This window comes from Mirounga leonina, unplaced genomic scaffold (genome assembly GCF_011800145.1).
Source record: "Mirounga leonina isolate KUSES-001 unplaced genomic scaffold, KU_Mleo_1.0 Mir_125, whole genome shotgun sequence".
NCBI lineage: Eukaryota > Metazoa > Chordata > Mammalia > Carnivora > Phocidae > Mirounga > Mirounga leonina.
The window spans coordinates 43,724,874-43,785,821 of NW_023270305.1; the positions used below are offsets into that span (position 1 = coordinate 43,724,874).

General features: G+C 41.6%; 1 protein-coding gene across 1 annotated transcript; it reads left to right on the forward strand.

Moving 5' to 3' along the window:
* The first annotated feature begins 25,336 nt into the window (after positions 1–25,336).
* On the forward strand, positions 25,337–59,526 carry PAIP2B (poly(A) binding protein interacting protein 2B). The gene is made up of 4 exons (XM_035001345.1): positions 25,337–25,514; positions 51,377–51,525; positions 53,489–53,665; positions 54,569–59,526. The coding sequence occupies exons 2-4, from the start codon at positions 51,388–51,390 to the stop codon at positions 54,623–54,625; spliced, it is 372 nt and encodes a 123-aa protein (XP_034857236.1). The 5' UTR covers positions 25,337–25,514; positions 51,377–51,387; the 3' UTR covers positions 54,626–59,526.
* Positions 59,527–60,948: the final 1,422 nt, after the last annotated feature.

The following is a 60,948-nucleotide window of genomic DNA, read 5'->3' on the forward strand; positions in this document are numbered from 1 at the left end:
CTCTACCCTTAATAAGGCTGCAGTTGTATGAGAGAGATAGCCACCATGACAAACACAACATAAGAATATATGAAATAAGGGGCACCTGGGTGGCTCAGTCGTTAAGCGTCCTGGGATCAAGCCCCACATTGGGCTCCCTACTCTGCAGGAAGCCTACTTCTCACTCTCCCACTCCCCCTGCTTGTGTTCCCTCTCTCGCTGTCTCTCTCTCTCTGTCAAATAAAATCTTTAAAAAAAAAAAAAGAATATATGAAATAAGTGCTAGAAGTAAGCTTTGGGGTCAGAAAGACTTAAGTTCAAATCCAGCTCTGCTATTCACTAACCAAGTGACCTTGATTGAATTATTGAACCTCACTGAGTTTCAGTGTCACCCTCCAGGAAAATGAGTTTGGCAGTTCTCTTTCAAGATGGCCCTCAGGGATCCTGATATTCATGTGTCTGTATAATCCCCCTGCCTCAAATGTGGGCTTGACCTAGTGACTTGCTTCCAAAAAGAGAACACTACAAAAGTGATAAGATGTGACTTCCATGATGAGGATTCAAAAGACTGACTTCTGTCCTCCTGGCTTTTCTCTCTTGCCTTCTTAGCTTATGTACTTTAATGAAGCAAGCTGCCATGTTGGAGACCCCACATGGCAAAGAATGGAGAGAGGCCTCCAGCCAACAGCCAGCAAGGAACTGAATCCTGCCAGCATGCATGTAAGTGAGCCTGGAAGCAAATCCTTTCCCAGAAGGAAATCCTTTCCCGATAGGGGATTGCCATGACCATAGCCCAGTGTGATCCTTGGTTATAGCCTATGTAGCCGGGGACCCGGCTAAGCGAGCCTGAGCTCTTGACCTTACAGAAATGAAGAGATAATAAATGTTGAAAGCCACTAAATTTTGGGGGTACTGTGTTACAAAGCTATAGATAGCTAGTACAATGGGATAACACGTTCCTTGAAGAATTACCATGAGGATCAGAATGTATATGAGGATTAGAAGAATGACAATAATGATAATGACCAGGACAACAGGGGATCCCAGGGGATCTAAGCTTAAATTAAGATTCAGAACCTGGTGAAATGCTGCTATTGTGAAGTTATTTTTAGTGCTTGAACCCCCTGAGGAGTACAAGAGAGAAGAAAATATGAAGAACAGGGTATCATATTTTCTCAATCAGGCCCAGACTATGTCTGACTCTGTTAGAAAGGGGCTTGTGAGCAGAGCTAAAGTAGCAGGTTTGTGAGAGCCAGTGAACAAGAAACGGTGCGCGGGGGCCCAGGTGACAAAGTTTCACCAAGAATTGGGGAGAGGGTCATTCTCCCACTTCTGCTCAGATTGGAGTATGGCTAAGGCTATAACCTGAAGTCAAGGGATAATGCAGTTGTTCAACTCAAGATTCCTGCCTTGGGAGCATGGAGCGTAGGCCCAGGGAGGAAGGGTTTTCATGAGGGACACTGGCCCCAGTGGAGGTGACAAGGCCCTCCTTCTTCTACTGAGATTGGCCCATAGCTATTTCTATGTCTGTGGTTGGTGAACAGTAATACAGACTATGGGAAAGGAACATAAGCACACTTGGTGCTGGGCAGCCTCTGAGGAGGGAAGTTGACCATATGCCAGTGCAATTGGGTTATAGGTGTCTTAAAGGACATGCAGAGTTCCGACAGGCAAAGAAAGATAAACAGACATTCCAAACTAAGGGAACAGCACATGTAAAGATTCAGAGCTGTGAACAGAAATCATTTCCTTACAGAAAAGTAAGTAGTCCTGGGTGATCAGAGAAAGGAGTACAAACTAGTTAACATCTCCCATTCTGATTCTGATTTAGTTTCTAGACCAGTGATTTCAGACTTTGGGTGTTGGTTTCCCTTTACATTCTTAAAAATTAATGGTGACCTCAAAGAGCTTTTATGTGGATAATATTTTTTGAATATTTACTGTATTAGAAATTAAAACAGATAACTTTTTCAAATATTTAGTTTGAAAACATCTAAAATAATGATAATAAACCTATTAATATAAATAACATATTTTTTGGAGAATTAACTATATTTCCTAAAACACAACAGAAATAAGTGAGAAGAATGGCATTCTTTTACATTTTTGAAGATCTTTTTCACGTCTGGTTTGATAGAAGGCAGCTGAATTTTCGTATCTATTTCTGCATCGATCTCTTGCAATCTCACACATCACATCACCTCTGGAAAAGGGTACTCGATGTTTGTGAGAGAAGCACAAAGTAGGTTTTCATTCATGAAAACACTTTGATCTCCCAGGCCCCCCAGAAGATTTCGGGGGACCCACAGAAGTCCCTGGGCCACACGTTGAAAATCATTGCCCTAGAGCAAGAGCAGTAGATGTTCCTGAGAGAAAAAGCCAGAATTTACAAATGTAGTCATTGGTGATGAGAATACAATTAATATCGATAGCTCACATTTCTTGAGCCCTTACTGTGTGCTCTTCTTAAGCACTCACCAGAACCAAAGAAGCGGTTATAATTATATTGTCCAGATGAGGACAAAGAAGTGAGGTCATTTGCCCAAGTTTCCATAGGTTGTGAGCAGTGGTGAAGCTGGGCTATGGACGCAGGCAGGCTGGCTCCAGAGCCTGTGCTCACCACTGTACTGTCCTGCCTCTCTCGGGGACAAAGACCTGCAGTAAAAATCACAAAGGATTGAGTCATCCCACTCAGCCACCCCTTCTCCCCTCCTTTCCCTGCCATTTTAGATTTCAATGCTCTTTTCTCTTTCCCTGCGTGTTTCGGGAACTCATATTCCTTTTCGCTCTGCAGTAAGTCCTTGTACGTTGCCCGTTGTTCATTTTTCCCCCCACTCCACAGAAGCTGCTCTCTCTAAAGGCACCAATGACCTTATAATGACCAGATTCAGTGGCTGCTTTTCAGGCCTCATCCTCCTTGCTCTTTGAGACATGGGATATTATTATTATTATTTTTCAAAGATTTTATTTATTTTTCAACAGAGAGAGAGAGAGACAGCGAGAGAGGGAACACAAGCAGTGGGAGAGGGAGAAGCAGGCTTCCCGCTGAGCAGGGAGCCCGATGTGGGACTCGATCCCAGGACCCTGGGATCAGGACCTGAGCCGAAGGCAGACGCTTAACGACTGAGCCACCCAGGCACTCAAGACATGGGATATTATTAGCCATTTTCTTTTTTATTAAGATTCTTGCCTCTATTGGTTATTCTGACACCAGGCACTTCTATTTCTGTCAACCGCTTCTCTACTAAGTTCTTTTCAGAAAATTCTTGATGAGATCCTTTTCCTTGGCCTGTCCCTTAAACGTCTTCCTTCTTCAGTGTTAGGTCCTAGGCTCCTCTTTCTTCTCATTCTATAACTTCTCCAACTGCCACATCATTTATCTCCATGGCTTTAATTACTAAATATATACTATTGACACCCAAAGACATTACTTACAGCCCAGCCCTCTGTCATATGTCCAAATGATGCCTGGACATTTCTCAGGCACCTTAAAACGTCCAAATCCATTAGGATGGATCATCTCTCCCTTCAAAGTGATCACTCCTCCCTCCTGTGGTCTCTGATCCAGGGAATTACACCACCATCCTGTGAGCCAGATGCTTGGGAGTCATTCCAAACTTCTCCTACCTCACCCCTACCTAGGATCTGCCCCGTGGTTCTTCTGGATCTACCTCTGGAACATTACTGAAATGTCCCTGACCCTAGCTCGGACCTTCCTCTTCTCCTACCTGGATCATTACACAAGCCTCATTGGTAGCGCACTTTCTTCTGGTTGTGGCTGCTGACAATTCATCCACAGCAGCAGGAGTTGCTCCTCTGCGCGACTGTAGGAACTGTCATTACATCAGATCCTATATTATTGGTACTCCCTGGCCTTGTGCAGCACTCAGGCTTTGTACACACTGATGTTGAAATATGCCTTCTAAGTCCTGTGCGTGACTAGGTCACTCCATAGCCTGAAACCACTCTCATGATTCCCTGTTGCCTTCAGGATAAAGCCCAAACCCCAACACACTGTTCCATTTATTATGGCTATGTAATAAACTACTCTAAACGTAGCAGGGTAAGACACTAACCACTTCGTTAGACTTGTGGATTCTGTGGGTCAGAGATTTGGAGAGGGCACAGGAGGAATGATTTGTCTCTGCTCCTTGATGTTTAGGGCCTTATCTGGGGGTGTCTCCATAGCTGGTGACTGGGACCATCTGAAGGCTCATTCCCTCCCACATCTGGAATCTGGGCTATGTGGAGATTAGGCCTGATGACTAGAGCACCTACATGTAGCCTCTCCTTCATGGTTTCCTCATAGCTTGGTGGCCTCCTGCCTTACATGACATTTCAGAGTTCCAAGTACAAGTGCTCTAGCAAATAAGGTGGAAGCTACATAACCTTTTTAGGGTTCACACAGGGTCATGTCTAAGTTCTGTTGGTTATAGGCAAATGTGTCCAGATTCAAGGTGAGGGGACATAGACTTTACCTCTCCATTGAAAGAGTATCAGGTCATACTGTAGATGAGCATATGAGATGGGAGGCATTGTGGTCATCTATGGAAAATACAATCTGTGACACAAACTATACCAAACCTTGACAACAAGCCCAGTCTCCCCACTTGCCATCTCTCCTTGACTGCTGTACTCTGGTCACACAAACTTCTGGCTGCTCCCTTCTGCACCTGTTGCTTCCTCTACCTGCAAACTCCTACACCTCCTTTAAGAGTTAGCTCAAGGGTCACTTACTAAAGGCAGACTTAGGCAGACATAAATTAAAAAGAAATAATCCTGTAAGGTTTCAAGCAAGAAAAAAACCCAGGTGGCTTTAGAGAGTTAAATCACATTTCGGGAATGGCAAAAGAATAGAGATAAGGAACCCTCAAACAAAATAGAATCCAGGAATAGACACAAGGATACACTAGAATTTCTTATTTGACATATGGGTGGGAGGGAAGAGATAGATGCCCAAACACTCATGAAAGAAAGCCTCATCTTGTAGGCATTGGAAAAGTAGACATTTGTCAGACATCCCTCTTATTTCCCCTTGAGTTATCTGCTGTGGGTATGCTCCTCCCAGCTTGCCCCATCTCTACCTGGGGCTCCTGGACACATCCCCCACAGATTCTGCCCCTTCGATATACACACCACCACCGCACAAGGCCGTCTAAGTGCATTCCACTCTACTGAAGAATTGGGGGAAATGACAGGAAATCACAGTGTAGGGAGGGGAACTTAGGAGCTGAGTGCAAAATAAGATTTTTTTTTTTTCCAGAAAACACCTATGATGTTTATTTAACATGTGAACAGTATTTATTTAACATGTATTTATTGAGTATCTTCTATGTATCAGGTGCAGTTCTAGGTACTGGGGATAGAATGATGTAGCAGATGGTGTTATGGTTCCACCCTGATACCTTGGGCCTTAGAGTGCACCCTATCCCACTTCTAATCATCAGGGTCTGCATCTTTTTGCCTGTTGACTTTCTTCAGCAGCCAGAACATGGCATGGCCATGGGCGAATGGGTTCCTCAGGCCAAGAGTACAGAAGAATTAACATACCCTAGAAACAGCCATTATTTGGTGACCAACAGGAGTTGGTGTGTGAATATCTCAGCAACCACACCCCCCAGGGTGTATTGTTGGAGGCCCAGTTTCCTCTGCAGGATGCAGCTGGAGTTACACAGAGTGAGGACCTGTGGATAATGCATCCTTTATTGATGGCCTTCTCATCCCTGCCTCACTTCTCCACACTCCTGCTGGTATTCCTTGGCAGCGTGGCTCATGGAAGCAATCACACTCAAACTACCTCAGGTCTACCTCTAGGGAAACCCAAACTAAGGTAAATAATTAAAAAATACTTTAAAAAGGCCAAGTCCTGACCTTGTGAAAATAAACAATAAATAAGTAAACAAATGAATATATGAGTTTAAGAAAGGAGCAATGCTATGAAGAAAAACAAAGCAAGGTAAAGGATAGAGAGAGTGATTAGTGGGTGCAAGAGGAAGGGATACGATTTAGATAGAATGATCAAGGAGGGGCGCCTGGGTGGCTCAGATGGTTAAGCGTCTGCCTTCGGCTCAGGTCATGATCCCAGGGTCCTGGGATCGAGTCCCGCATCGGGCTCCCTGCTAGGCGGGGAGCCTGCTTCTCCCTCTGCCTCTCTCTCTCTGTCTCTAATGAATAAATAAATAAAATCTTTAAAAAAAAAAAAAAAAAGAATGATCAAGGAAAGAGCTTCTGAGGAGGTAACATTTGGGAGAGGCTTAAATGAAGCCAGGGAGGGAGCATTGTAAATGTTTAGTAGAAGAACATTCTTGGCAAAGGGCAAAGAAACAAGAATGGTTCCAGTGTTTGAAATACAGCAAGAAGGCCAGTGGGGGGCCCTTTCCTCTTCTCCATCTACACTTATTCCTTTGGTGATGCCAACCAGTCTTGTGGGTTTGAACACTGTCTTTCAACTCTCATAGTCATATCTCAGCTGGACCTCTTTCCTGGAATCCACACTCATAAATCTAACTACTTGTCTCCATTTGGATGTCTAACAGACATCTCAAACTTAACATGTCCAAAGCCAAAATCCTAGTCTTCTCCCCAAACTTTCTCCTGCCACTGAGATGTCTTCCCCCATCTCAGTAAATGGGCAAATTCATCCCTCCAGTCTCCCATGTCATGACCATGGGGTCACCTTTGACTCTTCTCATTCACCTCTCTCATCTAAGCTAGCAGCAAATCCTGTCAGTTCTGCCTTGAAAATATATCCAGAATCCAGTTACTTCTCACCACCTTCACTGCTGCCATCTCGGTCCAGGCCCCCATCATCCCTGCCTTACTGGTCTCCCTCTTGGGCCCCTTGCTTCTCCTATAGTTTATTCCCACCCAGCAACAGAAGAAATCCTTTTTTTTCTTTTTTTAAAGATTTTATTTATGTATTTGACGGAGAGAGACACAGTGAGAGAGGGAACACAAGCAGGGGGAGCGGGAGAGGGAGAAGTAGGCTTCCCACCGAGCAGGGAGCCCGATGCGGGGCTTGATCCCAGGACCCTGGGATCATGACCTGAGCCGAAGGCAGACGCTTAACCGACTGAGCCACCCAGGCGCCCCCAGAAGAAATCCTTTTAAAATGAAGTCAGATCATCTAACTCAGAGTAAAAGCCAAAATTCTTACAATGAGGGGCGCCTGGGTGGCTCAGTCGGTTAAGCGACTGCCTTCGACTCAGGTCATGATTCTGGAGTCCCGGGGTCGAGTCCCGCATCGGGCTCCCTGCTCAGCGGGGAGTCTGCTTCTCCCTCTGACCCTCCTCCCTCTCGTGCTCTCTGTCTCTCATTCTCTCTCGCAAATAAATAAATAAAATCTTTAAAAAAAAAAAATTCTTACAATGACCTACCAGATGCTACACTTATGTACACTCCCACTTACCTCAGTGCTTACTCCCTGCCTTTTGCTTACTTCATTCCAGCCACGTGAGCCTTTCTTGCTTTTCCTTAGATATGCCAGGCTCATTTCCATTTCAGGACCTTTGCACTTGCTATTCTCTCTACTTAGAATGCTCTTCCCCCAGTTATCTTTCACCTCCTTCAGCTCAAGTGTCTCCTTCTAAGGGATATCCTCCCTGCCCAAGGCCACTGGCCAGAGGGACAAATGGGGCCTTGAAATCCAGCCTCAGTACATGACACACAGTATGCACTCAATCAGTATTTGTTGAATAAATGAAAGAATGGACAAAAGAAGGAACTATTAAATCGGACACACAGGACTCCTGATTCGGTATAAATCCTTAAAAAGGAAAGGCATTTTTTGACTTGTGTATCTAGAGCACTCTCACACTGGTGTCAGAGTCTCGCACTATTATGTAGAGTGCTGCTAGTTCCTCTCCCCTTTCTTGGCTCACAGGTTGTGCTCATTCTGGCTTGCTGAGAAAAAGAAACCCAGTGGCTCTTTATGGTCTTTCGTCAGCTGCACAAAGACTTGGCCAAGGCTGTGGAGATTACTATAATGTTCTTTGTGACTGGATTACATTCTTAGCCTAGAACCACCTCTTCCTTGGTTTGTATAAAGGAACAGGAAAGGGGGTTGTATTATCCTTCTCTCTTTTTTTTTTTTTAATTTTATTTGACAGAGAGAGAGAGACAGCAAGAGAGGGAACACAAGCAGAGGGAGTGGGAGAGGGAGAAGCAGGCTGGGGCTCCATCCCAGGACCCTGGGATCATGACCTGAGCTGGAGGCAGACACTTAACAACTGAGCCACCCAGGCGCCCCTGTATTATCCTTCTTAAGAAACAGATTCTTCTAACTGATGCTATTGGGACAACTGGGTAACCAGCTGGAAAAAAAAAAATTATAGTTGGATTTTCTACCTCAATTTCTAAATCAAATAGATAAATTTCAGATGTTTTTGCACTTAAATGTAAAAAATTGAAACTGGTCCTAAAAGAAAATACAGTGAATATATGGATGAGAGAGACATTTCTAAGCACAAAACAAAAGTCATAAATCATAAAGGAGAATAGGTAAGTTTGACCTATACAAGAATTTAAAAAGCTTCTATGTGGTCATTTAGGAGTCATTACAGATGAGGTAGATTATAAAGAAAAAGAAGAAATGTTTAGCACAAAATTCTGTGTAATGGTAATCTTTGGGGAGAAAGTTACTCAGGATTTTACCTCTATAGATTATCCTATGGAGTGAATAATACAAATTTCTAAAGATCTATTTGCAAAAGTGTTAATACCAGTATTATATATTATATACGTAAATGAAATATATATATTATATATATAAATGAAACAGAAGTTCATTAATAGGGATCTGGTTAAATAAATTATGACATACATACAAACAATGGAATTCTACACACACATTAAAAGTTATGTTAGTCTAGATATATTAACATGAAAAGATATCCACAATATTTTTTCACATGAAAAAGACTAGAGAACATCATATGTACAATGGTCCTGTCTGTGTGTATGGTTAAATAAAGAGAGAGGTATGTGGGAGGAACTATTAATAGCTGTTATCTCTGGATAATGTTATTTGTGGACATATTTGCCTTCCTCTTCATATTTTTTGAATCATTGGATGTTTATTAATACAACATCCATTTTATCCATAAAATAGTTTTTAGTTTTTAAAAACTGAAATATTAAAACAGTGTTTTCATGAATTAAAAATAATTAAACATGTCCTATTGGCCCAGGATTTTCATATAGCTCTAGAATTGTGGCATCCCCTTCCCTTCTCTCACTCTGTACCTCAAGCCCATGCTGATCCCCACCCCCACACATAGGTTTGGGCCCCTGCGTTGTATCTTCTTTCTTTTGGTAGAACTGCATAATCTTCTGTCTCATTACTAGAGCCATTCTAGAAACCCTGGTTGACTGGACTCTTGGCATACCACCTAACTTTTATCAGTAAGAATAATTATGTGAAAGAAACAGACTATCCTAAAACATAAAGCATAGCATAGAAGGGAATCTCACCCTCTTAGATGTTAAAATGTACAACAGTGGGACTATGATGAATGGCACAGAAGTATGTCAGAATTTAGTACATGATGAAAAGAGACACCACTGAAATAAGTGAGTGAGGATTACTTAATAAATGTTATTGCAGTAAGTGGTTTATAGTCCAAAGTAACCTTCAGATGTATAAAAGAGTGAAATATTAAAACGTAGTAAAATATATTAAAAGTAATGAAATAAAACAGAATTTATTATCAGATCCTGGAAGGAAAATCATTCTAAGCATTCATGCAGTAGGATAAATCCAGTCAGCAAATGAACTCTATGAAAATTTGAATTTTGTACTCAATCCAAAATGGTATCACTAAATTGCTATACTTGAAATATTAAGTAACAAATATGACTAACAAGGAGTTAATATATTCCTAACTCATATAATTGATGTGAAAACCTAATACCTCTGTAGATAAATCTTCAAAAACTATACACAGTGAAAAAGATGGAGGACAGGATTTTATGATATTAAGATAGGGAAGGCCTTCCCAAGGAGTATGTGAAACCCAGAATACCTGAAGGGAAACACTGATAGATTTGACTACATAGCATTTTTTTTTTAATTTTTTTTTTTTTTTTAAGATTTTATTTATTTGAGAGAGAGAGAATGAGAGACAGAGAGCATGAGAGGGAGGAGGGTCAGAGGGAGAAGCAGACTCCCCGCCGAGCAGGGAGCCCGATGCGGGACTCGATCCCGGGACTCCAGGATCATGACCTGAGCCGAAGGCAGTCGCTTAACCGACTGAGCCACCCAGGCGCCCCACTACATAGCATTTTTGAAATTTCAAATAGCACAATGAATAAACTTAAAAGACAAATGTGAAGAAAATATTTGCCACAAACATCAAAGGATTAATATTCATGACATATAAATGGCTCCTATATATCAGTAAGATATCATAGGGAGAAAATGGGCAAAGTTACGAAGACACTTCCTAGAAAAAAATTCAAATGGCTATATATATATATGTGTGTGTATATATATATATATATATATATATATATATATATGGGTTTGAACTTCAAAGATTCATTTATACATGGATTTTTCAATAAGTATAGTACAGTATTATAAATATATTTTCTCTTATGTTTTTAATAACATTTTATTTTCTCTAGCTTTATTGTAAAAATACAGTATATAATACATATAATATACAAAATATGTGTCAATTGACTGTTTATGTTACTGGTAAGGCTTCCAGTCAACAATAGGCTGTTAGTAAAGTTTGGGGGGAGTTAAAAGTTATATATGGATTTTTTTACTGCATGGGGTGTGGGTGCTCCTTACCCCCAGCATTATTCAAGGGTCAACTGTATATCTGAGTGTGTATATACATATAATTTCATAACCTCACTAGTAATTAAGGATATGCAAATTTAAATAAGATAGTACTGTTTGACTATCAAGTGGGAAATATTTTAAAAGATTAAAAATGTGCAACATTATTGTGTAAGAGTAAAGCCCAAACTGTGGTAGCTAGTCTCCAAAGAGGGCCTCCAACAACAACATTCTTCCTTTCGCTCTATGTGTATGCTGCTTCTCACATCAAGAGGTGAAGTTTATTTCTCCTCTTATTGAATCCAGCCTGGCCCTGTGACTGCTTTTACCAATAGATTGAAATGGATATGTTGTTCTGAGACTTCTGAATCCAGGCCTAAGAGAACTGGTTACTCGCTCCTTTTTTCTTGGAATACTTCTTAGAACCCAGTTGCTATGGTGGAAGAAGCCCAAGCCACATGGAGAAGTCATGTGAATTAGAACTAAGACACTTCAGTTGACAGCCCCAACTGAGCCTGCGTCCACTACCACCGATGTAAGTGAAACCTCCAACCACAAATGATTTTGATTACTAATGAACAGGACCCAATTAGCATTTTACAATAGGGGCACCTGGGTGGCTCAGATGGTTGGGCATCTGCCTTCAGCTCTGGTCATAGTCTCCAGGTCCTGGGATTGAGCCCCATGTCGGGCTCCCAGCTCATCGGGGAGTCTGCTTCTCTCTCTGCCTCTCCGCCTGCTTGTGCTCTCTCTCTCTCTCAAGGAGCAGGGGGAGGGGCAGAGGGAGAAGCAGGCTTCCCGTGGAGCAGGGAGCCCAACGAGGGGCTGGATCCCAGCACCCCGGGATCATGACCTGAGCTGAAGGCAGATGCTTAATGACTGAGCCACCCAGGCACCCCAATAAATAAAAATCTTTAAAAAAATATTTTACAATCTAATCAAACATATCAGAAATTTCTCTTTCCTAGGGAAGAGATGGAGGAGTTGGAAGGGCTGGGAAAATTATTAGTAACCCCCAGTCTACCAGTAGTTGGTGTGGGGCATTTATTTTGCTCATAGGCTTGGTCTCTGATAAGCCCCTGAGCGGAGCCCATCAGATTGCATCCCTGATGGGTGCAGTCTGTAATTGAGCTCTGAGGCAGGCACTGGACATTACAGCTCCCATCTAGGCTTGGAGCCTGCAATCTGTTTCATACTTGGCCGTTTGTTCTTTACTCTGAGGTGACCTGGCCATGTAGCATGCCTTGACCCACCTATAAAATTAACCACAACTTCCCACAAGTTATGACAAGGAATACAACCTGCTTAGAGCCCACTTACTTCATCTATGAGCAGGAGAGGAGAACTAGTAAGGAAACAAATTAAAGCAGTTACCTTACTTCCTACTAGTTAGAAGCCACCAGCGTCTGGAAAGGGAAGTCAAGATGCGGTCATCCACCAAAGGATAAATAATGGTCCCTCAGTAGGTTCCACTGCCCATATATGCACTTGAACTCTCCCTGTTTCTGGATTAGGTAAGAATAATTGAGGAACCTGTGGAAATCTGTTGTCTGCCCACTATCCCTTTTTCCACAGGGAACGTTCCCTTCCCTGTCCTTAGCAGTTCTGGTAGTATTATCAATCACAGTGCTGTACCTACATTATGGGGCAGGGGTGGGAAAGTGCCCTAGGGCTAGACAGTTGTGACGCTTCCTCCTACTGGCCACAGTAGTGAAAGGAAGGGTCATGTGACACAATTATAGACAATCAGTCACTACATGAGATGTGCTGGAACCATGGGTGGAGAGCAAGGCTCTGTCTTTTTCTGGAACTGAAAGTTGTCAGAATCATAAGGTCAAAAGCTGTGTGTGTTTTTTTTTTCCTACCACAGAAGAGAGCTAAGAGAGGGAATAAGAAATAGGGCCCAATGACATTGTTTGAACACCTAGATCAAGCCATGCTTGAAGCTAATACTAATCCTAGGGCTTTTCCGTTAATTGAACCAACAAATTCCCTTTCTGCTAAAGGGAATTTGGAGTTGGGTTTCTGTCAGCTGACTTAAAGAGTCTTGACTAGCAAAGGGCACTACCCTTGATCCTCCCCTGATGCATGTATCTTGAATTATGTGAGAGGGAGAACACTAATTATTCACCTTTATCCAGCCAGAATATATTCATTCTTCAGAGCCCTTGATCATCAGTTCTAGGAGGGGGTAAGGAGGACAGGAAAATTCTCTTCATTTTTCATATGTAGCATCTGAGAGATAGAAAGATGAAGGGCCTTCTAATAACTCAGTAGCTATTCAATTAAAAATGTATATTGAGTAGCTATTATAAAATTAGCACTATGTTTACCACTATGTGAAAGTACAGGATAATCATGATCATCAAGTAAGGGATCTCAGGGAGACAAGATTTATATACATGTAACACCTAAATAGCTATCACAGGCTCAATACATTTTAGAGGCCAAAATAAAATGTGCAAATAGCATGTTCCATAAAAATTTGAGAAATTTCAGTTTCCTGGTCAGATGATGGAAAGCCCCAAAGGAGAACTTGGAAAGTTATTAGTATGCTGAAACAACTAGCAAATTTGGCTTCTTAGGGCAAAGGGGCAGGTGGAAACTCTGGAGACCCACAGTTTATTCCATTCCTATTTGTATGTCCTCTCTATGCTCCATGAAGTCCAAAACCTGTTGTTGCTCTTATTTACATTTTGGTTTTTTCCACTCCCTGTGTGTCCCTCAAAGACAAGAACCATGTCACATTCATCAGTGAGTCCCTGACACTAAGCTCAGCTGTTGTAGCGTAGATGGTCAGTAGGTGGGTGTCGGATGGAGGGATGAGTGAATGAGGCAGTGTCATCTAGACCCAAGCCATCGGAGACCCACAGACCATTCCTGTTCTTCCTTCCTACACTGCCTGTCTAACTGTCCTTTCTGCCATACAGGTACAATTAAAACATATGTCATTTGCCAGGATACAAGATGCAAATAAGTAAGTGCTGGGGAAGTAACAAATTAGAGTCACTGTCCCACCTATTTCCCTAGCCCTGAAGTCTGGGCTCTGCCAACGGCTCCCTGCCCAGGGACAGAAGCTGCTCTCTCTCTTGCCAGCTTGCTGTGCTGACAGCTCTAATTGCTAAATGAACAATCTGTGTTTCTAGTGAGAGAGAGGTTCTCAAAAGAGTGTTTGCTCCTGCAGCCCTGGGAAGGGAACACAATATTGTGCAATCAGAAACTACCACCTCAGCAGGAGAGGTCAGCGCTGGATTTTCCATTACAGGAGGGGTAAATTTGGAATCTGGAGGCATTCTTGGAATTTTGGCTCCCATAGTATAGTGGGACCCTTCTGGTCTTTGGGAATGTGGATGAGCTTTGCTTTCAGAGTGCAAGCTACTATATAAAAATAATGGTTTGCAAAACAGAAATTGTGTCGTAGTAGAGTTTTATGGGTTCTGCAAACATATTCACAACAGGAATCTTTAAAGCCCATCCATAAATAAATATTTGGGGGATATGTGCATGTGGGGTAGAGAAATCAAGAATTCTAAAATGTGACTCTTGAAGAGGTGGCAGTTTTATTGAGGAATAAATTAGGCAGTCACAACGACATAATTAAAAATGCTAGGCAAAAAATGAGAAGGATCACAGATACAAGCACTCAGAAGAAGAAAGAAATCATTATTCCCAATGTCCTTGAGATAGATCAATTTGCAAATGAATATTTAGATTACTGAAATCAGAAAACACCTAGGAAACTGCTGGAGAACTTAAACTATTTTATCAGCCAGCTCTGATTCAGATTTAATCTGCAAAGTCCACGTCAAAGACTTCTCGCTAAAAGTTTCTGGTCAAACCTGATAATTGATAACATTTTCACCCACATAGTCTTGATTTCTCATTAGTATAATCAATAATTTATTACATAGCAGTGTTTTAGTTTCTGATTCACCTATTTATAAAAGCTAATACCTTAGCTTTCTTATTTTTAAGTTTTATTAAGAAAAATATTTAGGGTGCCTGGGTGTCTCAGTTGTTAAGCGTCTGCCTTCAGCTCAGGTCATGGTCCCAGGGTCCTGGGATCGAGCCCCGCATCGGGCTCCCTGCTTGGCGGGAAGCCTGCTTCCCTCTCCCACTCCCTCTGCTTGTGTTCCCCCTCTCGCTATCTCTTTTTCTCTGTCAAATAAATAAATAAAATCTTAAAAAAGAAAAAAAGAAAAATATTTAAACAAACAGAAAATTGGAAAGAATAGTACACCAAACAGCCATATACCCATTACTTGATTCCAAAACTAGTTAACATTTTGTCATATTGACTTTATCTAGGTGTATGTATGTGTGCATTGTTAAACAATTTCAAAGTTAATTTCAGGTATCATGACAGTTCATCCTTAAATATTTTATCTTACAGCTCTAAAAAATTAAGAATATTCTCCTTATTAACCACAATACTACCAATTATACCAACAAAATGAACAATAATTCCCTTGTGCTAATATCCAGTACACATTTATATTTTCCCAACTATTCCAAATATATTTTATAGCTGTTTTACCTTGTTACTTAAAAGCTCACTGAAATCACCATTACCATTAAATAATTACTGTTAGTATCACTTATATTCTTAATTACCTAATAACACCTCCTATCCTGTGTTAGGTTGAAACCTAACACAAAGGAAGTGTGGATATCTCAGTCCTTTTTACAAGCCCTGGCTAGACCCTTTTTCCCATCTTTTGCCTTTGTTCCTCATCTTTCTTTCACCCGGCTCCCAATTTTTTGGTTTTATCTGTTTTTTGCCATCCTTCCGACCTGACACCATTGACCTCTACAATCTTGGCCTCGGTCTCTCCTTTTTTTTTTTTTTTTTAAGATTTTATTTATTTATTTATCAGAGAGAGAGAGCACAAGCAGGGGGAGCAGCAGGCAGAGGGAGAAGCAGGCTCTGTGCTGAGCAGGGAGCCCGATGCGGGACCCCTGGGATCATGACCCGAGCCAAAGGCAGACGCTTAACGGACTGAGCCACCCAGGTGTCCCAGCCTCAGCTCTCTCCTGGACAGTTTTTGGACCCTCCTCTGGATCTCTTTTCCTCAGCTGTTTCTACCCTACTTGACCAAACTCGTGCCAACATTGGCCAAGCTATGCCTTGGAAATCTTCTGAGGTCCCCATCTAGGGGGATGGGATATTTTTGCATTTAGCCCATAGTGAGTGGGGTAGAAGGGGATTCTAAGCACCATGTAGATTTATCTTGCTCCGTCTTTGCTGTGGCTGACCACTCTTTCATGTCCTCATTGCTGCTCTTATCTCTCCATATGGCATCTTCAGATTGATGCTTCATTGAACTGTAGGTTTGGTGTGCTCCAGACCTCAACTACAAGGAGAGTTTTTCTGCATTCCAGTTGTACTTGCATAGAGTCTTCCTTCTTAGGGTAGGTAGAGAAGGTCCAGTTCAGGACACACAGGTGTCCAGGGAAGCTAATGATTTGATGCACCATTAAATCAATGCTTAAAGAATATTTATTCAATGTTTCTTTTTTAAATTTTTATTTATTTATCTGAGGGGGGGGGAGAGAGAGAGAGAGAGATGGATCACGAGCAGGGGGGAGGGGTAGAAGGAGAAGCAGACTCCCCGCTGAGCGGAGAACCCAATGTGGGACTCTAGCCCAAGCCGAAGGCAGACGCTTAGCCGACTGGGCCACCCAGGTGCCCTGTTCAATGTTTCTTTAGAGGAAAAGTTACACACTATGTGGAGAGGCATGGAGAAGGACAGAAGATGATCACATACCACTTGCATACTTGACTGAGGAAAACAAAGACTTTCAGTTAACTGGACCCACTCTTCTTTAAATAGTTGGAAGGAAGAAAGGAAGCAATGTTGCTGAGGTTGAAATGGAGGGAGTGGCAGTGACCCAGAAGACCACTTCATTCTAGCTATTCTTGGGGGCAAAATGTCCAGAGCCAGCTGCTAGTAGTCCCACACCACCCACACTGTCTGAGTTCCTTGGCCTCTCCAGGCTGAGGGCCAATAAGCAAAGCATTCCCCGAAGGACTCATGCCTGCCACCCACCAGCATTGCTTGGGGCCCTAGAGCCAGATGCACACCACCTACAGAGAGGCTGAGGAGCTACCCTGTTATCACTCCCCTCTCCCTAGTACAAGTGTTCCTGTGAACAGGTGCTCAGCCTGAGTTCTTGCCAAGCAGCTGCAATCCCTCTTCTAACCTGAAGCTTAAGCTCTTCTCACTAACCACAGCACCAATTCCCCAATGAGACCCCAGTGACCTTTGTAAAGAACTCCTACCAGGGTTACTGAGGCCTCAACATAGCTCAGCACCATGTCCAGGGGCACTGGATATTACGAATGCTCATTTACTCCTTTCATACTCTGAAAGCACCATGTTTGACTCATTCAGAAGGCAAGGTGATTTGGTAGGTCCCTGGAAATTGCTTTACAATCCAGAGGCTGTAGGCTTTGTCTATCTAACCTTCTCTGAGCCAGTCTGGCATTTTATAGTCTCTAGACTCATAGCTTATAACAGTTATAGAGGCAACTATATCCCAGAGGAACGTCGGGTCTGGTACCTTAACCCTGTGCCATTTCTCATGGAAGATGATCCCAGTGCAGGTCAAATGTTATCCCAGGGAATGGGAATTCCAGCCTAAAATCAGCTTTTAGGCACTGTTTCCATCTGAGGGTAGGGCACCCATTCTGTCACAGCCTGTGGGTAGCTGCCACAATGAGGGAATGTTCTGTTCACACCAGGCAGGCTGTCTCTTTTAATGTTTGGAGTTTTCAGCCTCATTCACTCCAGACAGCCAAAACTGCCAGCTAGACACTCTTTCCCTGAAGTTCAGGGAGCATGTGCTCAGGTTGATGCTCTGTCACCATGCTCCCTGACTAGCTTTAACTAGTCCTGAACATGGTCTCCAAAGTACGGAATCAAAGTTGACATCCTACGCATTACTGCTATATGAGACTCACCCTGATGTCAAGAAGTGCCTGGGAATCCCGAAGACTTAATGCATGCTCCCAGTGCTTCCTTATGTGTTTCTGACCCAAACTCCTATTGGACATTTTCCATATTAGCCTCTCTCTATACCTCCACAGCCCATGTGTTCGTCAGTGAGGACCCACTTGTTATGGCCCATTTGCTTGTCACCCCTAGTCAGGGCCCACTCCAGTGCCTCAGTTCCCTCTGTCACTCCTTGTTGTTGGAAGAAACTTCCATTCCTTCACCCATGTTCACTCATTCCACATTGTTTCTACCACCTGGCTCCTATTCTGCATTGTCCCTAGGATGAACTCCCTGGTGTATGATGTCTACTTTTGCCCCTGATTTTGGTCTCTACTTTCTGGCTCCAGGCCACATAAACGTGGGAAGGAGGTGCTCTGCCCACATGCTATTCCTGGAACCCACCAAAGCCTATCTGACCAATCTGGTGTTAGTCCTTGTCTGGTTTAGACACCTTCTGACAGCAGAGGTTTAGACACCCAGAGTCGCAGACTTGCAGCTGGAGGACAAATACCAAAGCTGTGTCCAAGGACGGGGGCCAACACTGAGGGACTCAACCAGTCTAGTCATCATGCGAGGAGCCAGAGGCAAGTAACAAGATCCCGAGACAAGGTCAGGGAGGTGGGGAACATGAGAGCAGAGACCAGTAGGGAGGATACTGCAAATAGAAACTCCACCAACAGGGTTCCCATATTCGCACCTTAGGGCTTTCTAATTAAATGTCTGTAATCAAAACTATGCCTACACATGTTTTACAAAATCAGCTGGTTTTATCAGGCTTTTTAAAAAAACCAAGCTTTTAACAAAAATCACCAGTCCCCTCCTCGACCCTTGCGGCAAACTTTTTCAACATTTTTACCGATTGTGTGTGTGTGTGTGTGTACCTATTTCTTTTATATATATCCTCATATATTAATAATTTGTCTATATGTTTATTCTTAGAACTTTTTTAGTTTCAGACTACTTAGTCTATCACTTTTCTGATGTGAAATATGAGGAATTAGCTCGATTATGCTACTCCCTACATACTTTCTTGCTCCCTGTCCTCCCAATTTGTTTAGGTCCCAAATTTTATTAAATCTGTTATTTAGTGTTACCATGATTATGACTATGTAAATATTGTCATAGAGGCAGCAGAGCACAATGCTTAAGAGTAAGAACTCGGAAATAGATGACCTAAATCTGAATCCTGGCTTCGCTGCTAGCTGTGTGTAATAGGCTGAATAATGTCTCCTCAAATGATGCCCACACCCTAATCTCTAGAACCTATGGGTATGTGACTTATATGGTAAAGGGGACTTTGTAGAAGTGACTAAGTTAAGGATTTTGAAGTGGAGAGATTATCTTGGACTAGCAGGTGGGCCCAGTGTAATCACCAGAGATCTCTTAAGAGGAAGGCAGGAGAATCAGAGTCAGAGAGAGGCAATGGAAGGATGGAAGCAGAAGTCAGAGGGCAAGAAGATGCTCGGTTGGGCGCCTGGGTGGCTCAGTTGGTTAAGCGACTGCCTTCGGCTCAGGTCATGATCCTGGAGTCCCGGGATCGAGTCCCGCATTGGGCTCCTTGCTCAGCGAGGAGTCTGCTTCTCCCTCTGACCCTCCTCCCCTCATGCTCTCTCTCTCTCTCATTCTCTCTCTCTCAAATAAATAAATAAAATCTTTAAAAAAAAAGAAGAAGAAGATGCTCGGTTGCTTGCTTTGAAGATGGAGGAGGGCCACAAGCCAAAGAATGTGAGCGGCCTCTAGAAAGACAAGGAAGTAGATTCTCCCTGAGAGCCTCTAGAGGGATGCAGGCCTGCAGACAGACACCTTGCCTTTAGTTCATTGAAACTCATTTTGGAACTTCTGGCCTCCAGGACTGTAAGAGAATAAGTTTGTGTTGTTTTAGGCAATTAGGTTTGTGGTATTTGTTGAAGTAACAAGAGGAAACAAATACACTGTGTGACCTCTTTGCCAAAGATTTCTTATCTACAATATAAGTTGCTGTGAGGATTAAATGAGTTAATAGATGTAAAACATTTAGAACAGTGCCTAGCATATAGTGCTATATGTATATTTGCTCTTACTGTTTGGAGCTAATCCAAGAGTAGTATGATCATGTGCCTTTTCTTTTGTCTTTTCCTGGTGCTTATAATTCCCTCTGAGTCTTTTGTGATTTATCACTAACTCTCCCAGCTGTGAAATTGCCTGTCAATATGGCCACACTCCTATTTTTTCTGGGGGACATCACTTCTAGAGCCCGGAGTTCTCCTCTCCACTGCAAGCAGTTTGCCCTCTAGGTCTGCTGCACATTGCTCCTTCATTGTGATTCTGGGGATTCCCTTCATTCTTCTCTTCTCTTAGGCCTGCTTTCCTTAATTCTGTGTCTTCCTCCTTCATTCTTTTTTTACCCCCAGCTTACCTGGGAAAGAATTGTGTCCCCTTCTTTCTTGATTTACTTTCTAATTGTGATGGTGCACATCCTCCAATAGCCCCTGATAAGGGATACCTGAGAGGTAAATTTGTTGAGAACTTGATTGTGTGAAAATGTTTTTATTCCACCCTCACACTTAATTGATGGTATGGCTGGGTCCAGTTTCTGGTGCCATAGACTTGTGTCCCCCCAAAATTCTTGTTGAAACTTGGTCCCCAATGTGATGGTACTTGAGGTGGGGCATTTGGGAGGTCGTGAGGGTGAAGACCTCATGAATAAAAGTAGTGCCATTATGAAAAAGGCCCTAAGAGAGATCCCTCATCCCCTCTGCCATGTGAGGTTATAGTGGAAAGACTGCCATCTATGAACCAGGAAGATGGTTTTCACCAGATACTGAGTCTGCCCACACCTTGATCTTGGACTTCCCAGCCATCAGAGCTGCAAACAACAGATTTCTGCTGTTTTTAAACCATCCAGTCTATTTGGTTATAGTAGCCCAAACAGACTAAGACATCTAGGTTAGAAATAGTTTCTCTCAAATTTTGAAGGTATTGCTCCATTGGCTCTGTCCTCCTGTGTTACTTATGGAAAATCTGATTTTCTTAATTCCTAATTTTATGTGTGTGACCTATTTCTGTCTGGAAACTTTTAGGATCATCTCCTTATCCTTACTACTTTGCAAATGGTTTGACTTGAATTTGACTGGTAATAGAGAATCTGTCTCCATTTCTTACATTTGACTGCTGATAGTTTTTGATCCCCACGCCTCCTTCGTCTCCTCTTGCCCCACATGTAAGCAAAGCAATAAGCCCAGTGCTTCCTCCTTTGGGAAGCTCAGGTCATGCGAGCCCGCAGCCTGTATGTGAAAACCCTTACCACAGCACTACTCACTAACCACAATTAAAGCCAAAGTCAGTTGCCCCTCCCGACTCTCTCAAGACATATTCTGCCCTGCGTGGGAGCCTGAGGCATGAGAGACCTCATTATATGCATAATAAATCTTTTTTTTTTAAAGATTTTATTTATTTTTTTTAACAGAGAGAGACACAGCGAGAGAGGGAACACAAGCAGGGGGAGTGGGAGAGGGAGAAGCAGGCTTCCCACTGAGCAGGGAGCCCGATGCGGTGTTTGATCCCAGGACCCTGGGATCATGACCTGAGCCGAAGGCAGACGCTTAACCATCTGAGCCACCCAGGCGCCCCTATGCATAATAAATCTCTTAATGCCCTCTTGGTACGTGTGTGGTATCATCAGTATTGACATCCAAATCGGTTCCTCATCTGCAGAGGGACCACAGTTCAGCTCCACCACTAACTAGCTGAATGATTTGGATAAATTACATAATCTTTTTTACTTCAGTTTATCTGTTTGTAAAATGGGGATAATAACAGTACTCATGTTTTGAAGATTAAATGGCTTAATCCATGTTGAGAACTTAAAGCAGTTCCCGGCACATAGTAAAAATTTAACAAGTGTTCCTACTGATGTGAACATTTTTAATTTAAAGTTTGGGGCACTTGTTGAGTTCTTTCAATTAAAGGACTCAGGTTAATTCAGTTATGACAGATATTTTTGGCATCATTTAATTCATATCCTTGCCTCTATTCTCTACTTCTGGAAACTTTCTCACACTTTGGCTCCTATTTTCTATCAAATTTGCTTTTTGTTTTGCTTTATGGGACATTTCCTCAAGTTTATCATACAGCTTTATTTTCTGTGGCCTTTATATCCATTCTCCCTTTTAAAAAAAAAAGATTTGTTTTTTTTTTTTAAGATTTTATTTATTTATTTGACAGAGAGAGATACAGCGAGAGAGGGAACACAAGCAGGGAGAGTGGGAGAGGGAGAAGCAGGCTTCCCGCAGAGCAGGGAGCCCAATGTGGGGCTCGATCCCAGGACCCTGAGATCATGACCTGAGCCGAAGGCAGACGCTTAATGACTGAGCCACCCAGGAGCCCCTAAAAAAAAGATTTTATGTTTAAGTCATCTCTACACCCAACATGGGGCTCAAACTTACAACCCCAAGATCAAGGGTCGCATGTTCTACTGACTGAGCCAGCCAGATGCCCCTCCGTTCTACTCTTTTTAATTAATAGTAGATCCCTGGTTTTTAACTAGCCACTTGGTCATCCAGACCTGGCACAATGAGAAATACTTTCTGAGCATCAAATGACACTATCAACAGAGAAAAAAATGTAACCTGCAGGATGGAAGAAAATGTTTACAAACCGTATATCTAATAAGGGATTAATATCCAGAATATGTACAGAACTTCTAAAACTCAAAAACAATAAAACAACTCCATTAAAAAATGTGCAAAGGACTTGTATAGATATTTCCCCAATGAGTCTGAAAAGCATATGAAAATATGTTCAACATCACCAATAATTGGGACAGTGCAAACCAAAAATACAAGATACCACTTCACACTCATTAGAATAGGTCTTACCAAAAAAAAAAAAAAAAAAGCAGAAAATAACAAGTGTTGGATGTGGAGAAATTGGAACCTTTTTGTACTGTTGATGGGAATATAAAATAATACAGCTGCTGTGGAAAATAGTATGGAAGTTCCTCAAAAAATTAAACCTAGAATTACCATATGATCCAGCAATTCTGCTTCTGAGTATATACCCCAAAGAATTAAAAGCAGGGACTTGAATAGATACTTGTACACCAATGTTCATAGCAGCATTAGTCACAAAAGTCAAATTTCATTGATGGATGAATGGACAAACAAAAGATGTTATGTATATACAGTGGAATACTATTCAGCTTTAAAAGAGAATGAAATTCTGTTATATGCTACAACATGGATGAACCTTAAAGACATTATGCCTAATGAAATAAGCCATACACAAAAGCACAAATATTATATGATTCTGCTTATATGAGGTACTTATAATCATCAAATTCATAGAGACACAAAGTAGAATGGTGATTTCCAGAGGATAGGGGAAGGGAGGATAGGAAGTTATTGTTTACTGGGTATAGAATTTCAGTTTGGGATGATAAAAACATTCTGGAGATGGATAGTGGTGATAGTTGCACAACAACGAATGTACTTCTAAACTGTAATTAACTGTATACTTAAAAAGGGTAAAAATAATAAAATTTATGTTATGTGTATTTTACCACAATAAAAGTAAAAGAGATATTCTTTGAGGATGAAGATTTATCACCATGACAGAAATGGGATGTGCGGGAAGGATTGGTGGACTCCTCTTGTTTTCCTCTCTCCAACTGACACCATCCCCTATAACTTTGTGACTGGTTATTGTCTACTGTCTCCCATTTTGGACGCCTATTTATTCTGCATACCATTATCAGATATCCACCTGGCTACCTCCCTCCTTCATTGTCTTTTGGCTTCCATAGTTTCCAATAGGAAGTCTGCTGTAATTCTTATCTTCCTACCTCCCACCTCTGAATGTAATGTACGTTTTTTCTCTACTTTTAAGGTTTTCTCTTTGTTATTGGTGATATCCAGTCATGAAGTTGTGAGACAGTGTCCATGGTAGGGAGAGAAACAGCTGGAGCCCCCCAACACCTCCCCACATCCCATTGCTATCCTGTAGTATATCTTCATCCTTGAAGAGTATTTCTGATTGGGCAAGAGCACGATATGGACCTGAGGACCCTGTTTTTCAAAGCTTTGAGATTATATAAGCACCTCTCTCACCAAATAGCTGAAGGTCACCTTAGGAAAAGAAGCAATGGAGGGTGGGGAAGTTATTTTGTAGTCAGATTTTTTCCCTAAAGAAGGTATTTCTTGTAGGATCCACTTACATTATTTAACCAGATCAAATTAAAACCAGAGCAGGTGATCCTAAAATTATAACCTAATAATACAAATGGGAAGTACATGAAGCAGTGTGACTAGTGATCCTGGTGCTGTGGAATGTAGTGGCCCTGCTTACCAGCCTCCTTCCTGCTCTTCACATTATTCATATCTCTTTGCAATGCTGTTCCCTCAAACAGATCTTAAACTGACATTCTACCTAAAATAGCCATTCCTTCAACCATTCTTTAACCCTTGCTTTATTTTTCTTTGTAGTACTCAATCACAACATGACATTTTATTATTTATCGGTTACTTGTTTATTGTCACTCTCCTCCACTAGAGAAAAAACACCATGGTTGCATTTTCATTGTCTTATTCCTATCATATACCCACAGCCTAGATGAGAGCTTGGAATGTCATATCATATGCTCAATAAAATTTGTTGAATGAATGACTTTATTTATGTATTAACTTTATTATATTATTTATATTAAATATATATTTAACATTTATTGTTATTTAATCTGACTTTATTTCACTGTCCTTTTCATTTTTATCATTTATCCACTCATTGTGTAATCACGTACTAAGCCTCTACTTTGTGTTACATGTACAGTTAGCATGAGAGGTGGGGAGAGACAAAGATGTATAAAGACTTCCAAAAGGAAATCCCCACTTCCTGAGGGATACAATTCAAAGTCCTTAGCAAACAAAAATGGGACACCCTAAATTTAAGGGGGAAATTTAAAAACCCTCGAGAAGTTAGGTTTGTTTCGAGAAGTGTGAGAGAGTCCCTCTGCTTCTTTCCAGCCCCTTGCAGGAGCCCAACTCCCCAACTTCCCGATTGTGAAGCACAGCGCCAGCTCCTATCCAGCCTAGCTCAAAGCTCCTCCCTTGGTAATGGACAGTTAGGGAAATCCCACTGAGGCCCGCCCCCATGCCCCTCCTTGCTAGATTGAATGGCGCAATCCGGTGGGAGGAGCCGCCGGCTCAGCCAATAGAAGGAAGCGCTAGCAAGAGCCTGTGTAAACAAACCCAGAGATGCGGCGCCTTGGGCTCCTCCCCCACGTAGGGGCTGGACGCATCCTTGGCTCAACGCCTATCCAGGACTAGCGTAATATCCTTTCAGCCAATCAGAGCCGGTGTCTCCCGAAAGGAGGTGCTCCACCCTGAGAGAAAGAACGAAGGGAGCGAAAAGACAGATGTTAATGCCAATCGGAAGCTAGAACTTCTGAGGGAGTGGGTGGGAACTGCTTCACATTTAGACCAATAAGCAACAAACATGCCCTTCTAGGTGACTGAGAGGCATCATCTTCGGTCCAATAGGCGAATGGGGCGGTGCCCAGCAACCAATGGCTTGGGTTCGGGGGCGGAGTAAGGAGCCAGTGTGCTGTAAGAGGTAACCTGGCGAGTGGCCCCGACGCTTCTCCCTTGCTGTGGCTCACGCTTTGGTACTGGAGGCCGAGACTGTTCTGGCGACGGCGACCTCTGCGGCGACGGCTGAGGCTCTCGGAGAAGTGGCGGAGTACGAGCTGGAGGAAGGGCTTCTGGTCAGCCCAGGTGGGCTCGGGCACCCGGGCTGCCGGGGAGGGGACCCACGGGAAGCGCCGCTCTCCTGGCTCTGGGGGCGCCCTGCGCCTCCCTTTCCGCAGCCGTCGGGGCTGTGAGGGGCGACGCGCGCCTGTCCGAGCTCCTGTGGTGAGGGTAAGCCGGCGGGTCCCACGTCGTGGCCGTCGGCGAGCAGGGGCATCCGCCGGGGTTACCCTCTGCCTCTCGCGGGCTTTAGGGGGTCTTAGTCCTTTTCTCCCGGCACAGGCGCGCTATTCCTCCCCCGCCCCTCAACTTCCCTGAGCCCCCTCAGGCTCCTTCGGACTGAAACCTTGGCTTGATACTACCCGGGCGCAACCCCGCGAGGGAAATTGACGGGTGTTGCATCCCCCGGTCCCCTCCCCAGGCGGGTAGGCGGAGGAGTTGCGCGTTTTCACCCCTCCCCCATTCGCGGGCCCGGGTGCGTTATCTGCGTTTCTTCTACTCCCTCCACCTCCCACTTTGCTCCAGCTTTCGTTCTTGGTACCTAATTTGAGTTAGGAGCCCCGGCCACTTCTCTGCTGCCTTCCGTTCTGCTCGTGAGTCCCTTAGCCTTCCCACCCCCTAAATTTCATCCACATCTCTCATGGAAACTAACATTTTCCACTTGCTCCTTCCAAGCAGCTGGAAGGTGAATGCAAGAGACGCAGAATACACAGTACAGGGAGCTTTGCAAGATTGGGAAGGAACTTTAATCGGTTTTGTTAATGGTAAACTATTCTTGCCTTCCTTAAAATGGCATTTGATCATAATATCCTCTCTGAAATCTTTTTCCCAGTACAGTTGTTTTGGTGATAGTTTCTGAAAATGCAGGTGAGAAGGCTTTACTGGCCACAAGAAATTTAAAATGTATTTTTATTTTAAGTAGGCAGTTTTCATTATACTTTTTTTTTCTTTTTTTCTTCATTATACTTTAAATAGCTTAACTGGAGTGGCACAGAGTTTGTAGTGTAAGGGCCTGTCCACCCTAGTTTATCATAAAATATACGACATACTTTAGCTGTGTAGCACAGTGTGATTTGATCATACCAAGACTATGGATAATATGGCATTGAATCTGTTTAAAAACAATATTCTCTTTTCCCCATTCACAGAGGATTTGTACTCACATTTATAGTATGTCAGTTTGTGTTTTAATGATGTTGGTTCTAGATAATAGTGCAGACTATGTTGTGCCTAAATAAAATTATGCCAAGAAATTTATGGGGAAAAGTCACTTTGGGGTTTTGAAAATATTAATTTAGATATTGGACTGTAAGAGTTTTGTTTTGAGGAAATAGAAGTATTGGATTAAGTGTGATGGGCCCCTTAGGCTATGTGTGTATGAGAAAGAGTGTGCAAGAGAAAATACACGTGTACAAAACCTTGTAGGTTCTAAAAGTACTTAGTTTTGTGACTTCATATAAATTGGAATTGTTTTTCTTAGTTCACAGAGTTGAAATGTAAGCGGTGAGTTTAATATGTACACTTTATTTTGGCCAGAATTTTGCAAGTTTTTGTGAAAAATGTTCATTGTTTTCTTTATTTTACTTGTAATATATATATACATATATATTCCTTGTATTTTACTATGGTAAGACTGTACCTTTAAGACTGTACCTTGTATATAGAGAAATAAATCTAGTGGAGTGAATTAAGAGGAATCTTTACTCTGAAGAGGCAGCATTGCATTGTCTAGTAGACCATATGTTTGAACCCTGTTAATAAATCACACGAAAAAGAGGAAGATCTTTTTTTTTTTTAAGATTTTTATTTATTTATTGAGAGAGAGAATGATAGAGAGAGAGCATGAGAGGGTGGAGGGTCAGAGGGAGAAGCAGACTCCCTGCTGAGCAGGGAGCCCGATGCGGGACTCCATGCGGGACTCCATGCGGGACTGGATCCCGGGACTCCAGGATCATGACCTGAGCCAAAGGCAGTTGCTTAACCAACTGAGCCACCCAGGCGCCCGAAAAAGAGGAAGATCTTAAAGCTATTCTAACAAATGCCCAGGTATTGAGAACAATAAAATATTAATTACAGAGTTATTAACAGTCATCAAAGTCCTGGAAAAACTATAAATCTATGAGTTGGTATAGGCTGTGGTTGAAAACCAGAGTTGTTTTTTTTTTTTTAACAGTCTTTTCAGGTGTATTTGTGCTTAGTAATTACTCATTTGCAGATTTAAAAGATTATAACTATGATTTCTTCCTAGAGATCTTGTCTTTAAGGAGTCCACAGTTTAATGGGAGAAAAACCTGTAAACCAAGAATTAAATGCAGAGGGAGAGGTTCTGCAGTACAGGATAGTATGCAGGGCACAGAGAAGCACTGTGACTCCATGTTCTGGCCTCATCTCCTGCTCTAGACTTTCTGAAGTGCCATTTCCTAAACCTACCTGTTCATTTACACACTTGGGTCTCTCTCTGTAGGTGCTGTTCTCTCTCCTTGAAAGCCTTTTCCACACCTTATATGCCTAGTGAGGTTCTATTTCAAAATCTCTTGAAGCCTGACACTGGCCTGCACTCCATCCAAATAATTGTTTTCTATATCTTTCTGTTATTTCATTATAAATAATTACTTTGATTCTCATTATTTACAGTAATTTTGGTCGATAAAGTCACCTAGGGCACTAAATTAGCAAATACTGAATCACTGCTCCTAGGGAAAATACGTCCATATAAACATCTTATATAGATTATAATCTTATGTAAATACAGTTTATCCTGGTAAATTCTATTTTCTTTATTTTACAAAAGAGAAAATGAGGTTCAGAAGTGTTAAGTGACTTCCCTGAGGCCACCCTCTAACAAGTGCCAGAGTTAGGCTTCAAACGCTGTCTGATTGGCCTCTGAGCCGGAGCTTCTTGCTCTACATTGCACTGCCCCCTACAATCTGTGTCCCCTAGTCATCCCTGTATGAGACTGGAAACACAAATGCAGAGCACTGCCTTATTCTACCTTAGCTGGGAATGTCTTGGAGGGGTGACTCAGTTTTCGCACTTTGTGCATGTCTGTGGATGGCTGAAAAAGCACGGTGAGTGTTGGTTTTGTGGTTACAAAGACATTTTAGCAAGTAGGAGAACTCACAAATACAGGATCCATGAAAATGTAAGTGACCTCTGGAGTCTATTTTGTGATAACCCTTCTTGGAGTCCACTGTAGAATGTTCCTTTAGCTTCTTTGAGAATTTGTTCACTTATTCAACAAATACTTATTAAGCACTTACTGTAAGCTAGGCTTTGTTTTAGACTCTGGTGAACAAACAGATTAAGATCTTGCCCTTACTGATACTATATTTGAGTAAGAGAAACAGGCAGCTAACAGCTCAGGGGAGAGGTCCAGGTTGGAAAGAAATTAACTTGACCAAAGTAACACCTGGTATGGCCCCTCCCACTTCACATCTCCTAGCATATTGACTTCCAGAACATTTCTATTTTATTCTGTGCATAAACTCTTACTTCTAAGCCTCGCTCCATTAACCTGTGTAAACTTGTGTCATCAATTGATTTTGAGGCCATTTACCTAGCAGGATTTTCTAGAAGAATCAGGCTGATTTGTTCTTTGATTTCTGGCTTTGCCACTTACCAACTGAGGGATTTTGGTCAAGTTGTAGAACTCTTAAGCCTGTTCTCTAATTTCAAAAGTGGTGATATGATGTGTTAGGCCCTTGTCAATTGAAAGGAAGAGGCACACACATTATCTTTGCTGATGAGGGTTTAATGTAAATTTAAATAGGAAATCATCTCAGCAGCCATATTGTCCCTTGGCTCTACTGCTTTCAAAACCTTAAAAAACAATAACTGAGCAGTATTTAGAATAGGATTTGGGCTCTGGAAACCTGCCTTCTTTTACTTTGCTCACTCAACATTTGTATTTCCCAAGAGAGAACCTGATTGGATTGGTTTGTCACCTAAAATAGAGGACCCCTATTGGGCAGAATTTTGAGCCAAGATATGTCCTAGGTGATCACTCTCAAGTTCAGCTTGTAGATTGTCTTTACTTAGGGCTCTGAGTGCTAGTCCAGTTACTTGTGTCCCAAGAAGTAGGGTTGGTTTCATGCATTATCTGTTGTACAGATCTTAGCATAAAATAAAAGAACCACTTGGAGACAGTTTCTTCAGAAGACAATTGAGGGTAGAGCTTTAGTGTCTAATAAAGAGTGTAACAAAGTAAACATATGTCAAATATTCCATAAGTCTTCCTTTTGGTATTACATTTAATATTATTATAAGGGCACCTGGGTGGCTCAGTCGTTAAGTGTCTGCCTTCGGCTCAGGTCATGATCCCAGGGTCCTGGGATCGAGCCCCACATCAGGCTCTCTACTCTGCGGGAAAGCCTGTTTCTCCCTCCCCCCGCCCCCTGCTTGTGTTCCCTCTCTCACTGTGTCTCTCTCTGTCAAATAAATAAATAAAATCTTTAAAAATATTATTATAGTGTGGTTATTTATTTATATGGCTGTCTTCCTTACTAGACTGTGAGCTCATGAATGTGGGGTCCACATCTTCATTTTTCTTTGTTTTTTTTTTTTTTAAGATTCTATTTATTTGTTTATTTGAGAAAGAGAGAGAGCAAGGGCACAAACAAGGAGAGGAGCAGAGGGAGAGGGATAAGCAGACTCCATGCTGAGGGCAGAGCTCAACATGGGGCTCGATCCCAGAACCCTGAGATTATGAGCTGAAATCAAGAGTTGGACGCTTAGCTGACTGAGCCATCTAGGTGCCCCTCCACATCTTCATCTTTCTGTCCTTGGTGCTTATGTAGTAATTTGCATAAATGTCTGACTTGAGAAATTCCTAACTCTTTCTGAAAGGATGGGAAGGTATGAAGGCTTCCCAAAGAAGGTATTGTTTAACCTGATTCTTAAAGGATGAGTAAGAATGTTTTCCAGGTGCATAAAACTTTGAGACAGCATTCCAAGCAGGGACCAGCAGGTGCAAATGCACAGAGATATAAACAAACAAAAATCACCTAAGGAAAAAATTGTGAATGGGCTTGGCTAGAGGACATGTCACAGAGTTAACTCTGACCACTGCTGCTCAGTAATACATGCAGGTTTTAGGGAGAGAACATAATATTCTCAGGCTGTTGGCAAGGTCTCACTAACAGTTTAGAAATGCAAGAATTGAATTCTGGGAATTGTTATACCTGAAGAAGTGACTCTGTTTACTTCTTCATCATGCAGCTCTTATGTGCCCTACAGTGTTCAAGGTGCTGAAAATATAATCACACTTATTCTCAAGGAACTCACCATCTAGCAAGGAGACAGATAGATGAACTGATTTATCATGTGTTAAGTGAGATAATAGAGATATAAATAAATGCTGTGTAAACCAGGAGAAAGGAGCAGTTAGTAATATAGAGAGCACTGGGGAAGATTTCTCAAATGAGATATCTGAGCAAGGCTTTGGTGGGTAAGGAGGAAGGAGTTCACTAGATTGAACATAGGAACTTTTTAAAGAATTAATACTTTCGTGTTAGGAAACATTTAAGAACTATCCATTTTTGCCATATCTGTTGGGGGTGTTCAATTAATAACTACTTTTATTCAGGCAGTTAGTCTAAACACGAGATGTAAATAGTTATGCCACAGTAGAAGAATTTTATATCAAAATAAACTGGGTTAAACAAAGGTTTCTGTGATGCAGGAATTCTCTAGAGCCTTTATTATATTAATGTCCACTGTGAATTGTGGATCTCCAAAAGGGGGTACATTGTATTTAACCATGGTCTTTCCTTTCCACCCCTCTGAAACATATCTAATCATATCTTGGAACAGAATTATATGAGACATAGTTTGAGGAATGATGAATTAAATACACTTTGCGGTGCCTGGGTGGCTCAGTCACTTAGGCATCTGACTTTTGATTTTGGCTCAGGTCATGATCTCAGGGTTGTGAGATTGAGCCCTGCATCGGGCTGTGTGCTGGGCATGGAGCCTGCTTAAGATTCTTTCTCTCCCTATCCCTTTGTCCCTCCCCCACCCCCTCTGTAAAAATAAATGTAAAATAAAAAAATAAAATCTTTTTATTTTTTTTTTTTGAAGATTTTATTTATTTATTTGACAGAGAGAGACACAGTGAGAGAGGGAACACAAGCAGGGGGAGTGGGAGAGGGAGAAGCAGGCTTCCTGCCCAGCAGGGAGTGCGATGGGGGCTTGATCCCAGGACCCTGGGACCATGACCTGAGCCAAAGGCAGACACTTAACGACTGAGCCATCCAGGCGCCCCCAAAATAAAATCTTTTAAAAATATACTTTAACAAACCAAGATTTATCAGTGGTCTCCATGTGTATTATAAAATAACCTGTATAATTTTTTAAAAAGATTTTATTTATTTATTTGACAGAGAAAGCACAAGCAGGGGGAGTGGGAGAGGGAGAAGCAGACTCCCGCTGAGCAGGGAGCCCAACGCGGGGCCTCCATCCCAGGACTCTGGGATCATGACCTGGGACACTTAACTGACTGAGCCAGCGCCCCTAACCTGTAGGATTTTATAGGAAAGAAGGAGAGACATTGGGGAGAAAGAATACATCCTTACTTATTATCACTTGGTCAGTAAGTCCCAAACTTAAAAAAATACGTATTTTATAATCACCCCCTTGAAAGTATGGCTTATTCATATTTTGAAATTCCATGAGGTGTTTGGAGATCAGACTAGAGCAGGAGTCAAAGACAAAGGTTGTCTTGAAGATGAGAATCTTCCAACTTAAGGGGATGTTACTTTCATTATGCATTCATTTTGGGCCATATTAGACATATATTTTGCCAGTTAGGTAATTTATTTAGAAGCATCCAGACCCTCTCCTAACTCTGGAGTTTTGGTTATTATACGCTAGCATTCTCCTTTCAATAAGATCTGATTATATGAGCTTTAGGGACTGAGGCCTCATACTATATAATTTTAATTCATCTGTCAAATTCTGATTATGTGAGTAACTCCTAAAGTATTATTAAAATTAAGGAAGCAACAGTTATGTTTTTGAAAGTGCACTGAATTTGCAGTCAGAAGATCTAGGTTTGAAATTTGTCTCTTCCAAGCTTTCTGTTTGAATGACCTTGAGCTCAACTGCCTAACCATCTGTTGCCTCCTTTTCCATTTTGATAGAATAAAAATACATAGGGTTAGTATAAGAATTAAATAATGCACATAAACATACTTTAGGAACTCTGAAGCATTCATTGTACAAATATAAGACAGACCAAAGGAATGTATCCAGCTTAATTTGAATTAACATTTTATTTATCGTTTTTAATTTTATATTACAGAAATAGTACATTACTTTTGTAAAATTAGAAAGCATTGATGGGCAAAAAGGTGGGGGTGGGGAGCTACAAAATACTCCATAGATCCACCATACTAAGGCAGTGGTTCACATTTTGATGGGTATATTATGCTTTTTATTCACATTCATCATTTTTTATAGAAATGCATTCATTTGCATGTTTTAGTCATTTTATTTTTATGAGATGAATCCCCTAAGAGTACAATTGCTTGATTCATGGAATCGTTCCATCTTTTGCTACATAATGTTGTATATAATAAGAACTAGAAAATGGACTAACTTCTCAGCCTGGTGAACAGGTGACCTTGTAATCATCTAATATCTTGAACCATTCCAGAAGCTTCATCAAAGGCACATTCAGAAGCGAATTTGATGTATGCATGTGGTTACGCTTGGCATTGTTTGTAATAGCATGATAGGGATGATCCCATTGTTTGTCAGCAGGGAACTGGTTAAACTGTGGTACATGCCAAATATGGAATACTGGATAGTTGTAGAAAAGAATGAGGAAGACTGTGGACTGACCAGATGGAAAAGAGCTCTAAGATATATTGTGATTTTTTTTAAAAAGGGGCACAGTATGCAACCATATATTTGGTATGCTACTTTTTGTGCTGAGAGAGAAAGAAGGGTGGAATAAGAACGTACATTTATTTATATTTGCTTATAATTGCAAAAAAAATTCTGAAATGATAATATAAGAAACCAATGGAAGAAATAGGAGTGGAGATAGGATTTCGCCATATGCCTTTATATATATTTAAAACATTTTTTGAATCACGTGTTTGTGTTTGTTACCTTTTCAAGAAATGTGTGAATGAATGAATGAAATGGGGTTATGAGAAAGAAGAAAGGGTCTGAGGGGCTGCCCATCTTTTTGATGTCAGGTGAATGAATACATAGCAACAGTAACAAAGATTGGAAGAGTGGCCCCAGTAGCAAGGGTTTGGCAGGGTTTCTTTTTTTCTTCCTTTACTCAATTTTGTATATTTAAAAAATACTTTGAGGGCGCCTGGGTGGCTCAGTTGGTTAAGCGACTGCCTTCGGCTCAGGTCATGATCCTGGAGTCCCAGGATCGAGTCCCGCATCGGGCTCCCTGCTCAGCGGGGAGCCTGCTTCTCCCTCTGACCCTATCCCCTCTCATGTGTTCTCTCTCATTCTCTCTCTCAAAATAAATAAAATCTTTAAAAAATACTTTGAACACAATAAAACAACTGAAAACAACGTTTCCAGATGGTCGCCCCATGGCTTCAGTAGCTGCTTTCTTTTTCATTTTCACTTGTATATTTTTTAATGCATACATATTCTTTGCCATTGTAATCATACTTTTCATATTTTTTAACTTACCTAATTATGTTTTTTCTGTGTTGCTACTAGAGAACCTTTAAAAATAATGAAGATAAGGGTGTCTGGGTGGGTCAGGCGGTTAAGCATCTGCCTTCAGTTTAGGTCATGATTCCAGAGTCCCAGGGCTCCCTGCTCAGCGGGGAGTCTGCTTCTCCCTCTCACTCTGCCCCTCCCCCTGCTCCTTCTCTCTCTGCCTCTCGCCTGCAAATAAATAAATAAATAAATAAATAAATAAATAAATAAATAAATAAAAATGATGAAGATAGGGCAGCTTTGTCCAGTGCACATCCCAGAAGTGGGCTGATCGACCTCAAGAGGCAGGAATTCAAGCCCTGTAGTCTATGTGTGACACATATCCATGAGGAAAATAAGAAAGAGATTTAAATATGTATAAATGTAAACATTTCTCCCTAATTATAAAAGAAGTCACACTCTTCTTTATAATAATTAGAAAACAAAATATAAAAAAAAAAAGATCTGTCATTTTGCTATCCAAACCATTCTGGTTTTTTGCTTTTTAGACCTTTTTTTATGCATAGAAACATTTTTTAAGGTAGAATCATGATATATATATTTCTGGCAACTACTGAGATGCTCATGTAGGGTTTTTTTCCTTTGCCTGCTAATGTGAAAAAATACATTTTTAATTTCGTAATTTTAGACTGTCCTTACATTTCTGGGCTGAATCCTATTGATCAGTGTTATTGTTTTGTTTTTAAATAAGTTACTTGACTTTATTTGTTCATGTTTTATTTGAAAGTGTATGTCTATAGCATGGAAATTGGTCTGTGGTTTATCTTTTGTGCTATTTTTGTTCTGTTTAATGTATTGAGGTACCTGTAAACTAATCATTAGAACGGTCTCTTCATTTGTGCTCTGAAACAGTTGCATGGGAACTATTTGCTTTTTGAAAGTCGGTGCTTTCTGGACTGCAGACTGGTCTTGCCCCCTTCTTTAAAATGCAATAATATTAGGGCAAGTGAAGTTTTAACATAGTGATTTTAGTATAAACAAGAGCACAGTATGTAATTGCTTTTGTGTGATAGTGGTGTTCTTGGTGTCTTTTTATGACCTAGGCGAGTGCCGAGGTATTACACTCACCATCTGAGGTTTTTTTTTTTTTTTTTAAAGATGTTTATTTATTTATTTGACAGAGAAAGAGACAGCGAGAGAGGGAACACAAGCAGGGGGAGCGGGAGAGGGAGAAGCAGGCTTCCCGCCGAGCAGGGAGCCCGATGCGGGGCTCGATCCCAGGACTCCGGGATCATGACCTGAGCCGAAGGCAGATGCTCAACGACTGAGCCACCCAGGCGCCCCACCATCTGAGGTTTTACGGGACCTTTGTTTCAGTATTGAACAGATGTGACTATTTTATTCTGCAGCCTTGCAGATATACAAAATGGGCCTCCTAAGACTCTGCTTTATCCCCACTGAAAGCAAGAAGTAATGCAGTGAAACTTTGCCAAGCTAGAACCTTTTAAAGAATGGGGTGTTCTGGTTTAATTGTGTTCACTTGGAAGTATAAAAGTGAAAAGAAATCCCTAATTCCCTGTTGAATACAGTTCTGAGATGTAGCAAATAATTCCACTTTTCTTCTCTAATAAGCTTGATATATTCAGACCTAGTTGATGTTTTATTATATAATTCCTGAAGTGTCCGAGGCTTACATTATGAAGATCCTTTTTTGGAACTTTAGATGTAAGAAGATGTAAAGGGCAATGTGTGAAATCAAACTGCAAGGGAACTGATGCCCATTAAGTATACATTTTTGACTAAATCTCAGATTGCAGCTTGTTTTCTTACTTAGCTCACAAAAATAAAACCCACTTGGAGATTATGCCTTTTAACTGGATGTCTTTATTTCCTATCAAGATAGAATATACGGCACCCCTGGCTTTGGACCAACAGAAGGAATCACATTTTTTTTTTTTACTTGTTGTCTATCAGTGGTTCCCAAACTTGAGCATGCTTCAGAATCACCTGGAGGGCTTATTACAACACAGATGGCTGGGCCCCACCCAGAGTTTCTGATTCAACAGGTCTGGGGTGGGGCCTGAGAATTTGCATTTCTAGCAAGTTCCCCTGTGGTACTGATGCTGCTGGGCCTGGGACTAAATTTTGAGAACCACTGCTGTATATTAACTAAATATTCAAATTCTGGCTCTAGAAGAAAGCTGAATTTGGTCTGGGAGTATAAGAAGTAAACTGGTTAGGGCAAATCATGAAAGATTCACCCCTCTTGTTGCCAGCATAGTGTTGAATTCAGGTAATCAGCAATACACAGTGACATAAAACAATTCTTGTTTCATGATTCGAAGTCCTAGATGAATTTCTAGTGAGAGATTGCTGTTTCATTTGCAAAGCTTAGAGGCCAAGGGATTCTGGTCAAATAGGATTTAGTGATTAATCCCATGAGAATAGGCGTTATTTTTATGTCCTTTTCATCTCCCCTGTCACTGACCATTTAGCCTTGCTTTAGAAGGTTCCGCTAATTTTTTTTAGCTGGGACAGAAGTTTGATAGCTTGTTGAAAGTTTTGTGTGCTTTTAAAGTTACTAGCTATGTGCATTCTTAAGAGTTTTTGAAAACAATAGCAAGGGAATAAGAGAAAATTTTTGCCAGAAAAAAAAATTATTGGAATTAATTTTTATCTTTTGGAATGTTGGAGAATGTAGTCTGCTGCATCAAACATCAAGCATGCTGTGGATTTTCTATTGTTTTTATGATTTGTCATTATATTGTTTGAGATAATATTAGCGATTTTTGTAATCCCTCCAAACATGAAAAATGAAAGTCAAAATCATAGACCTGGCGTAGCAGCTGGACACAGAAGATGGCTATGAAGGATTAGATAGATACACACACACACACACGTATAAATACATATTCATACACACATATATTTTTTAAATTACTTTTTTTTTCCATCAAAGACAAATATTACCTGTGCTGAATTTAGGCATCATTATAGAATCTTTGAGTTGAAGAGAAAGAAACTCTGGAACCCACAGCTTTTCATAGAGGAGTTTTGCTTCAGCAGGCTTTTCTCGCTTGTCTACTACCTAATTTCTGTTGTTCCACTGCTAACAACCTCAGTTTGCAAGTTGACGAGCTGGTCCAGCATTGACTATTGGAGGAATAACTGGTATTATAAAAAATGGGTTGGGCAGGGGCGCCTGGGTGGCTCAGTTAGTTAAGCATCTGCCTTTGGCTCAGGTCATGATCCCAGGGTCCTGGGATCGAGTCCCATATCGGGCTCCTTGCTCAGCAGGGAGTCTGCTCCTCCCTCTGCCCCTCACCCCGCTCTCATGCTCTCTCTAACTCTCTCTCTCAAATAAATAAACTCTTAAAAAAAAGAAAAATGGGTTGGGCAGATTCCCTACTTGGAAACATTTCTGTTTTGCTCTCCTAACTCCCTCAGAAAAGAATTGAGGAGAGGGAAAAAAAGGTGGAACTAGATCCTACAGACTAGACCAGTGGTTCTGAAGCTTGGCTGCATATCAAAGACAACCCACAAGCTTTCTAAAACATAATATAGATGTGGCCTAGACCTTCTCCTAGGATGGAGCTTCAGGGACTGCATTTTGGACCATTTCCTGAAGCAATTTTATTTTGTAGCCAGCTGGGCTATATGCCTCTGACCAGAATGGTGCTGGTCTCCAGTGAATTTTCACCAGCCTGTGGTGAAATAAGAAAAATTAGGACCACAGAGCGTTTTCCATAAAGGTAAATTTATTCAATTTAAATAATTGTCTTTTGCATTGAATTAAGGCCTCCCTGTGTTTTTTGGTGTTGAAAATATCCTTTTATAAAATGACGTTGATAGGATATTTTTATCATCCTTACTTAGTTTTTAAAAATTGTAACTCTATGTTTTCTTCAAAATATTTTTGAAAATTTACTGGCCAGTGAGATCCTGAAGATTAAGTACCTCCGATCTCATCATTCTTAGAAATTGTTTTTAAAATACTTTGGAGGGGCACCTGGGTGGCTCAGTCATTAAGTGTCTGCCTTTGGCTCATGTCATAATCCCAGAGTCCTGGGATCGAGCCCTGCATCAGGCTCCCTGCTTCTCCCTCTCCCCCTGCTTGTGTTCCCTCTCTCGCTGTCTCTCTCTCTGTCAAAAAATAAATAAAAATCTTAAAAACAAAATAAAATAAAATAAAATACTTTGGAATACAAGCCCATAGAGGGTCTAAAACCTTTGGCTATATGAGTTTAAGAATTCAGAATTTTTCAATTTTTAGAGAGCTGCTTTCTCTGTGTGTTATGCCCCCATGGTCTGTTGCAGCACCCTTAGTCACACACATTAGTATTTCTGAGCAAAACAGGAGTATTCACACTAAGTGGGATAAATGCAGGCTATATATAGCTTCACATCAATGCAAGTTTTAATGTCATCTGAGTTTTGACGTAAAGCATATGGAAAATTTTTAGTTTTTAGAGCTTTTTGGATGTTGGAATTATGCATAAGGGATTATATACATGTTTGGGGGTCTGCTTTCTCATCCTAAAAGGACTTGCAAGCTTCAAATTAAATGGAGTTTTGTTTGTTTATGGTAGAGAACACAATTTATTTTTATTTAAATGCACCAGCATGTGATATGACCTTGCTCCTATTTTCCTTCCAAAGACCTAGTTAGTCCTTGTGTTGAATAGCATTTTTCTTCAGCCTGGTTCCCTCACTCCCATTAGCAATATTTGAGAAAATTTAGAGTTTTATATCATAAGCATTCTGGAGCTAAAGTGGGAAGTGTAGGAGGGTAAGGTAGTAGCTAAGAGCATGAGCTTTAGGGACAGAAGACCTAAACTTAAGCCCCAATTCTGGCTCTTACTACATTATCCCTTAGGCAAGGTGTTTAATAAATTTCTGAATGGTGGAGAATTCATTTGAAAAGCAGGGATAATGTCAGCACCTACCTCATAGAATCCTTGTGAACGTTAAAGAGAGAATGTTAGTGAAGTACTTAGAAGAGCTGTTATTTTATTCTTGTCTTTTCCCCTTGTATTGGGTAGATTACTTGTTTCCTTTTTGTAACGTAAGTGTCCTATGGTGCCCTCTTTTTCCCTTAGACATCTGGGTAAACTTGCTTCAAGTACTTTCCCATATCACAACTGACTTCTGGTCTGCCTCTATAATTTAGACATCAAATCCTGCCTTTCAGTGGTTTCCACACCAAAAAATCCATCAGCTCCTAAGCTTTATATGGCCCTAGTAGTTAGCTGAACATTGAGTCTTAGAGTGGAGACTACATTACGTGGTGTAAAGCCTCCCACTATCTGAAATGTACCACTCCTGACTCATTTTTTCTTGTTGTGTTCCAGCACTGTGTCCCCCTTATCTCCCTAGGGAAACATTCCCCTCTCTCCTGTGGAGCATTTCTCTTACTCTGGTCCTTCAAGTACTCTCCTTCTACCCCAAATTAATTTTCAAGGAGTTTCTCCACCCAAAATGGTACCTTTCCTGAAAAAACTTGTAGTGAAAACAGTTTTCTCGACCTCATTACATATGTATTTAGAGTGGTTGGCTACTTTCTTCCCATTTTGCTGTTGCAGACAATCCTTTTTTCCAAAAATATATCAGATAAAATGAGCATGTGGTCCCTTTTGGTGATATCTATTGAGAATCCGTGGTATGAATTTCCTCCAGTTTAGATAACTGCACTGTGGCAAGCTTTTATGCCTAGGCTACAACTCATGAGGAGACTATTATAGCCACCTAGTGTTATTAAATGCTAAAATAGTAAACAAGATATATAAAAAATATTTTCTAGAATAGAAATAAGAATTTTTTCCTCCTCAAGAGTAATTTAACCTGTCAAAAACAGATTCCTGAGTTATGTTGTCCCTCGCTGTGGGGAATATCTCTTAATACTCAGTGAAGAATGCTTAACCACAGAACATAGCCCCTAAGGGCATGGGCTTCCTTCCTAGGAAATGAGATTTAGAATACAGCATTCTGAAAATGGCACTTAATCAACAAATTATTGAGGACCTGGTGGGCACACAGAGGCACACTAAAAGCTGTAAAGACTTGATTCTTGCCCTCAAGAAACTTCTAAGGTTATAAATAGACTGGCCCCAAAACAAATGAATAATAATCACTAAAGTATAGGTGTAATCAAATGTGAAATGGTGGAGGTATGGGAGACCGTAGGCAGAGATTATATTCAGGTTTCTACAGTGGCATTTCTGATATTGCTGTGCATTTAAAAAACAAGTTAAAGTGGCATCAGATTAGTCTAAGACATTTAGAGGCCTTTATTTTGTGATTGGGAAAAGTTACACCTATTTCATATGTAATAATTTGCCCATAACAATGTTTTTGATTAGTGTAATCTGCTAAAGACTTCAGTTCAGAATGTTTCCCCTGTTAATAGCATATATCCATCTGGGTATGGAGAAGTCAGGGTCCCTGTAATGACCACCATTTGATGTTATCCTGGGAGGACAATTGATGGCCTTTACCTGGGGAAGTAGAACTTGAGGGCAGACCTCTGGGGTACAGAGAGCTTACCCCTGATGTAGGCAAGTAGGTAGGCAAGTCTGTTGATTCTATCTTAGAAGTGGCTTTAAATATTTTATGGAGTGTATTTTATGTCTGTTTTGTACATTTCCAATAGGATAATATCACAGGCATCCTTGAGGCATTGTTTCTAAAAGTTTGTGGGTTGTTAATAGGTGCTAGATTAAAAGTGTAATAAATGAATAATAAAGGCAATTAATTGATTAGGGAAATGCTTGGTAGTTAAAGTTAAATAGGTCTTCTCAGAGAAATGAATTTACTTGACTGTGTTTTGGGGTTTTTTGTTTTTTGCAAAGAGCATTCGCTAATTTGGGAGCTCCTGATGTAGGAATTAGGATAATTGGGATTTGGATTATTCCATATAGAATTTGCCACTTCCTTGGAGGAATTGTTCTTAGTGTTTAGTCTTTCTATACTTGTAATAACCTATGGCAGTTAACAAGCAAAAACACAAATGTTGGCTTGGGCCTAACAAATTATAATGTATGAAAGGTATGATGTGGAAAAGCTTCCAGGTGAGTCTAATGTACTCTAGAGACTGAGAACTACTGAATAAGAATATGCCTTCTGGACATTTGCTAACTGCATTCTTAATACTATTTGAGTATGCTAATAAGCTTTTGAAAGTGTCTTGTCAGCTTCTAATTACAGGTAAGTTAAGTTTTCTGTGTGTTTAACAAGCACATTGACATTCTATTTGCAAGCCCTTTTCTTGCATCAAAGGGAAGATAACTATTGGAGCATTTGTGTATTGAGGTCAGCATAGGAAAGCTTAGCAAGGTGATCACTTATTTATTTTTTGTTAAAGTTCATGCAGCTTCTCCAAGAACAAATGAAATGGAAATAGAAGGGACAATATCATTCTAATTAGAGGTTGACCTGGAACCTGTTTTTTAATCACCACGTACATATTCTACATGTTCTTCCCACCTCACTCCCCAAAAAAGCCGAACTACTCATCCTGCTTCTTTCCACCCGGATCTGCTACCAAATGATGGAGAAAAGTTGGTGGGTTTATTTACTTAGTAAAAGAATACTTTGTCGAACAAGGAAACAGAGAAATTACTTTAGTGCAAAGTATAACGTGGTATACAAAAATATGTTCTACATGAATTTAAAAGGCTTTATGAAATTATTTCTTGTATTGCTTATATAGCTTTAAAATAAAATACACATTCACATGCACACACAACCCTACAAAAAATTGGAAGAAAACAAAAAGAAACCCAGAAAGTTGGAGATTGGTAGGTTTATCCAGCAACTGTCCAAGCAGGGAGACTTATACTTGGGGGATGAAAGGGAGCAAATTTAGCCACCCCGGGGTGCCTGGGTGGCTCAGTCGGTTAAGTGGCTGCCTTCAGCTCAGGTCGTGATCCCGGGGTCCTGGGATTGAGCCCCACATCTGGCTCTTTGCTCAGCAGGGAGCCTGCTTCTCCCTCTTCCTCTGCCTGCAGCTCCCCCTGCTTGTGCTCTCTTTCTCGCTATCTCTATCCCTCTCTGTCAATAAATAAATAAAATCTTTTAAAAAAATTTTTAGCCACCCCAAGATATACCCCTTTGACATCTTGGTTATTTCAAGCTGTTTATTTATTTATTTTTTTACTCTTTTTTTAGTTTTTATTTTTTTAAAGATTTTTATTTATTTATTTGAGAGATAGAATGAGAGAGAGCATGAGAGGGGGGAGGGTCAGAGGGAGAAGCAGACTCCCCGCCAAGCAGGGAGCCCGATGTGGGACTCAATCCTGGGACTTCAGGATCATGACCTGAGCCGAAGGCAGTCACTTAACCAACTGAGACACCCAGGCGCCCTTCAAGCTGTTTATTTTTAAGAAACTGCAGATCCAAAAGAAGCTCTGAAAACTGAGTAGAGACATTTACTTTTTTTTTTTTTTAAAGATTTTATTTATTTATTCATGAGAGACAGAGAGAGAGAGAGAGAGAAGCAGAGGGAGAAGCAGGCTCCCAAGGAGCAGGGAGCCCGATGCGGGACTTGATCCCAGGACCCTGGGATCATGACCTGAGCCGAAGGCAGACGCTTAACCATCTGAGCCACCCAGGCGCCCGAGACGTTTACTTTTATAAGGGAAATTTCTATTTGTTGTAGTCTCCCTCAGTACCAGGAAGAAGGGAATGACTCTAAATCTCTAGGAACTTTTATTAATGGAGAAGGGATGGACTTAAATCTTAAGGCAGATTTAAATCTGTGTAACAACCTTACTCTTGTTTACTGTGCTTTTCTTGTAAACTTCCATAACTGACTTCCCACCGCCAACATTTTCTTTTGTCTTTAGCTGGAGGTGGTATTTAAGGTGATGCCTTTAACCATTTTGGTGAGTTACTGAGTTTTCCTGGGTCTCTCCCATATCTACATGAGGTGTACATGTTAAACTTTTGATTTTTCTCCTGCTGATCTGTCTCATGTCTGTTTCTTAGACCAGCTAGAAGAATCTTGAAAGGTGGATAAAAATTGTTTCCTCCCCAACAAGGGCCTAAGCATTCTTGCCGCCAGGGAAGTAAAATATCCTGCTATGGAGTAAGGATGTTTCATATGGCTTTGTGATGGATAAAATCTCTCTCTTGATGCTCTTCTTCTCTCAGCTCTGACTACATGCTCATCTTGCAACTATCTGTTACTAATTAAGAATCCCTGGCATTTAGATTTTGAATCAGGGAATGAATGAGCTTTTAAAAAAATGAACAATTAAGTATCCCTTCCTGCCTTCCCATGGTCCACACAATCAGTCATTCCTTCTTTCTCAGGTTTCTGTAGCCTCTCCCTTTCCACTAGACCATTTCTATGAACATTTAAATAAGCTCTAGACTCTCCAGTCATTAAAAATAGTTTCCAGGGGCGCCTGGGTGGCTCAGTCATCAAGCGTCTGCCTTGGGCTCAGGTCATGACCCCAGGGTCCTGAGATCAAACCCCACATCGGGCTCACTGCTCTGCGGGAAGCCTACTTCTCCCTCTCCCATTCCCCCGCTTGTATTTCCTCGCTCGTTGTCTCTCTCTCTCTCTGTCAAATAAATAAAATAAAAAAAAAAAAAGTTTCCAGGGACCTCTCACCCCTCTAGTTTCTGTCCATTTCTGTCCCTTTCCTTGGCAGCTAGACTCCTTGAAGGAGTTATCTAATACTTCCTGTCACATACAACTCACACACCCTCCATTTGGCTTTCTTCCTCATTTCTCTTCATGGAGACTGCTCTCATTAAGGTCATCAGAGACCTCTATGGTCCTAAATTCTATGGATATTCCTCGGCCTTCCTCTTGACCTTTCAGAAGCCTTCAACACACCTACCTTACTGGATTTATTAGTTTCCTGTGGTTGTTGTAACAAATTACCACAAACTGGTAGTTTAAACCAACATAAATGTATTCTCTTGCAGTTCTGGAGGTCAGAAGTAAAAAATCAAGGTGTCATCCAGACTGTACTCCTTCTGGAGGCTTTAGGAGAGGGAAAATCTGTTCTTTGCCTCTTTAGCTTCTGGTGGCTGTAGGCATTCCTTAACTTGTGACCACATCACTCCAATCTCCACCTCCATGGTCATATTGCCTCCTTCTCTTCTCTGCTTTTCTTCTATAAGGACACTTGTCGTTAGATTTAGGGCCTACTGGGATAATCCAGGATGATCTTCTTGTCTCAGTGTTCTTAATTTAGTCACATCTGCAAAGACCCTATTTCTTTTTTTTTTTTTTTTAAGATTTCATTTATTTATTTGACAGACAGAGACACAACGAGAGAGGGAACACAAGCAGGGGGAGTGAGAGGGGGAGAAGCAGGCTCCCCTCTGGGCAGGCAGCCTGATGCGGGGCTCGATCCCAGGACCCTGGGATCGTGACCCAAGCTGAAGGCAGACGCTTAACGACTGAGCCACCCAGGCGCCCTGCAAAGACCCTATTTCAAATAAGGTGGCCTCACAGGTTCTAGGGATAAGGATGTGGACATCTTTTGGGGGGCTACCATTCAACTCACTATATGGAGTTCTATCTTCCCTTGATTTCTGTGATGCCATACTCTTTTTCTGGTTTCCTTCTTGACTCTATGGCGTCTTCTCACTTTCCTTTTCTGTATTCTCCTCCTTCTCTACCTGACTTTTGAAAATGTTCACATGTATCAGATCTTGGATCCTCTTCTCATCTCACTTTGTCCTTTCTCTCTTGGTAATATCTTCTAGCCCCATGATTTCTATGACCATTTATATAAACGACCACTCCAAATTGCTTTATTTAGCCAGACCTTTCCTATTCTTGATGCATATAGATAACCTACTTAACATAGTCATTTGAGTGTTTCAGTGGCTTCACAAATTTAACATATCCAAAATAGAACACATCACCCCTTTTACCCCCACTCCTCATCACCACCCAAGAAAAGTTTGCCCTTCCCACAGAATTCCTTAGTTCAGTGAATGACATTACCATCCACCTAGTTGCTTGTTCCAAAGTTATCCTTGATATTTCCCTCACTCTTATCTCCCCACGTCCATCACCAAAAACAACCTAAAATAGTTTCAGAATCTGCCTACTCTCTTCTTACTGCCATTACCTTAGTCTTAAGCGGCCACCATTTTTCCATCTGGATTAGTGCATTAGCTCCCATTATCCACTGTCAGTCTCTCCAGTCCATTTCCTATATGGCAGCTGGAGTAATTTCAAAATATAAATTGAATCATATCACTGTGCTGCTGGACACCCTTTTTGAAGGCTTTCATTGCTTTTAGGATAAAATTTCAAATCTTTCACGTAGCCTCTAATGTTCTGCATGATCTGGCCCCATCTGTCTCTGCAACTTCATCTCTCTTCCTAGCCATTCTCCTTTGACCCTCCAATTATATGCATCCCTACCTTCTTATATTTCCTGAGAGTTCCTTCCTGCCTCTGAATCTATGCACATGTGTTTCCCTCATTGGGAAGGAAGAAATTTTCCTTGGTCCAAGGTTCTTCTGGCTGAACTAAGAATTAAATTCACATGATGCAACAGGTGCAATCAAATTTAGTTTCATATGTAATGGAATCCACACAGACATAAATTCCAAAGATGGGTGACTTGAAGCTTACATGACATCCTGTGTTAAGGAGAGGGGTAGTAGTCTGAGGATGCAAAGGGGAGGAAGGCCTTTAGCAGGATAATGAGAGGAGATGTTTTGGAAACAAAGGTTGCCCTGTTATACAGATAAATTTCTTAGGTAAAGAGGAATCTTTGTTAGTAGCTCTCTTCCTGGTACAGGCTCTTCTTTCCAATGTAAATTTAGGCAATTGAGGGGGAGGTAAAGAGCTTTTCCTGAATCTGCTGGGTTTCAGCTGCTTTTATCTCAAAATAATCTTTATGCCAAAGTGGCCCATCTTGGGGCTCTTACACTTGGCCCATACACCCTCTTTTCCCTATTGCTAGTTAACTTATATTCTTCAGGTATCAAAGAAAGTGTTGTTTGCTCAGGGAAACCTTTCCTAACCATCCCTCACTCTTAGACTTGATTAGGTCCCTCCCACTGTCCCCATTGTTTTCTAGTTCTACTTTGCCTTTTATAACATGGATCATAATTATCCTTAATTTGTTTATCTCTCTCCTGACAGAATGTAAATACCACCAGGGCAAGGACTGTATACCCTGTCAAAGCACAAGTCAAGCACAGTGTCTAGGGTAAATAGGCACCCAATATTAATGAGTAAGTGCATCTAATGACCTAAGTTGCTAAGACATAATTGAGAATGGACCAAACCCAAATCTAGTGCCACATATTTGAACTAAAATAACATTTAAACTGCTATTCACAATATTTAACTTAAAAATGGTATTAACCAGACTGAAAGAAGTTCACAAAACTGTAGGAAACAGAATAGTAGAGACTAGTTTTTATAGCAATTGCTCAATAGACTTTTTCCATATAATTCAGCCAAAAGTCCCAAGTATTCTTCAGAGTCAAGCTGTTATCATGGGCACAATCCAGGTTTATAGCTTCTGAAAAAACCTCAGGTTCAAAGAACAGCTAGTTACTGGTATGAGCGCATTGGATCTGAAAGTTGTGGTTGTTCAAAGTGTTGAACTGATGAAGCATTGTAGAAATGTCCTAGGCACTTTAAAAGTCCTGAAGTTCTTTATGGTTGGGAACTGAGGGCCCTATTTCAAGCCCAATATTTTAGACATGAACCCTTGACCATGGTAAAGTGCTAAATCAAATGCCTAGCGGACCTTAGCACCCCTATTTTGACTCTGTGCTGGCTACGTGCTTTCCCATCTTAATCCAAAATGACAACTCTTATTTTCCATTTTCAGGATGTTTGCATGTGTATAAGAGAAAATGAGGTAGAGGGGGAATAAGTTTCAAATAGTTCTCAGATTTCATAATGCAATATAGAGGCAGGCCAGACATAAACTCTTTTTATCTACTGTTGAGGTTTAATTCTTAAAGAACTTCTCAAGCCGTGACCTACTTCAAACTGCATGCCTGTTCTCTAGATAGATAAGAGGAAAGATGTGGCAACTGATGGTTTGTATGGCAGAACTAGTTGTCATTGTTTATTGAATACCTGTATTATCTATTGCCATGTGACAACTTACTGCAAAGTTTAGCAGGTTAAAACAGCAAACATTTATTATCTCACAGTTTCTGTGGGTCAGGAATCTGGGAGCAGCTTAGCTGGGTATGCTTCTACTTCACAGTCTCTTATGAAGTTACAGTCAAGTTATCACTTGGGATGGCTGTCTCATCTGAAGCCTTGACTGGGGAAAGATGAACTAAGCTCACTCACATGGTTGTTAGCAGGATTCAATTCCTTGTCACATGGGCCTCTCTACCATAACATAGCTGACAACATGGCAGCCATTCTGATTTGTGATCCTACTTATGTACCCAAGCATTTCCCCCATCTCTGGAAGCTTTGGGGGTATTTTCTTTGTCCCCACTACACTAGGATGACACATAATGTACCTTGATGTGGGTGAGGATCAAGTGAAATAATGAACATCAAAGGACAAAATAGGATAGTTAGGAAAATACTGGATACTTAGAGGGCAAGCATAGTGGATGGTGAACTAGAGAGGAGCTGGGAACAGGAAGAGAATGTTACATGAAACTCTGGAGGCAGGAAAGTCAGGGAAGTTATGGGCAGTGGTCCTGTCTTACCTGGTGTCTTCCCCGAGTTGGAAGGCATTCCTCAAATGCCTTACCTAGGATTTACCAGTATCCAGCAAAATCTCCCCCTTCCCACTCCACTACTAAAGTCTAGGGGCACATTAAGCACCAGTGCATTGTCACCCAGTAGGCCCACAAACGAGTGTTATTCTTGAGCTAACCCAGCAACTCAAGTTGCTTAACCCTTGAATCTGGTACCTTCTTTGGTCTTACGTATAGCACTATCTGGATGTTTTTGTTTTGTTTTAGAATGAAGTTGGACAGATTATGTGCCTGAAGTCAGAGCATAGATATGAAAGTACTTTATAAATTGTTAAAACATTAGGGACACCTGGGTGGCTCAGTCAGTTAAGCGTCTGCCTTTGGCTCAGGTCATACTCCCATGGTCCTGGGATTGAGCCCCACATCAGGCTTCTTGCTCATCAGGGAGTCTGCTTCTCCCTCTACTTGCTGCTCCCCCTGCTTGTGCTCTCTCTCTCTCTGTCTTTGACAAGTAAATAAATAAAATATTTTAAAAAATAAATTGTTAAACATTATACAAAATAAGTTGTTGGATTGCTTCTATTTAGGGAAACCTAAGCTTTCCAATTGTGTGGAAAATTGTGTGGAAAACACAGGTAGAATGGTATAGACTACAAATCAACACTGTATAGCCTCCTGAGAACCACTTTCCTAGTATTAACTGTCCCATATCACAGTGTTTTCAGCTTCTCCAAAGTGTTTGCATTAAGTTGGGTAACATCCCCAATTTGGGATTATGGTACATTTCCGTTCCCTTTCTCATGAACCACAGCATCCTGCGGTTTGCTCTCTGCGCTCCACCTCACTCTGGAATTAGATGGGTTATTCTATTCTTTGTTTATCTGTCTTCTCTTTTTCCTTACGGTCATGTGCACTTAGGATCTATTTTTTAGGCAAAGGCAGATATTTTAGAAAACTGAATGCTGGTTCTCTCTGGGTGATTTCCATACTGATGGGGAGAAATCACTGTGCTGGTTGTAACCAATTGCCAAATGAGTCTTTGGAAATATAATACTGTTTAACCTGCTACCCAGCAAGGGTCAGGTCCTTGAAGAGTCTCTGTGCTTAGGGATACCCTACTTAGTCATGGAGTTGCCCTGGCAGTTAGAGCAGACTTGCTTCTGTCATTGTTATGTTGCAAATGGAGGTGGTAAAATTAAAGAACTGGTTTCCTACCTTCTTTAGGCTTATAGAATTATTATTATAAGCAGTGTTTGGAATAATCATTGATTTCTTTTGTCTCTATTTAAAATGTGTTAAACCAATATGTTTTATACTAGGTGCCCTACTTAAAACAGCAGTGAATTAAATGGTTTCTGTCATAAATGAAATTCTTTTTGAAATATCAATGAGTTGATTTTTCATCTAATTTTTTACTCATCACAATTCTCCCTTGTCTTTTAAGAAGATTAGATTTTCTAATGTTCATAACAGGTTAGAAAATTGCAAGAACTTTAAAGGGGAGTAAGCAATAATTTTTTAGTGTACCCAGAAGCAGAGAAAGACTTTTTCATGAATGTTGCCACGATGGAAATGAGTGAGGAAAAAAATTTTTAAAGAAAACTTAAAGAGGGGCGCCTGGGTGACTCAGTTGGTTAAGCAACTGCCTTCGGCTCAGGTCATGATCCTGGAGTCCCTGGATCGAGTCCCGCATCGGGCTCCCTGCTCGGCGAGGAGCCTGCTTCTCCCTCTAACCCTCCCCCCTCTCATGTACTCTCTCTCTCTCATTCTCGCTCTCTCAAATAAATAAATAAATCTTTAAAAAAAAAAAGAAAGAAAACTTAAAGATGCCTCAAGGAGGATGGGGGAGGAGATAGATTTGAGATTGAGATTATAAGCCTCCATCTTGATTTTCACAAATTGAGAATCTAATTGGAAAGAGAAAAATTATGTATATGAAAGAGAATAGTTAAGTAGTATGAACTCCAAGCTCACAAGGTACAGGAAGGTAGAGGAGGGAAGCAATGAGTAAAGACTACAATGATTTCTGAAGAATGGTTAAGATTTAAGTAAAGAACAGAAAAAAGACACATTCCAGATGACAGCAAACACATCAGTGTGGATTTGGAAGCCCAAGTGTAAGCAATTAAAAAAATATGTATGTACTTTAAAAAGCCATAGACAGGCAAACACTCACACAAGATGTAGACAAAAATTAAGGCCAGCAAAAACTGCCACCAAAAAATTAAGCAAACAAACAAATATAGTATTTTTAATTTATAAATTCTTTAATGAAAAATAAAAATTATGACAAATATAATAAAAGTCCTTATAGCAGATAAAAGATACATACCCTGATAGAAAAATGGTGAAAATACTTGAGCAGAAAAATGACAAAATAAGAACTCAGGTGACCGGTAAGTATATCTCACAATATTCAGTCTCAGTAAAAAATCACAGAAATGTAAATGTAAACCATAAATGACAATTTTTCTCTTAAGAGATTGGCAGTGGCTTAAAAAATAATAATACTCAGTGCAGAGGAATAGGCACTGATATCTTACTGGTGGGAATTTAAATTCTCATGGCAGTGTGGCAATAAATCAAGAGCCTTAAAAAAAGCAAACATAGTTTCCAATATAGCAGTTCAGTTTCTAGGAGTTATCCTAAGGAAAACATTGAAAAAGATGAACACAAGAAGTTCATCTGATCTTTATAACATGGAAACATTGGAAATACCCCAAAAGACAGTTTGGTAATATTAACACAGAAATGAGAAAAGGCAAATGATAGAGCATCATGCTGTTACTCTAAGGATGGATGCTTGGGGGATGTGTGTGTGTGTCTATGTGTCTGCATACACCTAGGGGAAGTCAGAAAGGTTATATGCACTACCTTGTTAACAGTTTTTAACTCTGGATAGTTGGTTAACTCTGGTAACCTTAATTTTCTCCTTTCTGTTTATCAATACAATGAGCATGTATTATTTTTGGAAATATGTTTTATAGAAAAACAGCCTGAGAATCAGAATAAGGCATAGTCATTCACAGTGTTCATTAAGAATGCATTTTCTCAGGGCACCTGGGTGGCTCAGATGGTTAAGCATCTGCCTTCGGCTCAGGTCATGATCTCAGGGTCCTGGGATCCAGTCCCATGTTGGGCTCCCTGCTCAGTGGGAAGCCTCTTCTCCCTCTCCCACTCCCCCTGCTTGTGTTCCCTCTCTCACTGTGTCTCTCTGTCAAATAAATAAAATCTTAAAAAAAAAAAAACAAAAAACGCATTTCCTCTACCTATTTAAACATTAAGGAAGCTGTGTGACCTTGATTAGGTTCTAGAACCTGCAAAAAATGGACTTGAAAAGATCTCCCCCTCCCACTTGCCTAGAAAGGCTAACTGAGCCTAGACATTTTTTTTCTTTTAACTCTTTAAGAATTCTACATCTGTATAGTTGATAACTGCAGAATATGGTTAGTTTTCTAACAGTCACAGACTAATAGTTTCTGTTCATCTATAGGTAATAACTTTGACTTAGAACTTTAGAAGCTTCTGGAAGAATCTGGTTGTTCTAGGTTTTCATTCCCTTGATCCTTTCTTTTGCTTCTGTTTAGGTTCTGTCATAATGAATGGATCCAGTGTAGCAAATACATCACCTAATGTAAAATCCAAGGAAGATCAGGGATTAAATGGGCACGATGAGAAGGAAAACCCATTTGCAGAGTACATGTGGATGGAGAACGAAGAAGATTTCAACAGACAGGTAAAAAAAGAAGTGGAAGGCTAAGATGCGTGTAACTCAACAGCTATAATATTTTACCATCCATCTATAACAAAAGAAATGGGTTTATCAGCTTGAGAATAATTCAAAAATGCATGGAGGCCTGGTCTGGGCTCACCCAAGAAGCCTCTTCAGCTGGTAAGACACCAGAGTAGGGTACTTCGGAGGAAGGTACTGACACTTCGCCACACATTGATTGCAAGAGGATCTCATGCCATGGCAATGTGGTATAGACTTCAAGGGTATAAACAGCAGCTGTGTGCAGACGGGCCAGCCTGGCATGCTCCCCACGTGGGGACGCAGGCACTGGCAGAACGTACGTCTGAGATGGAGAAGTGTGTTAGGTGGGGAAAGGCTAGACCTTTTGAACAAAGACTCAGCAATAATCCATTGTCTTGTATCCCCGTGACATTAATAGCTCAAGGTAGGCATTCTAGGTAGACAGTGATTCTGCGACCATACGCTTCTCCGATGGTGTTGTTCCAGCCCGGCCAGGGCATTGATCAGCTGAGTAGCTGAAGGATAACTGGAAGTCCAGCCACTGGGAAAGGGGGAGAGGTAAAAGCCAAGGAAGGGACTCCTTTTGACCAAGTGATGCCAAAGTGTTCACATCCCTTCGGGAAGACATTACCTGATGAATAGTTACGTGGCCATCGCCAGCATGGGAGACAGGAAATGCGGTTTTAACTGAACAGCCTGGTGCTCTGGGAACAAGGAAACAAGTTTAGTGGGGCAGCCGGCAGTCCCCCCTCCCCCCAGTCAGCTCACTGTGTCATGATTTGTGGGACTAGCACATAGATCATGCTTGCAGTCACATCCCTGTACCCGGGTAACCATTTCTGTGTACCTGTGAATGAGGGTAGATTTACTAAGGAGGAGCACACTGTCATGCTCTCGGGTAGAGGCAAGGCAGATCTTGAGCAGTCATGTTAAATCTTACGGCTTGGAAATATTTTGTGGTGGTTGTTACTTTAAGTACTTCGTAACTATCTAATTTACTTGAGATCGGTGTGGCTAATTGTAATGTTGAAGACTATTTTTACGTCTTGTGCTGCTGGTGACTTTTGAATTAATGAATAAGTGTATGAGCTAGTTTGGGTGATTATTTTTGCTTGACTTCCCCTCGATGGTGGTGCTAGTAAGCTATGAATCGGTCGCCACTAGCCCGCAGGGAAGGGATGGCCAAATGTGAGGCCCAGGGCCGGTTAAAACCACACTTAATCTGCAGACTGGACCGTTCTCTTTACTAAGAGTTAATGATGTCTGCAAAGAGGTGTAAAATATCCTAGATACATAGTGCGTTAGTTTAGGGCCATCTTTAAGAAATACAAAATTGTTTAAATATTCATATTTTTCCTTGTTTTGAAAGGATACCTACATTGATGACATCATTTTCTATTGGTTTGCCAAAAAGTGTTCTTTATATCTTTCTAAGGTTCTGAAAGTATTTTTCTCCTTTAGGGGCCTCATTACCAGAAAAGAGGGCCAGAAGCTGAGAGTTGGTTTTGATTTAATCTCCACTATCCAGGTAGTGGTCTAGTTATGTAATTCCTGTACCTTTTTCATACTTGTAAAATGGGAAATTTAAGAAGAGTTGCTTAACAAGACTGAGAAAAGAGTCTCAAGCTTTAAAATGATTTTCTGTAAGTGCCATCTGGATGGATGGAACATGTCTGTGTCACGCAGAGATGTCGGAAGAGATGTGAAGGCCTGGACTTTCTGCTCTTCTGAATAACTGTTTCCTCAGTCTTATTGTTGATGGAATTTGGTTGAAAAAACTAAAACTTGTATTTTCTCTAGCCAGTCATCCGAAGCGTCTTAATTCTTAGTAGACAAGATGGTTCTCAACTGCTGACTGATACCCTCCAAAAGAGAGAGGTAGAAAACTGGGAGGGGTGAGTCGTACTGGGACGGTAAGTGTGAGCTCCTCACCTTGGCTTGCTAGGTGGAGGAGGAGCTGCAGGAGCAAGACTTCTTAGACCGCTGCTTCCAGGAGATGCTGGATGAAGAAGACCAGGACTGGTTCATCCCCTCCCGGGACCTGCCTCAGGCCATGGGACAGTTGCAGCAGCAGTTAAATGGACTGTCCGTCAGCGGTGGTCACGAGTCTGAAGATATTTTGGTAAGAGCCGTACGTAGTTGCACAGGAGACATAGTGAAAAGAATGAGGGATTTGGAGTGACAGACTTTTTTTCTGGCCCTGCCACCTTGGGCAAGCCTCTGGCCCCTGTCTCTTCACCCATCATCCCATGGGCTTTGATAAGAGGGTGCTTTGGAGACACGTTGCACACAGCATCGTGAAAACATTCTTGTGGCCGCATCTCTGGCTTTCATTTCCCCCAGGGGGCCTTTCAGAGTAGAACTGGGATTAGGGATAAGAATTTGAACGCAGAAGAGGTTTGGTTTCAAATGATCACTTGCTGTTGTTCTTTCCTTTTACTATTCCTCAAATCTGTATTTATAGTTTTGAATGATGCAGTTTTGGAAGGAACATACTCCTAAGAGGCCATTTTCCACTTAAAGTTAAAAGACTGGATAAACCAATTTCCTGCCTTTCGTGTTTACTTACAGTCAGAACTCTGTGAGTGACTTAGTTCTCACAGAACTCATGTTCCAAATGACTGTGCCCTGCGGTTTGCTCAGGTTTTGGACGTTCACAAGAGGGTAGATAACCAAAGAGACTACAGCGAGGTGGAAAATAAAGGGATGGTGGTCACCAAACCGCTTTGGTGGAATACTCGGATTTTCATCGAGTTAAGGTACTCAGTGAACTGAAAAATTATTTTTGCAGTCAAACTTGCAAGTCTCTAATGAAAGCATCATGAAGAGAACAGGAGTCCAAAGCAGGAGGAGAAAATGAGGTTGGCCAAGGCTTAGTATGTCAGGAGCCATTGAGAGCAGCCCAGCAATAGCAGCTGGAGCTTTTTTCCTTCTTGGTGGCTGAGAGGAAGGTACTGGTAATAGTGGAAGCAGGGAGAAAACAACTTTTAAAGTGGGATTTATTATCTCTTGGTTCTTATTTCAGAGCAAAAGTAATCTGAACCCGGATGCCAAGGAATTTATTCCAGGAGTGAAGTACTGAGCTGACAGAAAGCTTTGAGGAGAACTTGTATGTCCCCACACCTGGGGACAGTGCTGCACAAAGAGGCGGAGCTGAAGAAGGGGGTGGGGCGGGCTAGGGGTGCACAGTGGGGAAGGGGATAGTGGTTTAACTTGACACTGTGACTGGAGTAACTAATGAGCTCAGTCTTACTCTACAAGCCTCTGAGTCTCTGAGTATTTCTCTTTTGTTCTACTGACTTTGGTTTGGAGCAGTTTCCTATTATTATTATTATTATTATTATTATTATTATTATTATTATTAGTTTTTTGAGTTAAGGAAATTGCAGTCTTTTTTCCCCTTCATCAGGAATGTTCTGCTGTGTGTGTTTAAACAAAATAAGCTGACCAAGAAAATCTGGGTGTTTAAGAATGCCCTTCTCACCCTACTGTACACTTACCAAGGGCAGTGAACACTTGGAGAACTATTTATCGAGTCTGTTAAGCTGGATGACAAGAGGGACGAATGGAAGAAGGAGGTGTTGCAAATCAGGGTTCACAGCCCAGCTCCCCTGACCCCTCGGGGCTTTCCTGTGATGAAGCAGATTACCATGGCCCGCCAAGCCCACGTGTCCTTGCCTGGAACCCCATTCAAGAAAACACAGACTTCAGGACTGGTTTATGGTAATTCTTCTGATGGTTAATGAAGGTTGTAAACCAGCAGGGGAGGACTGTGCCAGTGATTGTCATTTGGGTCACTCAGTCACTGCTGCTCTTTTCTTAAGTCTCTGCTTACAGCTACCATCAAACTCATTTTTCATTATTTACGAGGTAAAAGAGCTCTAGGGTGGGTTTGTCACTTTGTCCCTCATGGCATCTAGTCCCCTATCTCCTTTCCACCCCAACCCTACTGTTGGTAAGAAGAGATACTGTTACCAGAGGGGAAGGAGAGGTATGCTGTGCTGGCCCTCAGCTTCAGTCTGGAGTAGTCAAACTTGAATCCTGTTAATTGTGTCTTAAGAGTATTTTGGCAATTTTTTGCCAGCCCCATGAAGACTTGGTCCTCCTGGTATCTTCCCTTAGTAAATTATTCCCAATAATTTTTCTCACATAAACATATTTTTCAGGACACCAGCGAGAAGCTCAGCTCACAATTTGGATGCTTCTCCCCACCTTACAGATTTATGCAAAAGAACTCAAAAAAAAAAAAAAGCCTGGGAGAGTGAGTCTTGCTTGACCCATGTGACCATGTGACCCAGCGGGATAGTTTCAGCATATAAAATTTTGCTGTTCCCACATACCCAGCTTTACGAGTTTTCTAGGTTGGGCTCTTTGGGTATATTCCTTTTGTTTTTCCTGGCTATAAATCACAGGGGTTTTTTTGTTGATACTCATAAGGGATTAAACTGGGCACCAGAAGCGCCTTTGTGTGATAAAGATGTAGGTGGCAGAGTCAGGTCTAAAGGAGAACGTGTGTAGTCCCGGCCATCCTCCTAGGATGAGGACTTGCAGAGGCCTGAGGGGGACACAGCGGCTTCTGTATGACTGCTACTGTGTTGTGTGACAGGCCTATCAGGAAAAGGCCACGTAATGAAATAAAGTCTGTGTAAATTCAGTATGTGGATATGGGACAGAGGTTGGAAGGAAAGGACCGGTGTCTAGAAAGCTTAGTAATTTCTCCCTTTTCTTAGGTGCTCCCCTTGTTGACTTTCTGAACAGCAACAGGCTAATGTCAGATTTAAAATACGAACCCACATCTTTTCCTCATTTGAGTCTATAGGATGGCATCATTTAAAGAATGGCCTTCCCCGTTAGGTCACGTGTCAGGAGAGTAGCGTAAGGAGCTTGTATTGCCAGGCGTGCACATTAATACCCAAAGGCCCAAAGCCTCTACCTCAAGAGAATGGAACACTTAACTCGTTTCCAGGGACGGCTGTGAATAAAGAACCCTCTTTATTGCAGCTTCAGCTTTCAACTGGGGTCGTTGCCTCTAATAGGGAGAGGGCCTTGGAAGTGCAGGAAAAGAGAGGTCTGTGTGCCCCAGGGCTCCGTTTCCTCCTTCAGTCTCCATTACCTTGTCCAAGCGCAGAGTCCTGAAGGCTGCCGGCAATATATTGAGACTGCAGAAAGAGCCATTTTCTAGAGCGTGGGCTTCTCCCTCAGAAAGAAACAATGGATTCTAGTGTGGCTCCCAGTCTGGAAAGTCCTGTAGGGATCCGGATGGAGCCGTTTCTTCATCCTGAAGAAGCTTGCTGTCCTGACCAGGATGGCTGAGATGTTGGGAGCAGTGCAAAGGGCTTGTCTGTCTGCTGTGGGGTTCCGTTTTGGATGTCGGACTTCAGCACCGTTTCACAAGGCAGATTTGGTCGGGAGTAAGAGAGCTTCCTGCCAGATGAGCAGTGGAACCTGAGGGCTGGACTTTCCAGTCCCATTCAGACACGAGAGTCTGCGGACTCCCGGAGCAGGAAGCGGCTAGCAGCACGACCCTGTTCTTAGCGAGTCGGCTTGTGCTGCAGTTTCTCTCCGTAGCCCAGCTCTTTTCTCCGTCTTTTCCCCACTTTCCTTTCCTCGTAGGAACCGATCTGGGCGCATGCCCGCCTGCACCTTGACCGGCGAGGCAGGTATTTATAAGTTGGTATTTTGACGTTGAATTTGAGCCACTAACTCTGTTGAAACTTGTTCCATCGGCAGCTGGAAGCTTGAGAATGTGTAGAGCAATGATGGAGTGTGTGTTTGCAGCGAGTGCCAGTTCTGGCTGGGCCCGGTGTGAGCTCATCCGTGACTGGTTTCTGAGTTTTGTGATTGTTGGACTCTAAAACTCCGAGGTGAAAATTATTTTATCTCTTGGCTCTTCAAGAAAAAAAAACAAGTCAAGGAAATGCCTTTTCAGTTTCTCCAGGTCTTTGAACGACAGCAGAGAACTTGACAGCTACCGCGCAGGCCTGAGCACCTGCAGCCGTGGGGCTCTGCGTGTTCCGACTGCGGCAGCAGACTCCTGGGGTCGAGTATGGTCAAACCAAAACAGATTGTAAGGCAGGGGCTGGACTTTTGCAGCACCTTTAGTTTTCAAAGTCAAAACAGCTGGAGTCTCTAAGGTTATAATGCTAACTATGGCTTTAAAAAAATGCTTTTAGTAAACTACTAAGCAGGATTTTTTAGATTGTGTATTGTCCTAGTGTCAGTTTTGTCTTGATTTTGGAGAGGCTAGGGAGTAAAGAGGTCCATTACAATACTCTGGCAATTATACGTCAGAGAGGAAAGTTGTGTGAAGGCGCTAAAGGAAACCGTGGACTGAATCCTCTCGTTAGTGCGGCTGCAGACCCCGTGTAGAAACATCAGGTGCCCCAGAATCGACCCTGATGTGATCAGAGAGGACAGGTGTTCTTCGATAAGGGTCCCAGCATCAAGGTTAATAATGGTTCTTGGTTTAGGTGACGTTTAGGTATGGGGACGAGCACATACCTCATAAATTTGACCAAGATTTGGGGATGGCCACCTACTGGGGAAGACTGTGTATTCCAGCCCCTCTCCCGGGACATGATGCATTCGTTTGGGAAATGAGTGGAGAAAACAGGAGGACTGACCCAGTTCTGGTGGGCATTGGGAAACTCTAAGCTATTTACTAGAAAATAGTACAGTGTTTTCCTGTGTAACTCGACAGTAAGTGATAATCCTGCCCTATTGATTGAGCCTTCAGAAATGTTTAATGCAGGGATTTTTTTTTTTAAACAACTTTATTGAGGCATATTTTACATATAAAATTCACCCATTTCAAGTGTACATTTCAGTTATTTTAGTAAGTTTCCTGAATGGTGAGGCCATAACCATACTCAGTTTTAGGCGTTTTCCATCCCACCCCATGAGATCCTTCGTGTCCATTTACATGATAATCCTGTTCCCAGCTCTGGGCAACCACTTATCTTTCTGTCTCTACAAATTTGCCTTTTCTGGGCATCATATCAATGGAATCCTACAAACTGTGGTCTCTTGTAGCTAGCTTTTTCCCTTAGCATATTTTTGAGTTTCATCCATGAGGCCTAACTTGTGTTGGTAGTTTGTTCTTTTAGAGCACTCAGTAGTATTCCATTGATGGATATGCCACATTTTGTCAGCAGGGAATCTTGTAAACTTGGATTTCAGCCTCCTGTGGTCTAAATAGAACCCTCGGAGCACAGGACTCCTGGGCAAGCTGCTGCGTGTAGCACGTGAACTGCTTATCAGAACCAGCTTTGCCATCAGGACCTCCACACGAGGAGCCTAAACTGCTGCAGAAATTTTTATAACTTTGCAACTTTTTTATAAGGAACTTTTGTGCTGTCTACACATCAGGACTTTTGAAGCATCTGATAATTTAATGAATGTGTTTTGAGTGGACACAAAAGCAAAACCATCTGTACTCTGTTGGATATTTTATCCTCCCGAACTGGATGGAGGGGAATCGCCGAACTTTGAATACAGTATTGTCTCCGTTACAAAGCTGAATGTGTATTAAAGATTGTGCTGCCTTTGTTGGATGGATCTGGAGCGAACGACAGCCAGCAGAGGCGGTCGAGAGGAGAAAAGGAGTGCAGCCTGAGGAACGAGAAGCCCCCGGGGGTCTGTGCGTGGCTTACCCGTTCGCTGGTGTGGATAGCAGAGTGCGGATGGGTGCCCCGCAGCAGCTTCGCACCTCCAGCGGGCCTACGTCTTGACTTTCGCCTTTGATCCCTGTTTCACAAGTGTTTAAGAGCTGTTTTTGTTCCTTTTCTCTCCTCTAAGTACACATTATGTGGTAGTTATTAATATGTCTTTGGGGGAGGGGCAGGGCTTTAAAATCGAAGAAAATGATTTTCATAAAAATATCAAAAATGGGGAAAAAGTTACTTTTTAAAAATTTTGCTATACAAACCAAATGGCAGCTGTGGAAAAATCTCAATAAAACGAGAATAAAATGCATTTACTTGCCGGCAGTCATACTGTTTTTCCTAAGGCTGGGTGATTATATATCATCGTACAGGGAATGTATGTGTGGTGTGTATTTGTGAGAGAGAAAAAAAAAAATGATTTATTTATTTGGGGGGGGCAGAGGGAGAGAGGGAGAGAGAATCTCAAGCAGACTCCCTGCTGAGCGCAGAGCCCAACACAGGGCTTGATCTCACAACCCAGAGATCATGACCTGAGCCAAAAGCAAGAGACACTTAACCAACTGGGCCACCCAGGTGCCCCTTGTGAGATTTCTGTCTTAAGATGGACCATGGTTTCAGCTGCATCATCTTGCATTCTAAATACTGTTACAAAGTAGCAAAAGCATTGGATTTGGAAGTCGCAGACCTGAGTGAATCCCACCTCCAGCACTTTTAGTGCCTCCAGCCTGCGCATCACTTTATAAAGACGCGACACCTCCCTCCTAGGACTGCTGTGAAAATTAGACTGAATTTAATTTCAAAATACTGCCTGGCACAGGGAAGGTGCTTAATACATAGAGGCAGAAATGTGCACAGTAATGTGTACAGCTTTGAACAAAGGTGGTTAACAGGAAATCCTTGGACTGAAAAGGAAATTGGATAGCTGTTATCTTCCTGCCTCAGGGGAAAGCTGACTCCGATCTAGAAAACAAGTAAAGGTTCTGAATCTGCCTTTCAACTACTCAAGTTTGAGAGCCTGCTAGGGACCAGTCTGTTCTAGGTACCCGGGCTAGTGGGTTAACAAGCAGACATCGTCCGTTCTGTTGTGGGGGTGTTTGGTAATTCACAGTTATTCAGTTTACACCTAGCTTGAACCTCCCAGTGATTCTCCGAGGGGCTGTATCATGTGGCAAAAGATCATGGGACCAGACCATGGCCTCTGGGTTTTGAGTGCAGTTATTTCTTTGTTGCCTTCCTAAAACTGGGGTGGGGGTGGGGGGGTGGGAAGAAGATCTGAGCAGACTTGCCTGTGTATAGCTTCCTGAGATACTATAGTTATGTATACACAGGGCCTGAGCTATTCACATCCTTGAAGATGTGAATGTTATATTCATTCATTTAAAACATTTCATTAAACTTACTTGAAGTAGAATACATTACAGAAAAGCAGATACTGTAAACATGCAGTTCCATAAATTCTTAACAACTTCTCAGTTGGTATAAGGGGTAAGGGTGTACTCATTTTTAATCCTCAGAGCACCCATCAGCCAGCCATAAGACATTCAGGGTTTGCTGAATGAACGTGACAGAGGAGGCTGTGCCGGTCATGAAATCGCACAGGTAGGTTAAAGCAGCATTGGCTTCATTTGAGTCCAGTTCTTGTTCTAAGCTCTTGCCTTGTCACAAGGCTGTTACAGGCTCATCTCCAAGGCCTTGATAGTATGGAATCCTATTAATTGCTCCTGTTATTAAGGAAGGAGAT

What these genes read in the sequence shown, in the direction of transcription:
- PAIP2B (XM_035001345.1), top strand. Translation starts at nt 51,388, where the DNA reads ATGAATGGATCCAGTGTAGCAAATACATCACCTAATGTAAAATCCAAG. An exon ending in AAGAAGATTTCAACAGACAG is followed by an intron (nt 51,526 to 53,488) that starts GTAAAAAAAGAA and finishes TTGGCTTGCTAG; the next exon opens with GTGGAGGAGGAGCTGCAGGA. An exon ending in ACGAGTCTGAAGATATTTTG is followed by an intron (nt 53,666 to 54,568) that starts GTAAGAGCCGTA and finishes TTCTTATTTCAG; the next exon opens with AGCAAAAGTAATCTGAACCC.